Genomic DNA, 62479 nt, shown 5'->3' with positions numbered 1-62479 from the left:
CACGAGCTATGGCTCACATTCAGCTGAGATTTGGGTAACTTGTGGCATTGGCACTTGCAAATTTTTGCAATCACACACAGTCACGCTGAGTAAAGGTGGATGGTTTGAAGTTTTTCTCCTAGTGGGTTTTTCTTTTGTGGACTCAGTGTGATATTTTGTCTGGCGAAGGGATTTGCTATGTGTGGCATTATAAAACAACACAGGGATTTCTTAATACATGTGTGAGAGTGTGTAGAAGTGCATGAGTGTGTGCACTTGTTTTTCATGAGGCTCAAGTCTTTGATTACTTCTGATATCAACTGCTCTGACATCATCAAAGCAGACAGAACTGGCCTCCATAACATCATTATATCATATTAAATGGCAAGATATTCATCAAGAAACCATAAGGAATCATCATTCCTCATCATCAGGAAAAGAAATCTATTTCAAATTCAATAAGTTTGGATTTGGACTTTGACATAAAACAGGCTACGTGTATTGTATTGCGAGGTTCTCAATTAAACACAACAGTGGCCACCCACAATTGCAGTGGCCTTGGTTCCATTTTTTTCCCATTTATTTTCTACTTAAACAACAAAAAAAAAAGTAATATGAAAAAAATTATGCCTTGAACCAAACCAACCAATTTGGAAATTAATTACATTTTTGATTAAAAACACACTGTGAAAACTGAAGAAAAAAATTATACTTTTTTCTCTTTTCTCTGAAGAAAATGAATGTGACGTTTATTCAAAACACCATGTCGGGTTGAGTTACAGCAGAGGTTGGTTTGGCAGCAGTGAATGCGTCTCATGAGGTGTTTTGTGTCTGTTTGTGTGTTTTGGTCTGCATCCACGTGCGTGTACGAGGACTGATTGGCTCACGGTCATGTGCTCTTGCTCTGCAAGTGTCTGTTTGTGCCTTGGATTTATTTTTACCAGAAGAACTTGACATGGCCATAACAGATTTGTTTGCAGACCGTTTTGGCTATCTGTGTGTTGCACTGACACCCCTCTGTCGGCTCATCCTGACATCTGTGAGTCAATTAGCTGTCTAAAGAGAAAACATCCCCCTTTCCACCTTGTGCACACACACTCACATCGAGGGCAAGCGTCACGGTCTGTGTGTGTGAACGGAGGCCACCGGTGTGCTCTGGTGGGGGAGGGGTGTATATTAGTGGGGGAGGGTAATAAGGGTTAGGTGTCAAGAATGTGGCTGTTGGCTTGTTGTATGTTGTGTGTTTTAGAAAGAAAACGGTACAGATATCTTACATATTTTACAACTTGTACATTAATTAGCGCAAGTAATAAGGTCCAGGGTGCCATTTAAGTCTAAAATTTACAATATTTTATTTTTATTTTACGTTATTTTTTATGTTATTGTTTTACATTTTAATTTTATTTTAAATATTATTATAAAAAAATTAATTTGAATAAAATTTTTATTGAAATATTATGTACAATGTATTTATTAAATTTAATTTGATTTTAATTTAATAGCTTATTAGTTAATTATGGTACTTAATAGCCTACTAATTTGTTTTCCACAAATCCTAAATATGCAGTTTCACTACATAGAGCACTAGGGCCCCGTTTACACTAGTAACAATCCGCGTTTACACTAGTGTTTCCGCTGCGTTTCAGAAACGATCTCTGTTTACACTACACAACCTAAAACGCATGTCACGTGACCATTCATGCAGGTACACCCATAGATATGAATAGGTAGATACCATAGACAGTAAAAGAAATGGACACAGCGACCCCATTGGAACTCAATTGAGACAAATGAAGCCCAGTTTTAGCGTTTTTTAGCACTTCCGTTTCTGACGCGCAGACTCAAACGAAGCTTGACGACGTCAGCAACCTGTCTGACAGATGTAAATCTTCTAAGTGGCTGTGCGTGCAAACTGCCATCGTTAATCTTGCAGAGACGTCGAGCTTGAGCGGGGAGTTCTTTGTCGTGAGTGAGCAGGAGTAAGTATTCTGATTAATTATTTTGTATAGTATTTTAAAATGTAAAGCCAGTACGCCATATTAAGTTAATTGCCTGCGAGCTTCTCCTCCTGTCTGTACGGTAATGCGACAGAGAGCCGAGTGGTTATGACGCAATCGTTAGCCTATTTTTTACAAAAACTGTTTATACGGGGCCATAATGTAACATAGAAGGTAATGGAGCCCTTTATACATTGTCGTGTATCTTTAGAAATAAATAATGGACAAACAGAGTCTTTAAACGGCTCAGATGTAAAGTTATTCGCTGTCAAAGTGACGCCAAAATGAATGGGAGTCAATGGGAATGCTAACGCAAGTGAAGTTCTGCTAAAAGATGGCAGCCCCCATCCGACTTCAACTTCCGGTCGAGTTCCTTGCCCCTTGGTAGATACCCTATTATTTAAATGGCGGACGTATCTACGTGCTTGAGAACAATGCGCATGATATTATTGTTTATATGGTCATCAAGGATACGCTGACCAAATGTGGGCAGCCACTCCATCATTTTCAAAAGTCTCAGTTTTGGTCCATTTACACTGAAATGCAACCCTGGAGATTTCAAACTAAAACGGGGTCTGCTGCTTTTTTAAAAATCTCAGTTTTTGAGGGTCGAAAACACCGGAGTAGTGTAAACAAAAAGTTATGAATTTTAAAACGAAAACACACTAGTGTAAACGGGGCCTAATGCACCTCCTGAACACTTGTGGCTTGTTGGTTATGGGTATTTTATTTATACATGGGATCTCACACTCTTTTGAGCCATTTGACCCTAAAAGTTTTGATATTTTATTTAATTTTATTCTTTCCCACAAAAAAAAAAATTGTTTTAGCATTGAAAATAATATTATTGCAACTTGTGAACGCTTCATAAGGCCTCTTTGGTAATTGTGTGTCTTGATTGATCAACCTGCTGTCAAGTTATGTGTGTTCTTTTTATACTTACATAAATGTGATTTGACATAAATTCATTCTACATTTCCAGAACTATATGGAAATAAAATGTGGCTCACTTCGTGGTTGCTGCTAATGCCGGTTATGAACTTTTCTGTTTTAGCTTCAATTAATGTTTTGGTTTTGTTAATGTTTTTGTAATGTCCTTATGTTGACATATTTCCATTTGGGAGGAGTAAATTTGACATATGTGGCCTGACCAGATAACTCGAGTCACAAATGTAAATGTATCTGGTTGTCCCGCAAACCATCACTCCTGAGGCATTTGGGTTTGCTTTTACAGTGGGTCTTTTCCCTGTCGGAAAGCTAGACCAAATGTAAACACCCCCTCAGATCCCCCAGTTTTCCAACATACAAGCAAACATCTGCACACACACACACATGTGAAAACACGTGTGTATCTTTATCTTGCAGCTCAGCATGCGGTTTCCAACTCTCTTCTGATGCGTCCCACATTCTTCATATCGTCCCAAATGCCCTCTGCATCCTTAGGCTCTACTATGGAAATACGCTTCAGTCTCCCTGCTAATTATTAAAGAAGCACCATCTCATTAACTGGGCTAGTGGATAATAAAAGATTCATGCAGCATTCTTAGCGTCGCTGCACGCTCAGCTCATCTCTTGCTCTCTCCCACCTCGTCTCATCTCCAGAGGATTCTCACGCAAGATACTTATCTGTTATCCATACAGGTCCCTTTCACTCTCTCCATTTTTTCAGGCTGCCAGCCATCTTGTGTCATGGCTGCTTGCCAAGTGCCTTCAGATTGGAGATTGGAGGAAAGGTTGTGAATTCAAATGATTTACTATTGTGAAAAGCGATTAAAATATCTTGTTTCATATCTAAAATATCTCATGTCACTCAATTAATAATGTGAGATTTAAATCACAGGCACTGAGAAATAACTAATCTATTTAATTCAAATAAAGTCGTTTTTATGGTATTAGGTTTCCCTGTATGGTGGTTTCAATGTTTTCACACTAGCGATAACACAGTGGGTAGACATGGCCATTTTCAAATGTCAACAAACAATGGCTGAAGTAAAATGTCACCATTGTGCTCCAATACATTCCATATGCAAATAAACCTCTTCTACAGCTCAAACCCCCAGTGATGAAATTCCTGAGGAAAATGTGTCTAATAATCCCAAACATTTAAAGATCACATACATGATTTACTGATAAGACAATTTCTTGTCATCTTTTGAATAAACATGACATTCAAACAGAGACTGCAGCGTTGCTGAATGCTATAGGAATTTCCACGTCAAGGAATCTCTGCCTAGTTCCTCTTAAGGCAAAACGTCACTCATTTACTTTCTATTTCTTGTAATTGTGGCTCTTTTATCACACATTGCCATCCTAGTTTCAGTTTGGAATTGGTAATATGACACACTTCAAATCCATTCTCAAACTATATTTAAAATGTATTAAATACTCTTATTTCATTTTTTCCCCCAGACATCCCTTGAGTCAATATTTATGTTTTTGCATAAAATAAATTGTATTTCAATACTAATACTGATACAGGATGTGTAATATGCAGTTACTTTAATTGGAGAGCATTTATGGCTTGCTGCAGAGATTTTGGATATTTTGTAGCCTAATAAAAACAAACATAGTGTCATTGATCTCCAGTCTCCAGTTCTGACTTCTGCCCTGTGTCCACAGAACGAGAGCTGATGGATAGCCCTGTCTCCATAATCCATTAATAATCAAGACTTTCAGTCTGGGCAAGAGTGGAGTAAACAGTGATTTACTAACAGTAGACAGGGAAACTCAGTACCATTTAAGAGTTCTTTGGGGTTTATTTCTGAACAGATAGACTAGACCATGTGCAGTATTGGGTAATTCCAATACAATTCTTGCTAATTAAAATCATATTTTACTGTTTTTATCAACAGGATGTGGCACTCCAAAATTGGGTTTAAAAAAAAAAGTCGAACGCTGCTCTTGCTCCCTGAATCAAGACCCTATCGTGCAAAAGCCAAAGACTCTTCCTCATTGGCCGTGTATCCACCCACTGTCCTCTCCCATGGCCCTGACTCACCATGTCCAGCAGCCTCCACTTCCCAGCGATGGGGCGTTCTGTTCACCGAGAGGAAGCTCTGCATGTATTTATAGACATTTCTCGTATGAGAAGTCTGAACAATAACAAACCCCCACCCCCACAGCCACAGCCACATCACCACCACAACATAAAATAAGGGGAGGAGCGCATATAGAATCAAACTTTAGTTTCACTGTTCGATGATGACAGGAAAATAAAACTGAGAGCATTGCACTATAGTTACAGTTTACAAGGTGGTTTTGACAGCTAACATAGAATTGGGTGATTTCGATGTGACAGTAAGCAGGGAAAAATGTAGGTTACAATGCCGTTTTGGTTCTTGTGTTCTTGCAGCTCAGTTGATCTTAGCTTATATGGTCTCTGGAGAATATTAAGGATTGATACTTGTTCACTGTTAAACACTTTTTGTGAATACGGTGCAAAAGGATTATAGGCCCAAATTATTAATTTATTTTAATTCCCATTTTGAGAATGGATGTCTAACATAAAATTAGCCTTGCATGAAAAGAAGCTTTTAAATGCATTAAATATCTGTATCCTCCCAGATTCTGTCCTGTGACACCTTAGGGGTCCTGACCTCCTTGACAATATTTTGAATTGCTATTCAAGTAATATTCAAAACATTTTTAAGCAGATTTTTTTGTTTATTAACTTTTTATTAACTTATTTTAAAGGCCATAACATATTTATCTCGCACATATATGGTTGAAGAATATTTTGCACCAGAAACTTTTTTTTATTTTTTATTCATTCATATTCTCTTAAATGTAAATGTCTATTTAATAATACAACAAACAGCAGATTAAAAAAACACAAAGAAAAATACATTGTTTAGTTTCAGGGACCATCTGGGTTTTTTTTTTTTTTTTACATTCAAGGCCTTCTGTCAAAACCTTCACCACTGAACATACTGTGAGACGAATAAACACTGAGTCACACACTTTTAGAACAACAACGCAAGCTCTACGCAGGACGTGGATTCTTACAGGTCCCACAGCTGTACAAGTCAGCTGCTCCGTGAGAGCGCAAGATCATGCAAAAATGATGCACAGAACACAACTGAAACAGATTGTTTTGCGTGAACAAAACTGGGTCTGCAGGTGCTGAAACCACCAGAACTGTAGCTCACGAATGCAAAAAGTCTGCATGTAGCCAAATGTAAAGTAAGCCAACCAACATCACTGTTTAAGCACTCAACACAATAGCAGATGGTGCTGCCGTCCTGATCTTCTGAGAACATCTTTTCCTTAATTATTTGAGAATGCTCCAACAGGCAGCTTGGTGATTGTGGGTCAACTGTTAAGCTTAAGGAAACGGCTGTGTTGGTTCTAGAGCACTGTGATGAACACCTTCAATGGGCCGTGTATTGAGTGGGTGGTGATGCTCTTTATTTTGTTAAGTGTGTGTTAAGGCTCGGTGCTTCTGGAGAAGTTGATCTGCAGAATAAGACAAAGCATTATGGATATGCAAGGTCTTGGGGGAAGGGTTGGATGAGTGGGGGTGGAGAGAAGATTCTCTGAAACTCAGTAGGTGTGTTGCTGTTCTGGTGAAAAAGTAGAAGGTCACTCTCCTGCTGTCATACATGCAGTGTGGGAAAAATCTGAACAATGGCCTGTAATTGTGGCGTTGCAAGTAACGGGACCAGTCACAAGATAAAGTGCTGGTTTTGTTATATTACAGTCGTCGTGTTGTATGATGTGCTCTTGTGCAAGACCCAAGTAAAATGACTTGTTTTTAACATTCCATAGAAGTCAACAACAAATTACACAACTAAATCATATTTTAACTGTTGCAATTCATAATTGTGTCGTGCATTTGTACGGCAGCCTGCACCCAAAGCCTGACCTGATGTAACCCTTGTGATAAAAATGACTTTTAATTTGTAGACAATTTATGCCAGAATATTGATGAAAATTAGGTACAGCCCTAACTAAGAAATCTATATAAAAAATAAAAAAAACCCGGGTGAAAACAACAGCTTTGCTGAAATATCCAGCTGTTCAATTCTTGACAGAGTGAGAGCGAGGGGTCACTTTGGAGCTAAATAAACAAGGTAGATAGTAAAGTGTTTTTGTAACTGGGTTGGAGGGGGTTGGGGATTGCTGGTAAGGAGACTGATCTCCTAATAGCAAAGCAGAGTGTCTGGCAGTGACAAAAACAATGTAGCATGCTGTAACATCTATGATTTCTAGGAAATTTATTAAAAAAAAAAGCTTCTCTTTTTACTTCCACAATGTGATGTACACTACTGTTCAAAAGGTTGGGGTTGGAAATTTTTTTTTTAAAGAATGCTCACTGAAAGCTGCATTTATGTGATCAAACAGATTAAATGTTGTTTAATATTGTGAAATATTATTGCAATTAAAAATAACAGTACATATTTAATATATTTTCAAACATAATTTATTCCTATGATGGCAAAGCTGCAGTTTTAGCAGCCATTACTTCAAAGTCACATAAACCTTCAGAAATCATTTTAATTTGCTGATTGAATCATTTGAAATGCAAGAAACATTTCTTTTTATTATCAACTTAACACAACAGTTGTGCTGTCTAATATTTTCTCAAAAGCATGGTGCACATTATCAGGATTCTTTGATTAATTTAAAGTTTAAAAGAGCAGTATTTTGTAACATTATGAATGTCTTTACTGTCACATTTGATCAATTAAATTCATCCTTGAATAAATAATGTTTATAAAAATAAAACAAATCTTACTGACCTCAAACTATTGAATCATAGTGTGTTTTTAAATTTGTTTTTTATTGCTGGATGTTGAAAAGTGAGTGTTACAAATCACAGTGGAGCCAGAATAAGCTACAACATGATTTAGCTACCGATATCCTTTGTCCAGTAGGCCAAAAGGCCTCAGTGATTTCAGTAGCCTACAAAGGCAAAACCATTTCATATGAAGAGCAAGTTCTTAATAATTAATAAAAAATGTTGTGATGATAAACTTTGCTATGCATTTGATATAGTGTGCACTAATGACTAAATTAGAATAAGACATAAAAATGTCAATAAGAAGCCTACAGAGACATCTCCACATCAAACAGCAATTCTTTGGTAAAAGTTTAAATGGGAGTGAAACCAGCCTGAAAATGCTGTGAGTTTTACACAGAATCGACATATGTTATCAATGGTATTGAGCCTCTCTTGAGTCCTCTAGCAGGCAGCTCTTGGTGGCAGTTGGCTGCCCCTTCCTCCAGTTTCTTACCTCTTTGCTAATCAGGTGTGGGGGAGGATGAGCCCGCTGCCGACCAGACGCGCATTGTACAAACAAGCCCGGCCAACTAGGTGTCTGGACACGAAACCATTCACTGTAGAGCAAGTGTTCAGGTCTGTGGCGCTGATATCCACGGGCATTTCTAGTTGTTTAGGCTTAATCTCATGTTTGAATTGTTTGTGTCAATAGTCATGAATCCTCCATGTCTACATGCACACCTTTGAAAGGCTGTGGTATTGTAGGTAAATAAGCAGCTCCCACAGCTGAGTTCTCAATGGATCGTGCATCTGCCTCAAGGAGTGAATGAGGTCTAATGCACAGGTAATTGTGAATATGTGCTGTGATTATTCTCACTGAAATATTGATTTAACCACAGCTGCTTTATTATTAGGGAATCACAACACCTGACTCTAGATAAATGATTATAAAAAAACTGAGATCTTCTGGATATTACACTCTGAATGTAAAAACGGCTTTGTGAAAGTCTTTGTATTCTATTCTTTATTTGGATCTCCATTAGCAAAGTGGCCACTACTCTGATTGGGGTCCAACTCAGAATACATTATATAAAATTAACAACAAAAAATAAGATGGTTTACATTTCCCTCTATAGTGAACCTTATTATATAATAATAATAATTACATAATAATAGTAATACATACTCTCTCCTCCTCCTTCTCTCCACACTCGAAGATGAACATTTCCAAATTTTTCCTTTCCAATCATCCTACTACTTCTCCACTTGATCCTATCCCCACTCACCTCCTTCAGGCCATTTCTTCTTCAGTCTTCACTTACTCACGTTATCAACACCCCTCTTCACTCTGGTACATTTCTGACAGCATTTAAGCAGGCTCGGGTAAGCCCACTGCTTAAGAAACCATTTCTAAATCCAGCACTTTATAAAAACTACAGACCGATATCCCTTCTTCCATTCATTGTAAAGACACTTGAGCGAGTTGTATTCAACCAACTATCTATGTTTCTTGTAAAAGAACAATCTCCTGGACAGGAACCAGTCTGGCTTCAAATGCAGCCACTCAAGTGAGACTATCCTGCTCTTGGTTACTGAAGACCTTCGACTAGCAAGAGAAGCTTCCAAATCCTCAGTACTCATCTTGCTGGATCTGTCTGCTGCTTTTGACACAGTTAACCACCAGATTATCCTATCCACCCTCAGAAAGATGGGCATCTCTGGAACCGCACTCCTGTGGTTTAAGTCCTACCTCTCAGGTAAGCCCTTCAGGATGTCTTGGAGGGGTAAGGTTTCTAGCTCACAACTTCTTGCTACTGGGGTTCCTCAGGGCTCAGTGCTTGGACTACTTATCTTCTTCGTCTACATGACTTCATTAGGATCTGTCATTCAGAAGCATGGCTTTTCTTATCACTGCTATGCTAATGACACTCAACTCCATTTCTCATTCCAACCAGATGATCCGATGGTAGCTGCTCGCATTGCAGCCTGTCTGAGAGACATTTCTAGCTGGATGAATGACCATCACCTTCAGCTCAGCCTTACTAAGACAGAACTGCTTGTGGTTCCCATCATTTCCCATCATTTCATCACAACTACTCTATACAGCTGGGTTCGTCAACCATAACTCCTTCTAGGACAGCCAGAAACCTATGAGATGTGATCAGTCATAAGTTAAGCTTCATAGACCATATTTATACAACGACCCAGTCCTGCAGATTTGCCTTATATAACATTAGGAAGATTAGACCCTTCCTGTCAGAGCAAGCCACACAACTGCTTGTCCAAGCTCTTGTTCTCTCCAGACTGGATATAGTAATGCTCTCTTGGCGGGCATTCCTGCATGTTCTATCAAGCCTCTGCAACTGATCCAGAATGCAGAAGCGAGAGTTGTCTTCAATGAGCCAAAAAAAGCTCACATTACTCCTCTCCTCTTCAGGTTACACTGGCTACCAGTAGCCGCTCGCATCAAATTCAAGAGAAGCTTGCATTCTGCAAGTGAACGGCACCTTGTGGTGCCATCCCAAAGAGGTTCAAAATTACTCTCATGGACCTTTTCCTGGACTGTGCCCAGCTGGTGGAATGAGTCTTTCCTCTTTTTAAAAAAAAAAATCTAAAGACACATCCTTTTCTCCAGCACTTGACCAACAAATACTGTCACTTTCCTTTTGTTTTCTATTCTATTCTATTATTTTCTTTTCTATTCTATTTTATTCTATTCTATTCTATTCTAATGTATTCTATTCTTTAAAAAAACATAGCTATGTGTACTGTGAAAGACTAACTGAGACTTGTCGTGGCACTAGTATACTGTTGTCGTTCTCTTGTTGGTCTGATTGCTTCTATTGTTCTCATTTTTCACTTTGGATATAAGCATCTGCTAAATGATTAAATGTAAATGTATTTTAAAATTCTTTTGTCGCACTGCTGAACCATTTAAATGAACTATAGGGAAGGAAATGCAAATGTGAAAATGATACCAATAAAAAAAAAAAAGGGTTAAAAGACATGGTGACCAGCACATAAAATACGCATTATCTTTTATATGTTCTTTAAAATGTTAACCTAAATTTTTTAGGCTCAATTTTAAATAAAACAAAAAAATACATAAAATAAAATAAACAGTATGGATATGTTAATAAACTGTTTTATGCTTCATGTAGCAGAAGGAAATGCCAGATGATCCATTATAACTTGACTAGTATTAAAATCATGAGCAAACCCAACATACACGCACAGTTTTAACTATGCTTCCAGGTGACCTTTGGTATCCAGATAAACAATGACATGGAAAGAACGATGAAGAACTAGCTGGTCTTGCTGTTTTGCTCAGTTTTTTTATAAACTGAACTTTTTAGTTGGTTTAGTGTGGACTGCCAGTGTACTTATCTTTATAACTTATCTTTGACCTACTGTTGTGATGTGACTTCTGTCACATATTTCCCAACACCACAACATTTGTCTTTAACCCTTTCGAAGTGCATCAAGCTATTGAAGGTGCGAAAAGATCATCATACAAATAAACCCAAGGTCTTGGTAATAACACAAAACAAAGACAGTGGAATTGAGCTGTTAATTTGCCAAGAGATCATGCAGTTTAGAGGTGTGAGGTTCTCCTCTGACCAGTGTTGACCTCTGAGTAAACAGAGAGCTATTATGACAAAACAGAGAATGTTGATTTCCTGTTCTTTAAAACAGACAAAGTCCAGTGTTTTGTTTAGAGCAAGTGATCAGGGTCCAGTTGGGTATGGTACACCATATTCATCAAGATTATGGGAACCAAACTAATAGGAAGCTGCCCAACTATTTACCTTGTGCTCTGTGACTCCCACATGCAGCCCAGGCTTGCACCACCACCACTCCAGCCGGTGGCCCAGAATAGCACCAGCATTCCTTTCCCCTTCCCTCTCTCTCACCTATTTCATGCTATTTCATGCATACTGAGTGTTTTACACTGTTAAAGAGTTGGATTCCCATGCTAAACATGGACAAAGTTTCAAAAATTAAGTTGTACGTTTGAAGGAGTATTTTTGTTCCAAAAAAACCTCTTCCGGTTTGTCACAAGTTTCGGAAAGTTTTTTTCGAGTATGGCTCTGTGTGACGTTAGATGGAGCGGAATTTCCTTATATGGGTCCTAAGGCACTTCAGCCGGAAGAGCGCGTGCTCCCATATAGCAGAGCACTGAGAGGCTGAGCACAGCCTGATCAGAGCGAGAGCGAGAGCGTCGCGAAAAGTCACAAAAGAAGTGTGTTTTTGGTTGCCAGGGCAAGACAACCCTGCACAGATTACCAAAAGAGAAACAGCATTAAGGGACCAGTGAATGGAGTTTATTTTTACAGATCATCAATGGAGTTGTGCAAGTGTTTTTGTTTGTTCCCTGCTTTTCTGATTGCACATCGCTTATTTCTTAAGGATAATGCAGTCCCAACTAAAAAAGGGTCAAGATCGTGTGTTGGAACCGCATGCGGTGAGTAAAACTGCTTCAAATATCTCTGTGTTGTTAACTTAGCTATCAGCGTGTAAGCACATCAAGTAAACAACATGCGATGTTGTCATCAAACTGCACTTTCCACATGTACAGCTTAAAAAAAAAAAAAAAAAGGCGACATAAAGTGGAACTTAGTCATTTTCCAAAACCGCTAAGCAAATATATACAGTTTCAGTACATACCACATAGAATACCGCCTTTGCTGATGCTGCTCTTGTTAAATTTCAGCCTCTGGATCTGTGTCACAGCAACCTAAAAGCCTACTGGCGCTCGTGATTCTTTAGCTCCGCCCACACGTCACGCCTCTAGGCGCTCGTGTTTTTCCGGGAAAAATCAGTACAGACTATCTTTCTCTTATAAATATAATAGAAATAAAGACTTTTTGGAGTTATGAAGAATGCAGTACTACTCTATAGGTACTCAAGATTAACAGGATATTGAGTGAAAACGAGCATTTCACCCCCCCTTTAAAAACTGAAGTAGAAACACTGATATTGTAGGTTAATTATAAAAGGTATTATCTATCTATCCGTCCATTCGTCCGTCTGTCTGTCCATCTGTCTAGGCCTATCTATCTATCTATCTATCTATCTATCTATCTATCTATCTATCTGTCTGTCTGTCCGTCCGTCCGTCCGTCCATCCATTCATCCATCCATCCATCCATCCATCTATCTATCTATCTATCTATCCATCTATCTATCTATCTAGTAAGTTCTTCTTAACATCAAACAGATCAGAAGGGTTTTATTCCTAACTTTAAATCAGAAACAGAAAAAAACAAAACTGTGGACAGAAACTGGCTAGTGTTTGACAGAAACCGCTAGGGGTTTTAATGCACACTGATATTAAGCAGCAGGGCCAATGGCAACAAAGAATAGAGAGCGAACGATAGCTCCACCTCTCCGCTTTTCTCATGTATAAAACCTAGTGGAGTTGACCCAGAAAAAACACACAGACACACATACACTCGTTGGAAGATAGTGAGCAGCGCTCTTTTGTGCGTCGGACCGCTGGAGTATGAAGCTTCACCTTGTGGAATATAAACAGTAATTCTTCAGAATCATTTGAACAGATAAAGCTCATTTGTCCTGCCGCTGCGGAGTCACTGAGCACAGGACAGGGGGTAAGAAATTCAAAACGCTTCAGAAACTCGCGGACTGTGTTTTAAAACAGTGTGCTGGCTATCAAGGCAGCATTTTAGGCGTCAAAACCGCGTGCGGCATTTTACGCTCTTGCACGCGCCTTGATGCCCAAATTGCTGTCCATGTAGGCTACACTAGGTTTTGAGACAGCGCCAGTGTTATAGGGTTCAGAGTGGAAGATCCATTGTTTGCTTCACTGCACGGTGACTTTCTTTGGAATGATGTTGTGCATGCTTGAATTTTTTTGTGTTTGAAGTACAAGGTTATGAGAGAAAGAGAGAGAGATTTGTTATTATTTATATATATATATATATATATATATATATATATATATATATATATATATATATATATATATATATATATATATATATATATATATATATATATACATAATATTTCTTACACAAATTACAAATTAAAGGTTTTATTTAAGATCCTTTTTGTTTAGATCTAGTGTTTAAAAAAATACTTTGCATTTATTTAGATGGAAATTAAGCAAGGCGTTGTTAAAGGTTTAGAATTGAGGATAATACTCCACTCAATTTCAAAAGTGTTGTTTGGAATGTGCATCATTAGGACTTGAGAGGTTGTAGTATGTTGAGTGGGCAATCAGGTGGGTTGGAAGGTGCTAAAAAAAACACATCACTCTCATCTGTCCAATGAGAGTGGAAATTAATTTTAATCTTTGCTGAATGATGAAGGGAAAAAAATGATTTCTTTGTGCATTTGTAGAATATGTGGGCAGTTAATCTTGGCTGAGAGTAAAACAACTCACTTCTGTTGTCAATAGTCTAATTCTAATTCTGATATCCTCTGTTTCATTGAAGGGAGACTCTATGGCAGAGCACATGATGATGCCCATGAACCACGGACAGGGTAACGGGGCTCTGCATGGCTACCGGATGGGCATGAATGCAGGCCTGCAGGCGGGCCCCCAGCAGCATGTGCCCCAGCCTGGCCTGAGAGCAATGGCCAATGGACAGATGATCCACTATGGAGCGGGGTCTCAGGGAAACATGGAGGCCGCCATGCGCCAGAGGGCCAACATGGTGGGGCCTATGAATGGACAGATGGGTCACCACCAAATGCAGTCATCTAACATGATGTTCAACAACCAGGGCCAGCTGCAACAACATCACGTTCAGCAGCACCAGCAGCACCACCAGATGCACCAAACACAGCAGCAACAGCCTCCGCAGCAGCAGCAACAACAACAACAACAACAACAACAGTACATGAGCGGGGGTCTCACTTCCCAAGAGCTCATGGCCAGCATGCACCTTCAGAAACTCAACACGCAGTACAATGGACACCCGCTGGGACACATGAATGGCAATCACATGGGGAATGGGGCGCAGTTCCGCATGGGTCAGGCCCAGCTGAGCAACATGCAGCATATGGCCAGCCCAGCTCTCATTCTCAATGGCATGGATGCCGATTTGATCGATGAAGAGGTTTTGACTTCGTTGGTCATGGAGCTAGGACTGGACAGGGTGCAGGAACTCCCTGAACTCTTTCTGGGACAGAATGAATTTGACTTTATCTCAGACTTTGTGAGCAAACAGCAGCCGAGCACTGTTAGCTGCTGAGACTGGATCACTTGGATGCTTGAAGGCGGTATGGGCAGCAAAAGTTGCTCTTTCTATCTATTTTTTGTGATCGCCATCAACAAGAGGTGATCAGATTCCTCTTTCTCCACAGAAATGGGTGGTCAAGCTCCTGTCAGGACTACAGTTCTGATTCTGTCTGGAACGCCGAACAGTGTTCCATGGATGAATGTAACAACGCTTCAGAACTGTGAATTGGTGCAATCTATAGACACTCAAACCTTACTTGTCTTCAATGCAGTTTTGCATTTAAAAATTTATTTATTTATTGCTTATCAGATGTATTAACATAGAACAAAAAAGCAATGACATTAGGAACCTGTGGTGTATGGGAAACTCCCAGAATGCTGTTGCTGAATCGTTGTTGTTTTTTATTATTTAGACCAAGAACTTTGTTCATGCAACCCAAACTGTAAGTCTGATGTTTTGTTAGATGGTAAAGCTTCAGCAAACCCAAAACGCTGCTTGCTTACAATAGTGATTAATGCCGGTCTCGATACAACTGGTTGAAGCTTTAGAATTGCCTTAAATCAAGTTGCTTTTATTTATTCCCCCCAACCCCAACAGTCCAGGAGGGCTCAAACCTGTGTGTGACTTGTAATAAAGATGGCTAAGTTTTAACTCTGGCCTAATTTTTCATCTGTCTCTACTCTTCTCTTCTTTCTTCAGAAAAGGGGTGAGTGTTATATCGGTCAAAAGCAAGCAGAAAAACTAGAATTATGTAAGTTTACTTCTTGAAATGGTTCAGATATTTTTTCTAATTGTGATCTTCCATGGTTAAAGCAGTTTCTTCGCTATAGCTCAGTCTAACAATTAGCATAAAAGGGATAGTTCATTCACAAAATGAAAATTCACTCTTCTGTTGTTCCAAACCTTTATATGCATTTCTTTCTTTTTTCTTTGAAAATCACTTGGGTCCAGTAGCTTTATGGACCTAAAAGAATGGACAAAAATGTTCTTTATAGTATAATCTTTTGTGTTCTGTAGACGACATAAAGGTTCAAGAAATGACATTAATTTAATTTGGAGAGGGTTAACTATCACTTTAGCTGATGTTAAACCGAAAACAATGACTTTTACTCCTGTTAAAAGCTGTTGCGAAGATAGCGACAGTTCTGAGAATCATTGGTGCACCACAGCTTCCACTGCCTAATCTTTCTTGGTTTAAACAACAAACTAGTTTCATGCTTCGTGCAAAGTGGCTGAATTGTGCTCTGACAGCTACTTTCTGCATTTGTGTGCACTTATTAGTTCTTCTATAAAAGCTTGGTTATAAAGTAAGAATCTTTTGCCTACTTTCAGATGTAATGAAGGCGTGTATGGGGGAGGAAGTGGAAAGTCTCCAGGTTCATTTGTGCTTACCTTGACATTACGAGGCTTTATGTGAACCCTGGGCCTGTGTTTTTTGTCCTGGGAGTGGAGGGCAAAGTGTTGTCCATTTACGGACACGCTGTGGTGAGGGGGTTCAGGTGGGGGGAAGGGTGAAGATTGCAGTGACAAGCCGTTAACGCTCCACTGACGCTTCCTGTTCCTCCTCAGAGGAGGAAGGGTTTGAAGAAAGTCAGTTGAGGTTACTTGGTAATAGCACTTGCATTGGATTCCTCATATCGCTCCGGTATCAGAACATGCCTTAATGATAAAAATGAATGCATGTGGATGGTGAATACCAGGAATGAACTAACAGACACCATCACAGTGTTTCAGTGTTGACTCCAGCCTGTATATGTTCAAAAACTATACTGTTTGTTAGTCTCTGGCTTGTGCTTTAGTCTTCTAGATCTTCTAGATCCTTTTTATTTTGAGCAATAAAATATGTATTTTTAAATGAGACGGGTCACTGAATATAAAAGTGTGTAAATGTGATAACAATTTTTAATTGTTATGTTTAGTTTAATTAATTGACTTATACTCCCATTTAAAAACTTGAAGGTTTTTAATTAATACTTTTTATTCAGCAGAGAACTCACATTAGAATGACATCAAAAGGCTGCCGAATATTCATTTAAACTTCCAAACATTTGGTAGCATAAAAATATTATATTTATTATTTTATTAACACTTTAAAACATTATATATGACAATGTTTAAAAGCTTTTTGAAACTTTTAAGAAAATGCACCTGCTTCCCAGAATGACCTGAATGTTTTGATGCTAGGATTGTACACTGTAAACAAGTTGAAAGAGTAGCATGTGCCAGCTGACATTTAATCCAACATTTATAGATAGATACAGCTCAAAAGAAATTTCGACTACACGCTTCTGAATTGAACAGTGGGGGTTTTCAGTTCAAAGATGTATCAGTAATCTCACATCTTCTCTGGGGAATTCAGCTGTGTTTGTGAACTTTGCCATTTTTAAACAGATACGTAAATATAGGTGTGTGTGCACAACAGGGAGAGGGAAGGTGTGTGTGGCTAATTTTTTGGAACATGCTACTATTGTGTAAAAGAGAACATTATAGTGTGTAACATCCCTGGGCGTCCTCAGCCAGGCCTAAGATAACACCAATGATCCGTCTGTTAGATAGGAATTGGGTGTGACCGATTATTACTTTCTGTTCTTAGCTAGTTGTTCTCCACAGAAAGGAATGCAATGGAACAACAATTTATCACAATTAAGTTCTTAGAAATATTCTCTATGAATATACTTGGGAGTACTAAAGCCTTTTAGTATTACACCTTCATACACTTTGTCAAACTGTTGGGGTAAATCCACTTCTGAAGAACCAGACTAGACATACGTTAAGCAGGGTGTGCCATGGAGACATTTACTGTTGACAGTTTTTTGCTGTCTCTCTTTAAGGCCGCCCACAATAATCTCTAAACACACACATGAACACACACCTACTTTTCTTACTGAGTGAGCTCTCTGAACAGCTTTAGATTCACTAGAATGAGCAAATGACAAGGTCAAAAATAAGAATTGTCTTGAAATGTAAAAAAAAAAAAAAAAAGCCACGTAGTGAAAATGAGAAGAGTTGCCTGGGGAATTCTGTTGCAGGGTTTTACCCAGTAGCCATGAAGGATATTAGAGACCAACCCTCGTCATCATATCACATAGTCAGCAATTTCTCCTTCTTACACAGCTTTCCTGACAACAGTTTGTGGCTGAGATGTTAACTAATTCATGTCTTTGTCTAGAAGGAGAGGATATGTGATACGATTTTCAAAGAACAGTTAATTAAATACTCTGGTGAGATGCATTAAAATGTTTGCCAACGATTTCTGACAGCACAGCAAGCAAGAGCAGCATGGTAGCTATATTAAACAGTAATTTAAGTAATGATGTGACATGGATCTAGTTCAGTGAGTGAGCAGACAGTAGGCCCGTTGAATGTTGATTTGGTGAGTTCATTCAGTTTATTCATCAGAAGGATTCGAAGCGGTAACTCCTGACTTTTAGAATGTTAACTATTATTATAAATTATTAGAACTAATAATTTAAAGATATGGGCCATAACATTTGTTTATGAATCAAGTTACAGAAGTTGTGGTCCGTGTTCGTATTTGCATATGAAGCCTGAAGAAATGCCAGTTATAGAAATATGTAAATACATTATGCTCAGCAATGAAATTGTTAGTTACTATTATTTTTTATTTTTTTGCATGGCATGCACATGTTGAAAACCGCTGGATGGGATCAGCGCATGTTTTTATCCTCAAGTTCAACTTCAGCACAATGTTTTTGTTTTTGTCATTCTGGACGAAACTAGATCCCATAAACTCATATCAAAGAAAAGTTTTGATGCTTCTTTGCAGCATCTTATAGGGATAATTCACCAAAAACTTAATATGCTTTCATCCTTTCTGTCATTCCAAACCTGCATGGCTTTCTTTCTTTTGTGGTAATTTTAAAAGAATGTTGATAACCCAACAGATTTGGTGACTATTTGGTGTCTTCTAATTGCATCGACTAAAATAAAATAAAATGCAGAGACATTTCTCAAAATATTTTCCCACACCAGAAAGTCAGTCAATCAGGTTTGGAACAAATATGATCTAAATAAAAAAAAATAATAATAATTCAGCATATCAATGCACGTTATCATATGTATACAAGAAAAAGTGAAGCTTACTGAAGAACCACTGAACTTTAAATGGTTTTCTTATGGCAACAGGCTGCAAACACCAAAGATTCATTAGATCACAAAGCATGTGAGCTAATAAGCTTATATCAGCTTCAGATCATCAGAGAGAAAAATACAGGAAGAGAGATGGGTGGAGCGTACATCAACTTGTTTTCCCTCCCGCCAACCGATCGTCTTTCAAATAAAAACATGTTTTTCGGACTTCAGTTGGTTTTGCCCTCTCACTGACCATTAATGCGTGAAAAAATTGTGATGGACCACACTTCCTGCTCGTGTTTCGCCTGACTGCCAGCCAGCAACCCTAATTTGGACTGCTGGATGAGCATCAGCTAGTAGCTCTAGCTACAGAATGATCATAACCACCTTTAACTATGCATATTCATGTTCTGATCCATCACAGGTCTTCACACATATTAATATCTTCATTATATAGGTGCAGATGTTTAAGCAGGCCGTGGCACCAGTGTTTGACAGCTAAAATCGCTGGAGGTTCTCTTCACTCTGCTCCCATCGTTCCCCTCCCCTTCCACTATTTATTGGCTTTTGAAGTTAAGGGCACTGTGTAAATTATTCATCTTCTTGTGTGAAGCTTACCTATAAGCCAGGCCAGCTTCAACAAGCTGAGGCACTGTTTGTTGTTTGTTCAGTGTTGTGCATATGTGTGTGTGTGTGTATGTGGGGGCGGTTTTAAGCTCTTGTGTGTTAATCTCATCGCCAAGCACTCAACTACCGATATCCCTCAGCTCTGAGAACACTAGTCTCTAGCATAAGCAACCTACGGGCAGATGGAGTCCACTGAACATGAGCCATCCAGGTGAGGTCATCCAAGTGTGTGCTCCGAATGTCTCCAGAGTTCCGTGGCAGAATCTTTTGGCAGGTTAAGACAGAGCAGATTGAGAAAGCCATGTGGGTTTTGATATCGCCTGCTAGAGATTACTATCACGCTGGCAAATGACGTGCGACTGTGCAACATTTCCCCAAACATCAGCGAACAACATGGTTTCTGAGATGAGATCTGAAACAGTACCAGGTGAACTATAAAGCTGTAAAAACACTGAGTGGGAGCTGGAAGTGGTCAAAACCAGTATCACAGATAGTAGAAACCAACCCAGCACCCTCTGGCACACAAGTGTGTTGGTGCTCTAAGCATTCAGAATATTCTAGGAGCCAGACAGACACTTTTTATTTTTTAGCATGTCTGGCTAAGAGAGCACCTGTCTGCTCTTCCGATTGGATGCCCCTGGGTTTGCTGGATGCTCTTGAATTCTAAACATACTCGCTGTGATCACAAAGACTGCAAATCACAGTTGGGATTCTGTTTCTTGATACATCTCGATGGTCCTCTGTGGAACAAATGTGAGGCTGTGGTGACTTACAAATTAAGTCACCACAGAAAAAAATCTGACTTGTCAGTTGGTTTGTAAAAATCACGTTTTCAATTACATTTCCCTATGATAAACATTAAAATCAACACTATTTATTTATTTATTTACATTTTTGGGTTGTTGACCTATGATTAATCAGAATCTTTTTTTTTATTATCAAAATGTCTAGTAAAATGACTTTTAGGTGTTGTATTGTTGAGGTGGCGTTTACGCAGTTTTCAACTAAAACCAGAAAACTTTTTTATGCGTTTTGGTCGTTCATTTACACAACAGTGGGTTTTTGAGGGCCTGAAAATGCATGTTTTTTTAATTGGCAATTACTGTCTCTGTGTAAATTGCAAAATCGTAAATTTGAGTTTCTTTACAAAGTGACATTGCCAACTGGACTGGCATGCCTAATGCATACATAATTCTAAAAAAAAAAAAAAAAAAAAAACACAAAGCGTTTTTCTGTTCTTAGTACACCGCTGCCATGTAAACACAACCTGAATCTGCCCCTTTCTTATAAATGACTGCCTGCCATAGGTTTTTCCCCTGAAAGAGGTAAAAACCATGGCACTAACAAAACAACAGAATCTGATTATTTTCGACCAACCCAACATAGTAACAGTGGCTCGACCAATGGTGTGAGCCTGGGGCGGGGCAATCTGTTTTCTCTGACCAATGACAGATGGAGAGGGCACAGAAAACAGACCTTCATTTATAATTCTGTTACAGGGTGCTAATTGCATAGAAATAACACTCTTTTCACCTTTAAACATTGACCTGTTCCAAAACGTTGTGAGATGCATTTGACAGACTCCTAAATGGGAAAGCCAATATTGCTGATTCCCAAGATATCTTGCATGGATCATATACAGAGAAAGCAATCATATAAGGTCGTGCAAATCCAAGATGGTGGATAAGGACTGATAACACATAGTTCATTCTAATTAAAATGGGTTATTTTACCCAATACTTGTGCAGTTTGAGTTGTATATGAGTACTCTTAGTTTAGCAACATGCTAGTATCAACGTGTACTGAATGGTGCGCTATGAACATGGAAGATATTAATGATATAAGAAATCAGTTTTGAAAGTAAAACTGAACTATTTCAACAATGTATGGGGTTTGCTTGCTTACAGTCAGACACCATTTCTTCATAATATCTTCATTTTAAGCAAAATCTTGATGACATCTAGATAGCACAGCCTTTGTAAAAGCACTGTTTCTTGGAAGGGTACACAACACTTCAGCAAATTTGATCAAAGTAGGCAGAATTGAAGATCTGATGCAATAGACTCAGTCTGACTAAAATCTGGACCTGTTGTAATCACGCAGAGAGCACAATGAAACTCCAAAATGTTTCTATAGCATGTTGGTTCAGCTAGTATGATGGAGAGGGGTTTTCCACACTACAAACTACAGAGGGATTTGTAAGTCACATGACTATGTTATTCTCACTGTATTCGTGTACCATAGTGTGCACACGTACGTTTACTATTTGGTCAATGTGCTGCACCCTGAAAGACACCTTCCTGTTTTTTGAGAATGTGGTAAGATTTACAGTATGTTACGACCCCTCCAACAGCTCTATCGTGTACCCATGTCAGTCAGTGAAAACCACCACAAGTTCACTTTCACTATGGCTGTGGTACTTAAAAAAACTAAATAATTATTGACGTTTGTGTTCATTTTGATTTACTGTTATATTTTACTTTTTTTTTATTACGTTAATTTACTGATCAAACACAACTTTTAAATTGTTCAAACAAAACATTATATATTTTGTTTAAAATATCTTTAAGACCAAAGAACATCATATTTTTTAATAAATTCTGACCTGTGCTGGTCTGTATGCTTTTTAAACCAGCAAGCTTAAAAAGAATAGAACAAAAGAATCCGATAAAGGTTGTGCTGCCCCTAAGTGGTTGATGAAAGTAGTGCACCAGCACTTTACATAAACACAGTAGAAACTGAAGGTATAAGCAAATAAATCTTTTTAAAAATTCAGGAAATGTAAAGCCTTAGTTGCTAAAGTTGAGATTGAATTGGTTTAAAATCCAAATTTTTGTAATTTTACTTCTTACATCTAAGTTTAAGTTTCTAATAAAGCCATTTTTTGCAATAAAACATTATGCTTTCTATAGAAATTCCTTCATCATTTAACTAAGATTTGAGGCAAAGACAGATGAACAAAAAACAAACAACAGAAGAAAAGCTCCATATTTTTTAATTGAAGCTTAGAGTATAACGCTGTCAACGTATGCACTCTACAAGATTGTGTAAAAAGTACAAACAACAAAGACAGTGTAAACAACACGATATAAAACACAGGCAGAGTGTATAATAGCAGTATGTAGCAGTAGGTGCGGTCATACTAGACTTCCTGTCATATGCATCTGAACACATGAATGCAAGTTAACTAAAAAGTGTGCTTTGTTTTGAACTGCTTATTGGTATGACAAGACATTTGACAAACAGAGGATCTAAATGTCAAAGATTGATCTTTTGGCCAAGTGCAACGCAAAAAATTAAAAAGAATATATATATTTGTCAGTTACAATAGATTCAAAAAGATGGTACAGAGAGTGACATCATATCCTGTTGGCCTAATTTGTTCTCAGGTAATTTTGCATGCACTAAGTCTGGTGTGACCGCATCTTAATTCCTAAACACGTTACGTGTATAAAGTATGGAGGATGAGTAATGGTCTCTGAGGTGTCAGTCAGGAGTGATTCCTGGCATGATGGGGGAGATCTAGTGTTTATCTGGAGTTTATTGAAGAAAATCAGTCTTGTATAAAAAAGCCATACAAAACACCCTTACTTGATGTAGGGTGAAAAATATATAATTAAATGTATGTCATAAAAACAAGGCCTCAAAACGGCCTTTATACTGTCCACTTCACTGCTTCAGTAAAGTCTGAACATGTGAAATGTTCTGATACGGTACTGGAACCGTCATGTAATGTGAGAACAACCGCAAGGATATCAGTCATAAAAACAGATCGTAACAGTGCTATAATTAATAACAGAATGCATTCAAACCTGGAGAAACGGACTACTGAACAAAAGGAAGGTAAAAGATATGGGCGGAGCTTGAAAGCTTTCCGACACCTGCTACAGTACTGGGGGACACAAAGATCCCAGCATGCCATGCATCTTGAAATGTGCTTGGAAGGGGTAAAGGCTGTAACCCATTCAAGTGCCACAAAGAAAGTTCAACGGCCCTGTTTCAGTCGGTCTATGTGAAAGGTGAGTTTAAGGGCAGGACCCAACTTCAGCCCCATATATTTCATCATGACATCACTGCGGAGCAGGAGAAGAGCTTTGCCGTCAATTTCCTGCAACAGAAGAGTATCATGCAAACAAGACAATGTTTAGCGTTTTATTGCACAAACAATAAGACAGAACATCCTTTACGTGTAATAGGATACTGGACGCAAAATCTATATGTCCCAAAATGTTTTCTTGAGACACTATTTCATCTTTAAATTAATGAATCGACCAGGTTTTTAATTATAAACAAGTATGCAACAAATTACAAAATAAAAAGTATAAAGAATGATAATTCATTAGGAGTATTTTGGAAGCAACTTTGCATATGCAGCATTCATTTTAATTAAATCCTACATCTTTTTTAGGGACCCACGGGGACTCTGTATTCATCACTTACATGTTTGCGGAAGAGGTCTGCATGGGGTCCGAGTTGTGGGTCAATGTCTCTGATGAACTGCATAACGTCCTCCACTGTCCACAGGTTGGGGTCTTGTCCACTGGGTCGCGGGCTCTCTCTCGAGTTCAGAAAACGCTCTGAACCTGAACAGCAATCATAAGAAATATCAGGGAAAAAAGTTTCTGGAGGTTCATAAATTGTTCATATAATTGTGTTCAGGATTTACAGTGGGGTCCAAACGTCTAAAACCGCAAATGATTTTTTTTTCTTTTACATATTTTATTGTAAATAATTTGTTCATTACGAATTATATTAACATCATAGCCATTTTGGTTTTTAATTGAAAAACACTGAATTGCTTTCGCTTTAACAGCAGCACTCAAGCTGTATGAACTCTACAAGTCTGTGTAAAACATCCAGAACGTCTGACTTTTTGAACAAAGGAGTCAATGTCACAAATCTGCTTGGGATTGATTAGTCACCTTGAAATAATCCTACAATTTTAAGGTTTAAATTAGACTGAAAATACAAGATGTTCACTGTGGTTTTTTGGGGACTTGACGTTGAGTGCAAATGATCCTCAACCATGGGCTAGTTTGCATACCTGTTGAGCCCAGACGATGTAATTTCCCCGATGAGTTGCTACTTTGAGAAAGGGAACGCATTGCTAAGCCATGTCCAGGAGACAAGTGGGTTTTTTCCAACACCTCCGAGCTGCCAACCCCATTCTCCATCAGGAAGGGATCTGATCAAACACAATGATACAAAAACACCCCATTTAACATGTGCGAAGAGAGCCAAAAGACATTAGAGTTCACTAATTGAATGCTGTTTTAGCAGTCGAACCGTGTGGATTACCTTCTGAGGAGAGACGGTGGTTTTTAGCTATTTTGTGCGGTGCAGAATTGCTGTTGTAAGCATCATGTTGGAGGAATCTCTTAGCGCCCCGAACAGGTCCAGAACTCAGACTTTCAGTAAAGTTTCTCCTCTCTACAGCACACACAAGGCTCTCTTTTAATATCTATACAATGGTAACATCAAAGAATGCACAAGATATAGTAATGAGCGGCAGTAGATGTCTTTGTACACATTAGCGCTGACCTGTGTACATCCGACTGTCATAATGAACTCCTCCCACAGGGACGGGCTGGCTGCCGAACAATGGGTCACAGTGCAGGTTGTGACAGAGTTTCTCGAGGAAGCGCAGCACATACGTCACACTGTTCACTGCCGGCAGTGTTAGAGTGTGGTGCTGCTGCTCAAAGTAGGCTGTAAAAGTCAAATGGCCATTAATTCAGTGGTCACTGTTGTCTACGATCACTAAACTAAGGTCTGCAAGATTAATTTATATTATACCAAATTTGCAATATGGTTTAAAATTGCAAAGGCTGAAACTGAATTAAAAATATATATATGTGCAATGCGTTTCAGAGTGAAGTGCAACACTGTATGCCATACAAACGTATATAAGTACTGTAGAATAAAATGATTTCATCTTAAATAGGTTTCTTACAGTGGAATATCTCAATAGGGAAGTTTCTTGTTTTGTTTAAAATTTTTCATTTGTAATAACATTATTATTATAATTGCAATTAGATATTTTCACCAAATTGTGCAGCACTGACAAGTAGTCGATACACTTTTGAGGCTCTCAGTAAATTTGTATTAGCTTTGTGAGGGTCTGTGCATGCTGACCAGATATGAGCTCTCCTCCATGGCCTGGTTTGAGGCAGGAAAAGACCGAGCCCTGGTTATGTGCGCAGTCAACACAGGCCTGAACACACTGCTGCAGCACAGAGGAAGCTCGGCCCGGCCCAAAGTGATCTGGCAGTGACTGGACACGGCGTGCATCCAGATGGGGACCCACTTTCCCGTACTTATTCAGATACACACATACTAAGACACGCAAATAAATGCAGGGAAGATGTTAGCAAAGATACGCCATGACATGGACTGAAATATTTATTTGGGAAAAGATCTGAGACACTTATAGTACCTGTAGGGGCCTGAAGGGCAGCACTGGGAATGGTGGCATTGTCCAGCGGAACTGAGCTGGTGTCTGGCTCTGGAGTGCTGCTGCTTGGCGAGGTGGGCATAGGGTTAGGTCCCAATCGGGGTTTTCTCTGTATAAAAATAAACATGGTCTGTTTAAATAATAGTCATCACTTAGATTTCTAATATTAGTTTCTAACATTATTCTGCTGAAGAATCACACCTTGCTTCCAGGTTTAGGGCCTCTCTTTTTTGGGATCTTGATGGGATCTGTTGGGTTCTGCTGCACTTTCTGGGACCAACTGGCTGGCAGTTTGCCTCTGGGTTTGCTGATAGGTCTACCAGGACCTCCAATTGTTCCTTCAAGCCAAGCTGTCCTCTTGGCCCAGCTTAGCTAGAAGATGACATAAATATAAATATACGACACATTTCAAACCCCAGTTGATACATTAAAATCTGATTTACCTTAAACATTTTTTACAAGCTAACATCCACCTTATCATTAACCCAGCAAAACAGATGAAAATGTAATGGATAGGTTACCATTTACCCATTAGGGGTGGGACGGTTCACTGAAAAAAATAAATAATAATAATCGAACCATTCAGTTTTCCACACACGTTTCGGCATGCTCTGGGACTGCGGTTCAACTTAAATCTGACAAAGCGTCTGTAATATGGTTTACTATAAATAACACGTAAAAGAAACAGGGTTAAGCTAATATTTGATTTTGTTGAAGGGAGCGTATTCTGGCTTCCCAGACATTACAACAACAGCGATGAAAAAAAGAGAGAGAGAAAAAAAAAACCTTGGACAAACTAATTACTTTTGTTCAATGTGAATGCCATATGGAGGAATATGAGCTGTCATTTATTCAGTCATCACCCAGGTGCTGATAGCGCAGGCGCACGGATGAGACCTGAACAGCACACGTTGATATCGGTGTTTAAACTAAACTCATTTAAGCTTTGCAAGTTTAAACATTTTAAGAGCCAGACGACACGAGCTCGCCCTCATAGTGAGAAGATTTGTGTGTACCCGCGCCTTAGAACGTGCGCTCGAAGAACGAAGCTCTCTGAAGTATTGTGTTTAAACAGACAAATTCACACAAAATTATGTCAAAATGCCCGTCTTGGTAAGTATCCTACAGCAGGCTGAACGTACTGAATTAGTGCACTGCATTGCTGCATTCTCTTAAAATCTTTATATTAATCGAAACAGCAACAACAAAGACATTACTCACTGCTCTTGACTGAAAAACTTTTGTAACTTTAATAAAAGTTCCAATGCAATCCTGTTTTATATTTGATTACAGTACTTTTTGCAATTTCTGTACCTAAAAACGAATGCATAATAATAATAAAAAACTTTTTAAAAAAATCTGTTTACTTTATTTGTATCTTAACTCTATTGTATTTGTTTGTGTTGTTGCTTGTAGTTAAGATATAATATATATATATATATATTTTTTTTTTGAAAGTGTCGTTTTTCCATAAAGTGTGAAACAAACCAAACCATGAAATAGTTGAACCGCTCCACCCCTACTACCCATTGTCTCTATATCTAGCAAACTTTGGCCTCCTACACTTACATCAAACATTGTATTTACCCCGGCGTGCTGTTACTGGTGGATATAACCACAGCTGGCTTATATGATGTTGATTTATGTCTTAATTTTTTAAAGCATCAGAATTTGTTTTTGCATTTAAAAACATGAAATACAGTGTAGTGGAATGAAAAAACCTCAAAAGGTCTGAAGAAAAAATCGAAATCATGTGTGATATGTGAGCGAAACAGTCAAATGCATCCGTGTAGCGCATGTTTACATGAAAAAGCGGTGCCGTGAAATGCAAAAACGGGTTTTGTTTGATCAGACCCTTTCTTTGCGTGGCGGAAGCCCAGGTTTCAAATCCCTAGGAACAGCACAATAGGACATACCTGATGCAACCTAGCTAGAAAATGATTTCTGAGCAAATTTGAAGACTGTTAGCCTTTGTGTATTAAAATAATTTTAATGTTTGAGATGATCAAATAGCATTTTCCTCGGGTCGGTATATTTAACCTCCCTTGTACGACAGGGATTTCTCAGTAAAAGTAAGACCCTAATGGTGTCCATCCTATTTACTGCAGAAACTTTATTGTGATGACTCTTTTTATACCTTGCTTCCTGGTTTGGGGCCTCGTTTCTTCGGGATGTTAATAGATTCCAGTTCCTTTCCAGGGTGGATTGTCTGGGAACCAAGTGTTCCTTTCTGACCCCAGGGCCCGGATACTTTGTTTTTTTTGCGGCCAGGCTTACGTTTCTTCTGGGGTGGGGGTCTGCCTGGCGTAGGTGGCATGCCTGTCCCCTCTATGCCACCCTCTGGTTGGGCACTAAGTGCACCTATTGTCTTTGGTAACCCAACTGCAAAAAAAAAAAAAAAAGAAGGAAAGAAAGAAAGAAAATACAGCTTAAATAGGGCAATATACCACAGCGTGCAGCAACAAACTTAGTAGCAGAAGGCGAGAAAGGCAGGCTTTGTGTGCAGAGTTGACCCATTTTTCTTTGAGCCATCTTAACAAAGAAATTAGCTGTGTTATACATTTTTGGTGCTACTGGCCTCTGAAGTGCTTTACTGATGAAGAGAAAATGTGAGAGTGCACACAAAAAAAAAAGAGGAAGAGAAGAGAAAGAATGAAATACGGAGAGTAAGAAATCCACAAATCTGACACTGAGATTCTAGAGAACAAAAAAAAAACTAGAGTAAATGAAAAGTTAGCAAACTTTAACTGCATTGAACATTTTTTTCAAAGTTCATTTTTCAAAAACAACAACAACAACAAAAAAATCAGAAGAATTAAATGATCAAATTCAAGTTAAAGACAGCAGTCACAAACAAACACACTTCAGAGCTTTACAGACCTGTTAGCGAGGCCAGGATTGCAGTTTGTAATCATCCAACTCAGAGAAACGGAGACTGTACGATCACTGAACAAGGGTCTGCTCCTGATCTTGCAGTGCATGTTAATTTGTGGCATCTTATTCTCTGAGTCAGTTCACTTCCTTCCTGCCCCTTTAGTTTCGTTCTGCTCTCTAAAGCCTTAAAGTCTGCAAATAGTCACACAACGACCGTCTTTCTAGTACTGTTAACCCTGAAAGTCTTTCATGCACAAATATGGTAGTTTGCTTCGGCTCTTTCCCAGACTGATACGTTTACACATTTTCCTAGTTTCTGTCAAAAATAGAGACACTCACAAATAAAACACTATAAAAACTTACCCCGCCTAGCCGTGAAGTTTAGTGCGTTTAGAGGCCTGACAAGATTTGTCTTCCTCTGCCAAACGCACTGGTCTTGTGTTGTCTCTTTAACCCTGTTCTCTCACCCCACTCAAACAGTCACACCAGCTCTTTAATGTGAGGCCTACTGTTGGGCACAGGGTTTGCAGCAGTGCCAGCTGGGTGGATGCCAACCCCTTGTAAACCAAAACTCCCATGTTCTCTCTGATCAAATGCCTTTATTGTTTAAAGGAACAGTTCACACAAAAATGAAAATTCAGTCATCATTTGCTCACCTTCATTCTTTGAGTGAATTATCACTTTAAAAACTCCTGTTTATTTCGCCTCTCTATTTTCCATTTCTCTGCCCAGACTATTTTTGTCTCTTCTTAGTTTTTTTATTCTTTCTCTACTTCTGTGGTGTCACATTTGCATTGTTAAAGTAAAATCTTCTATTGCCCACTGAATTAAACTTACCTGGCTATTGTAAGTTTCGATAGGTACTCATAAGTTGCTTCAGTATAAATAAATGCACTATGAATGAACATACATCTATTGTGCATAAATAATGTATAAGCTTCATGCAATTTAAATAAATGCAAATTGCATAAAGTCCTTTTCCATTACGTCACAGATTCAGCTTAATAACACCCCTCTCATTAATCATACAGCAATTGGTACAACTCTTTCAAGTTTGTGTAAGATTTTTATTTATATATTTTTCCCCAAGGCTGCATTTATTTGACCAAACAGTAAAAACAGTAATTTTATAAAATATAAGGGTAACTTAAACTTGTATTCTATTAAACCTACTGGAAAATGTAATTTATTCCTGTAATGGCAAAGCTGAATGTTCAGCAGCAGATCTCAAATCTTTGATCCTTCAGAAATCATTCTAACATGCTGATCCACTGCTCAAAATTATTATTTATTATTAACGATGTTTAAAACAGGTGTGCTGTATTTTTGTGTGATACATTTTGCTCATCATACATTCATGAATTTATTGACCCCAAACATTTGAACAGTAGTCTATTAGCATAGGCCTCTTTATTTCATGTTCTCTGTTCTTGTAAATCTTCCCTCCATCCTTCCCTGTATATGAATGCCAACGTAAACTTGTCAGAATGAGAGTTATCCACACCTTTAGTGCCTGGGGGCTGCAGGTTGTCTCCAGTAAGTGCGCACCAGCCGACAGGGAAGATGTCTCTGGAATCGTAGCGGCAGTAGTAATCAAAAGCGCCCCGCCAGCCATCGAAGGTGATCAGAACCTCCACACCCCGAAGTGCGCCCACTGTGGCAGGACAGATGAAGTGAGGATTCTTCCTGTCCACTGCCTCCAGCTTCATCCCCACTTGAAAACTGTTTTGTTCTGGGGCTGGTGGTTCTTGCTTTAGGGCAAGGGAGATGAGGGAAAAGTAAGTGAAACATATCAGACAAAGAGTAAAGAGATAAACTTATACACTTTGCTTCTTTTCCCATCAAATAATCAGAGCATGCTAAAATAATCATTGGACAAAAATGTTGAACTTTAACTTTAAATTATTGTGCATGTTTCATTATTGCTGTTTGTGACAGATACCTTGTGAAAGATTCGGGCTGGGGCCATTTCTGCTCCGTTGAGTGTTTTTAATAAGAACATGGGCCATGATGATGCGTTCAGACGAAAGCCTAGAGAAGAACACAGAACGTTCACAGTCAACTATCACTCCATTTTTAATAAAGCACATTTTTATATTGTCAAGAATGTTGCCGATTACCTGAAAGATGAGAGTGTTTTGACTAAAAATATTTTTGTATAATTTTCTCTTTCGACTCAATTTCAGAAGATCATGTCATGAAGATACTATATTTTGCACACAAGCTATTACGGTAAAAGCTGAAAATTGTTTTATTGTAAATAGAATCAAGTTTTTGAATTGTGAAATAAATAAAAAATGCATATAAAAAAAAATACAAGACAAAATAATGGTCTACAGTTGAGTAATGTGTTGTATTTCTCACCTAGTGGTGGCTGCAGCATGCCTCCGTTCTTCTCGCAATTCCCAATAGGCTGGATTTCTGAGGAGTCCACCAGGCGCCAGAAATCATTCTTGTTGTCGCTACCATCCAGTCGCAGGCGGAGGCGGGAGCCCGTCAGGGCCACGACAGTAGCGATGCAGGTGGATGTAGTGTTTCTAGGATCTTGAGCTTCCAGTTTCATGCCAGCCTTAAACTCATTCACTGGAGGAGACGTGCTCTGAGAATAAGGATCTTTTTTTCTTAACGTGGAAGTGGAATCAGGTATGACGTTTCTAAATGGTCCGGAATGATGGCGTGTTCCTCATTTGCATGAGTGCATGAAAATACTTACCTGTCTGAAGCAGTGAGGAGGAGCAGCAACTGCTCCTGTCTCTTTTAGATACTTCTCCCAACTAAAATGTCCTTAAAAATAAAAGGTAAACATGTCAGCATCAATATTCTGGACTCTGTCTTCATTGCAGAATTAGCAAGCCTGTCTAACAACATGATGGTTAACAATGAGATATAATCTAAACAAGAATAATAATTAAAAATGATTACTGAAACGTCTAGGAGATAACGAACTCTTCACTGACTACTTTCAGATGCTGAAGGTGTCCCCTGTCGAGGTATCTGGCTAAAGTAGCTATTTAAAGGCCCCGATATACTTCAAACGAAATCGAAGTACGAACTGATATGGCGTCATTTCGAACAAAATCAGGCATCAACGAAGTTCGTCTCGGCAGTTCGAAACATCTCACCAAAGCTAACTTTCTGAAGGAGTTCGCTTGGCTCCTAAACACCTTTGAGTTTCTATTGGTCCGTGGCGGTTAAGCAATCGGTGGTGTGTTCTGAAACTCCACCACCTTTGACGAGCATTTTTTTTCCCTGTTCATTTCTTATTCAACTGAGGTCACGCAAGATAGAGCAATGTCTCCGGCCTAGTCACTAGCAACATGATTACACTGGAGTGTCGAATAGCTGAGCTGGCACAAATATATCCGCACCTGTACAATCGCTCGCGGAGAGATTTTAAAGATTCAGAGAAAGCATTTAATTCCTAGAAAGAAACTGCAAAGAAGCTTGGTGTTGACGACCTGGAGTTATGCAAGAAGCGACGCAGAAAAACATCCAAGACAAGTTTTCCAAAGCCATGAAAAGAATGAAAGGAAAGAGTAAAGATAAAAGGTAGCAAGTACAAAATACATGTTTCAAATAAACGGTACACCATACTGCTGCTGCTTGTTCTTTCAATAAGTGAATTTAAAAGGTAAACAATAAATGAAATGACAAACGAACATACGACAATAAGCCTTTTTTTTTTATCAAAAGCAAATCATGACACCACATAAAATATAAAAAGTTGTAACAGTTTATCTAGTTTAATATAATAAATTAACACTAATAAAATAAAGTAACAAACTGACTCCAATATTTTTTTCCACATCATGCTAAAGTTTTACAGACTATGAGACATTCACACTTCCCATAAAGGACTGATTATGGTTCTTTTGTATTGCAAACATTATTGTTTCATCTATAATATTCTGAACATTGGTGCCCGTCTCACACCTAGATTGCCTACATCATTTGCCTACAATTCATCATTTAATCATTGTTGTGTTTAGGGGATACACGGGAGCCTTCAGCAGTGCGGGGATGTCGGAGCATTCGAAAACAGTACACCGTTGCGCAGCCTTTTCAAACTTCTTTTTGCCCCCAAACGAAGAACGAAAACTAACTTTGTTTGAAGTATACCGGGGCCTTAAGTGTAGTGAGTTTGATACCTTGGTACTGTGATGGCACACGAGAGGGGCGACCACTGCGAGCATGCTTGATCCGTTTTCCATCTTTCCACTCAATAGCTACTGGAAGAGAAAAACAATACACTTCAAAGCACAAAAATACATTTATTATAAAACCTGAATCACAAGTCAGAATATATCCCCTGATAACGTTCATTATCAAAATTCTGTCAAAATGCTTGTCTTGGTGAGAATCCTCATAAACAGTCAGTTATGTCTTAAGTGAACAGTCAGAAGAAAATCAGATGTGTGTCAATATATTAGATGAGTGCATTAGGTTAGCCTAATATACCTTTGACTGTCTGTCTGCTTCATGTTAATTAAATAACAAAAGAAAATGAAAAAAATTCTCACTACTTTTGATTGGATACATTGTGTAACTTAATTTATACCGTAAAACCTGTGCATGTGATTACACAATTTCTTAAGAATTTCTTCCCTGAATACTGCCTTAGACCTGAAGAAAAATCTGTTTGTTTTGTTTGTATCTTTGTTGAATTGTATTCATTGCTATTGCTTGTAATTAGTTTATACCTTAAGCTAGTATTTTTTGCTGTGATAATTGGCACAGAGAATTTAAAATTTAACTGCTAATAAAAGTTAATAAAAAGCGGATAAAATAAAAGTAGTTAATAAAGTTGGTTAATTACTCTAACAAATATATATTTATTAGAATACATGATCAAGAACCATAGAAACAATATATATATATATATATATATATATATATATATATATATATATATATATATATATATATATTTAGAAAGATTACAACAATTATACACTTTTGTTTTATTTTAAAAATGTATATATATGTGACAATCTGACATAATCATAGTAACATAATATGACATTTGTTTAAAGAACCCATAACATTTAACTAACTAGATATTAACATACTGAACAAATAAGAGTCTCACCTTTCTGTGGTATAGGTTTTTTCATGATCCAGCTTATTCCAACCTCTCTGCAAAAGACAAACACAAAACTGTGATTTCAAACCAGTTTCTTAAATCAGTGTCTGTTTTAGATGCTATGATCGGCCCCGTGTGTCTCTCAGTGAATCTTGTACTGCTCAGCTGTCACGGCTCTCTCATTCTTTACATGCTGAACCGTTAACCACGAACCCCCTGCCAGCTATATTCCCCCAAGGAAATTAGCATGGACATCGATAACACAGCTGGCCAGAAGGTAATTCTTCTTACACAAATGGAATAACGTTACTTTACCATTTTCCTGTTTGGAATGACCCAAAGGGTCGTTGGGTCAGACGCTTAACAAGCAGCAATGACTCAAAAGGTCAATGTGAAGTGGTAAGGTTACACACAACACGACTGTGCTGCTGTTAGACATATTACCATATTTAACTGAAGAACATAAAAAAAAGAATACAAACACAAGCATCTCGTTAAACCACGCGCAACGTTTTCCAGCAGTCAACAACATTTGAATACAAGTTATTCTCCTCGCGACCATCTGATCATTTATGTTTCTACAAAGCCATCTCTTATGACTAAATGCAGAATAAATGTAAGAAAACTAACTGTATGGGTACAGATACCTCAAAAGATGGCTCCCTGTCTCCCAGTTTTCCAGTTGTCTGTTCAAAAGCAGAGCGCGCCTTTGAGCGCCAAACACACAGTCCCTCCCTCTCCATAAATGACAGCGCATTGTGGCGTGGATCTGATTCATCCCGCTGCTTCGAATCTTTTGAATCAGTTCATCAGAAAAGATTCATTCGTACTACAGAAAGGCAGGAAAGCAGCTACGCACTTGAAAAGGGTAATCCGAGTCAGTTACATGGAAATGGACAATTCATTCACTTAAAAGATTCATTTACAAGCCAAACACAACCACTACTCCAACCTCATTTCACTCACTGGGAAGCTAAACGTTACAGTCTTCCGACTCGAAAAAACTCTAGTAAAAGCGTATTATTTATTCTTTTGTGCATGTAAAATCATATCAAACTTTCCAGGAATGATTTAAGTGAATTTATCGATATGAAACAATAAACTTTGACGAACACAGCATATAAAACACCACTCTGTCTCTAACCCACAATAAAAATATGCTGCTATGCTACGTAGCATCATGCCATGTTTCGTATTGCATTTCACAACTTCATATTTCTTTACGATATACTGACCTTGATCATAAAAACATATACCGTACGTCTTTGGGTCTCTTATTATAAGACACCACTTCACCTTCAATGCTTATACAACAAGCATTAGCTACAGGCTAACCTCTAGCCACTCACTTTTTGTGTTTTCCCCTCTACATTTAACAAAACTCAAGTTTTAAAGTGATGTAATATTTGCTAGGCGATTATTACGGACGGAAGGAAGGGGACTGTTTACCTTGCAGAGAAAGGTTTTTGTGTGATTGCTCAAGTGTGAGGGTTAGTGTTTATCCGCCATGTTTTAGTGCGCGTGTAGTCTTGTGTTTGTGTGAGGAGAAGGGGAGGGGCTGCACGCGACTGCACGGGACGATTTTAAGACTCTTATCAAATGGGCCAAGAAGGCTACTGCTAGTTATCTTTTGTTCAAGTGTAAGATTGTTCACCACAATGTTAAAAAATAAACTATGTATGAGTTGTCTTGTTTCTTTTATTTATCTGAACGGCTTAATGATAACTAAAAAAAACATGCAATCCTGGCCAGTACTTGCAGAATACATTCAATAAATATAATGTATCATAAAATTATTAAATACCTCATGACATTTTGCAATAAATAAAAAAGTACAGTGAAGTGTGGCCTATATCATGTATATCAGGTCACTTTTCATTTTAGATAAAAAAAAAAAAAACTTTCATATTTTGTACTCACTTTTATTATGCTTATGTTGATTGCAACATTCCATTTAGTTTCATTCATTATTTTCAAGGCATGTATTTCAGTTTGTTTTCAATTTTAAGGTTTACTTGTATTTCACGTGTTATTTCACATCCTTATTAATTTATTTATGCTTACATTTCATCCATTGCACTTCTGTTTTTACTGCAACTTTCTATTATGTAATTAATATTTACTTATGGGAAACAAAGTGCATTGTGATAAAAAAATAAATAATCTTTTGGCATGAAATAAAAAAATAACATTTATTTTTTATCACTATTTTGGTCACTATTATCACTATTACCATTGTAGACATTATATCTGTCAAGCAGGTAACGTTATCATTGCTAACATAGTGGACTCATCGAAAAATACACTGGCATCATCTGTATTAAAGAGAAATCAATCGCTTCATCTGATGTTTAACCCTAAAAGGGGCGACGTGGGATACAAACATTTGAGTAGCTGTGTTGAGAAGCAGTGAAAGTGTAGGTCTCATTTCATGGTTTCATCTTGAAAGAGTGTTTGTTGTGAATGTTTAGATGAGGTGACTTTTATTTCTCCATTCTTATTTTAGCTCACAGGCAGCATTTAAACCTGCATGATCGCATGTAGTGGGAAATCTACTCAAACTCAGCCTCCGATAAAATTTGGTCTAGTTCACATATTTACACACGCTGGAGGGGACTAACCTGTTTAAAAAATTGTGGCTCAGCATTAGTTTATTAGGTTTACATTAAAATTGTATTAATTAAATGCTTATATTTTATGTAATAGGTCTCTAAATGTTTGTATCTCAGGGGATACGTCGCAAATCAAGAAATAAAACAGTCATATAGATTGTGACTATGTGGCTTGTGTTTTAGAAAATCAAATCTTTTTGTAATCTTGAAAAAACAAATCGTTGGAAAGGTCTGACAGTGAAGATTCCATATTTGGTAACTGTTTTGTAATAGAAGTCATACTGTGAAAGAAAATTATTGATTTGTGACAGTAAACTGCATAATAGAGTTTGGGTGTAACCCACTGGTTGTTTTTGGTATGGCGCTCAAACAAAATCTCACAGGAACCACAATTTTTGTTAGCCTGGTAATACCCATAGACAGTAAAAGAAATGGACACAGCGACCCCATTGGAACTCAATTGAGCTAAATGAAGCCCAGTTTTAGCGTTTTTTAGCACTTCCGTTTCTGACGCGCAGACTCAAACGAAGCTTGACGACGTCAGCAACCTGTCTGCCAGATGTAAATCTTCTAAGTGGCTGTGCGTGAAAACTGCCATCGTTAATCTTGCAGAGACGTCGAGCTTAAGCGGGGAGTTCTTTGTCGTGAGTGAGCAGGAGTAAGTATTCTGATTAATTATTTTGTATAGTATTTTAAAATGTAACGCCAGTACGCCATATTTAGTTAATTGCCTGCGAGCTTCTCCACCTGTCTGTACGGTAATGCGACAGAGAGCCGAGTGGTTATGACGCAATCGTTAGCCTATTTTTTACAAAAACTGTTTATACGGGGCCATAATGTAACATAGAAGGTAATGGAGCCCATTATACATTGTCGTGTATCTTTAGAAATAAATAATGGACAAACAGAGTCTTTAAACGCCCTCAGATGTAAAGTTATTCGCTGTCAAAGTGACGCCAAAATGAATGGGAGTCAATGGGAATGCTAACGCAAGTGAAGTTCTGCTAAAAGATGGCAGCCCCCACCCGACTTCAACTTCCGGTCGAGTTCCTTGCCCCTTGGTAATACCAGACTCTGCTACTTCACTTTGCTTCGTAGACAGAGTCTGGAATGGCTTAATAGAGAAGTGTTTTCTCTCTCGCTAGGGGGCGCTTGTCTGAAGTTTAAAATCATTGGTTACCCGTAAGCCAGTCAGATACGTTTAGTTTGACGTATGTTATGCGCCTGTACAGCCGCATCAAAGCACAGACATCATGCATCGAACTCAAATCTATGATTGAACTTCCACTGTAAACCTGTTGTTAAACACTCTTCTTTTTCTGGCTTCAGTTTGAAAAAGAGTTGAATGTTCTCCATAACAGAGCGAATTGCATCCCGTGTCTCGTTTCCCATTTCCGCGGTCGTTTCGGTTTTCGATTTCTCTAACCTACAATTTAAAACTTGGTGCTTAGCATCTATGTCAAGGCTCTCAGCCCGCCCTCTGTTCGTTGATTGGCCCGGCTGTTTTCAGACCGGTGGCAAACAGAAAGCTCTGACGCTGTATCAGACTGAGTACAGAAGCGAAATGAAATTGAGCGGAAGTAGGAAGTCTGACGTAGTCAGGCTAAATTTTTGTGACATCAACTTCAAATTTGGAACATAAATTGGTTAGACATATGGCTTTGATTTCATATTGATTTTGGAGTGCAACATATTTTAAAACAAAAACAATTAGTATACTACATTATCTTTACTGTAAACTTGGATAACTTTTTTATACTTTTTTTTTATTTTTATGCATTTACTTTAGCAATAATCTGCTATGTGTCTTCTTGAAAAAGAGACCAACAAGAATTCTGTTTCCAGTGAATTTATACCCCCAAAGTGGCGGCGTATCATGGGGGATACAAACATTAAAATCAAATAAAAGAGTCAAGGTTAGAAAAAATAAATCATGAAATTTTAATAGAACTCCTTATAGGAAATTAAAAGCATGGTAAATAAAAAACAGGATTTAGATACACACATATAATGTGTGTGTGTGTGTGTGTGTGTGTGTGTATAGGTAATGCAGGGTTACTGGTGTTACGAGATTTTTGGTTTCAGTGGGTGGAGCTTACATTCATATTTATGAGTTTCCCGGACATGTTCGTGGAACAGAGAACTTCAGTTTCAGCTCCCTATATTTAATGGATTATTTCTTGAAAGTTAAATATATTTCAATTGTTGCACAAACTAAATTTGTTTATCATTCCGTAACAGTTTATGATATTTTTATTTTGTTATAATTAATTTTTATTATTTATTGAATACATCACTGCCTGCAACAAATGAAATAAACCTATATAAACGTATCTGTAAACTACACCAGTTTCCAATAGTAGCACAGATCCAACTACCATTTCAATTATCTATTTTTATGCTTTTCTCTTACCTTTTAAGTTTTAAAACATCTTAAACATTTTAAAACATCTTCTGGCAATGAATGAAATAATATTCAACATCATACCAGTGGCCTAATAAACATTTTGCAACCTACATTGATGTTATTCTATGTAGATGAAACACAATGATGATAATTGATAAAAATTCATGGTCTATTTTGATGCACAACAAACTCTCATTCGACTTTATTTATAAGCTAAGCCATAAAGTTTAATAAAGATAGCCTATATAATCTTATTAGGATTTTTTGCATAAACATTTCCCTCCTGGTGGAATGACATGCCCAACTCAATTCGAGCAGCCGAGTCCTTAGCCATCTTCATCATAAATAATATGAATAAAGTAAAGTTTTCCAATATTTTAAGCATGAATTACTATTGAATCCGTGTTACAAACTAAAAAGACAGACAAGAGAGTGTGATGTTAACATCCTTGTAGAATTTGTATAAAAATATGACATAATAAAGCTTAAAAAAAAGATACATTTTTTAACTTGATTCTGGCATTTGATACATTACCATTCACAAGTTTGGGATATACTTTTGTTCTTCAAGGATGCATTAAATTAATAAAAATGACAGTAAAGACATTTATAATGTAAAAATATTTATTCTATTTCAAATAAATGCTGTTCTAATAAACTTTTTATACATCAAGGAATCCTGTCGCTGTATAATGGTTTCCACACTTCATTAAGCAGTACAACCATGTTCAACTGGTGCAGCAAATCAGCATATCAGAATGATCTCTGAAAGATCATTATACACTGAAGAGAAGTTGAGATCTGACATCTGCACATGTTTTTACTGCCTAAATTTAGTTGGTGAACACAAACAAAGAAACGTATGAATACAAATTCTTACAACAGTAATGTACATATTTGTTAATTTACAAAAAAAATTGTTAATAAAATTATTTTTAACATGAAATATGTTGCTTATTTAATTCCATAAAACACAGTGAAGTATTTATTTTCTCTTTTACAGTGAACCAAATGTAGGCTGCTTTTTAAACTTTTATCCATACAATTTAAATCAATTTTACAATTTTAAAAGAACACTTTCATGCTTGTATGTGTTTTTTTAGATTCCCATTCAATTTGTAAATATAGCCCAGTGGTTTTCAAAAAAGTCCTGCAAGCACCCCCAGCATTCTCACATTTTATCTATATCTGACACACCCATTTCAGGCCTTGCCATCTATACTAATGAGCTGATGAGTTAAATCAGGTGTGATAGATTAGGCAGACAGAAAATGCAGGGCCTGGGGTGCTCGCAGGACCGGTTTGAAAGCCAGTGAATTATAGCCTAAATCTAACAATTCACACCAGGGTAGATTAAAAACGACTGGTCCACAAATACAAGTTTATTTCAGCTGTTGTACAAATGATAACAGCTAACAACAGACACAGTTTTAAACGCTGCTACAGCACAACGAACTGAAATTCAAAGTAAGTTACACAACTAGCTTCAGTTTGCTAAATGTCTGCAATCTTTCAGTGACGACTGCACAAAACGTGCAGACTAATAAAAACATGTTACAAAATCATGAACAAATGTAGTTTATGCTTATAGGTTTGTGCAACGCTATAAATATATATATATATATATATATATATATATATATATATATATATATATATATATATATATATATATATATATATATATTCCATTAAACCTGCTGAGACACAAGGGTGAACTGAAATTCTCTGTTCCACGGGCACGTCCGGAAAGCTCATGAATATTAATGTATGCCCCGCCCACTGAAACCCAAAATTTCTTAACACCGGGTAAACCCCGCAGCTACTCAGAACTAACCCGAAACTAGCCCGGTCCCGTTTTGAGGGGGGTTCCACGTGCAAATCGGCCTAGGTTCTTCAGGTAAAATTCGCCTACATTTCACTTGGAGTCTCTTCAACCTGCGGCAACAGTAGCCCAGTTTCGCGGGAAAACCACAGACTGGACAGCTGAGGTGATGGAAAAGAGGAAAGCAGGCATTTGGATCAAAGTACTGTGAGGCGGGGGGACTCAAAACGATTCTAAAAAATAAAAAAATGTTTGCCCCGTTTGCATTGTTTTACTACTTACAAAGTTAGAGTATGAAACTTTGATATTTACAATACACAGTGTTTTTAATCATATTTTTTTTTGGGGGGGGGGGGGTGCAACCCTCAGATGTTTTTTTTTTTTTCAATGATTTTTTTTCAGACCATGGTGTTTAATTTTAAAATATGATAATCGGTAACAAATACAAGAATTATTAAATTTTTAGAACTATGATCTAAATAAAGAGGGGAGCAAACATGAAAACATGAAAATAAAAATAATAGAATTTAGACACCACAACAACAACAAAAAATTACCTTTACCTTAATTGTGATTTTTTTTCCCCCAAATAAATTACCAAGGAGGAAAAAGTGTGATATGAAATATGAGACATAGAACAGAAAAATAAAGCTAACGTTACTTAAAAAATTTATGCTAATGCTTTATTATTATTATGAGCCATTTACAATCTTTTTACATATTTTTGTTTGTTTTGTGTAAAAAATGAGAACAAAAGAAGAAAAAGACAAAAAATGCTATCACTTAAGGTTTTTTTTTTTTTTTACTGAGAACATTAGACATGGCTTATGAAACCAAAACAAAGACGGGCACACAGCGGTTGTAGTGGGAGGCGTGTTGCAGGCAGAGGTCGCACAGCTGTGGAGCGTGACACGAGGAGGCGGGGAACCGGAGGAGGGCGCGTCTAAAAGGATCCTCCTCAGAGTCTTACCTGAAAAAACTACGGGAATACTTCTGCGCCACGGTGAAGGAATGTCGAGGACGCGGTCACGGGATGATTTTTTAATTAACTAGTAACTATTTTCGACCTACACCATGTATACGACTGAACGCAGGCGCATGAGCCTGCACGAGACCAAGAGAAAGGATCCCGTACGAGTTTCAGCTGGAAGTTTATGGCAGGATCCTTTGGCTCTTGAAGTCGGCGGCGGGGGTAAAGCCGTAACATCACCGCGGAGTCGGACCAGGGCTTTATCCGTGATGTATATCGCCGTTGAGGACAGGTCTGTGCCTCAAATTGAGGCGAATCTTTCACTGACTTGTCTTACAGAAGCCTGCGAAGACGCGCATGCGGTGCTCAAGAGCATTTCTTTTGAGTGCCTTGCGTTGGGCACTACTGAAATTCTGGACACTTTCTACAACGCAGGCAAGTTGTGGCACGTAAATATCTGGGATTTTCAGGAATATTTCCAAAGTGCATTTGTAAGCGGTTGTAATTTTAACTCTTGTGTTTAGATGTTGTTGTGGTGGGGATGAACAACACTGTCTGCCAGCCGTCTCTGTTTTATCACCTGGGTGTTAGAGAAAGTTTCAGTATGACCAATAATGTCATCCTATACTGTAACAAACGAGAAGACGATCTTCAAGTTGTAAAGGTGAGAAACACTGCACACAAAATAGCACACTTCAGATTAGTAAATTGCAAGTCTGTTTTTATAACCCACCATGAATTACACCGGGGCTAGTTGTCACACTTTGTATTCCATTGAATATTTCCCAGTGTTCTTCGACTTTTTTTACAGTATTATTTATATATTATACGAGGTAAATTATCACAGTGGGGCATTCTGTCATCAGTAAAACTATTTTTAAATAACAAATAAAACGACATAAATGGTTGTGATATACACAAAATTCATACCATTATTTGGCTAACACAAGGTGTTAATTGTATAAAATTCTATAAAAAACGCATTATGTATTACTGTCTTTATGAAAACCTGCCCTGGTCCAATGTCATATGTGTTTGTTTGGTTTTCTCTATTCTTCATTCTAGGAGCAATGTGGGAGTTACACATTTATCCCCTACATGGTGTCACCACAAGGTAAAGTATTTGTCTCTGATGCCACACTGATGAGGGGCATCACAGATTTTCTTCATTCCAGCTTTAAAATTGAATCTCTGCTGACCCCTCTGGTGGATCGACTGGTCAAGTTACTGGAAAGTGTTCACATTCATTCTAGGTAGGAATGTGATATATTTTTGTACTTCTCCTGGAAGTCATTTGCTAAATGTTGCTTGCTTATTTGTCTGAATTAACGTTTAACACACTCTTGCTTCAAAGCGAATACCTTCATGAGGCTGTCCGCAGGGAGATCCGTCTGGCTCGAGAGCACTTCATTGGACAGGCCCTGAGTCAGGAACTGGGCCGGATTCAGAAGCGTCTGGACTCGGTGGAGCTTCTGAGTCCAGACATTGTTATGAGCCTCCTGCTGTCTTACAGGGACATCCCAGTGAGTTACATATGCACAACGCTAAACTTTCAGTTACAAACACAGTATTCAGTTACACACACAATATGAATGATAGCATAGGTGTAGTTACGGTTATCAGTATTATCGCAAAATAATTTTCGTCGATAAAACACCTTCAAGTGTGGGGCCCGGTGCAACTGCACCAGTTGCCTCCACCCTAAGGACATCCCTGGAAACAGAATACCAACCAAAAATCCAGAAACACATTATAAAAAGGTTAGAAATTGATTTACATTTCAGTGAGTGTAATAAGTATTTGAAGCAAAACATGACTTCGTACTTGGTGCAGAAACCCTTGTTGGCAAGCACAGAGGTAAGACGTTTTCTGTAGTTGGTCACCAGGTTTGCACACATCTCAGGAGGAATTTTGATTTACTCCTCTTTACACATCCTCTCTAAATTCTTAAGATTTTTTGGCTGCCGTTTGGGAACTCGAAGTCTCAGCTCGCTCTACAGATTTTCCATAGGATTAATGCGGTGAAGTCGTCCTGTTCCCTTAACGGAAAAACAGCCCCAAAGCATAATGTTTCCAGATCCGTGCTTGACTGTAGGGATGGTGTTCTTGGGGTCATATTTACCATTTCTCTCCCTCCAAACATGATGAGTCTAGTTAATGCCAAAGAACTCAGTTTGAGCAAGCTCCTCCCATGTAGTTCAGGGCTGATCCCTGAACTTTCTCATGATGATCTTTATGCCATGAGACGAGATCTTGCATGGACCAAGGCCGGTTTGATGGTTGTTTTGCATTTCTACCATTTCTGAATAATTTCACCAACATATCATATAGTAAACATTAAGTCATTGTTTGCTGTTCTTCAAGATATTCTTGCTGTGATAATTTGATTTTATGAAAATCCTTTGTCTACCCAGAGGAATAGGCAAGAATATTTGACAAAGGTTCTGAAATGTTAGAGGTGCCAGCCAAATGTGTGAATAATTCATTGAAATTGAGCTCTCTTTCTCAATGTGAATCAAGGACTACGACGCCATAATAAATCTGGTGGAGACCTTGAATAATTTACCCATGTGCATGGTGACATCCCATCAGAACATCAAGTTTCAGTATATATTTGCACTGAACAGGTAAACCTAGTATTTCTTTATAAAAATATAATGCACAAAAACAAATATTTTTTGAGAAAACATTAATATTTTTCCCTACGGAACATTTTTGAAATGTGTTTAAAGGAGGAATCACCCTGGGGATCGTGCCAAAGCTTTAAAGCTCATTTTACCCATCGTGGAATCGAGGAGCACTGTGGCCTCAGATGTGTACTGCCTGTGTGGGCGCATCTACAAGGACATGTTCCTGAGTTCAGGCTTCAAAGACACAAACAGCAGAGATCAAGCTAGTTACTGGTGAGTCATTACAAATTAACCTTTCATCGGCCAAGGCCCACCCATGAGTCCGTTTGACCAACATGTCAAACAACCAATCACAGTTCGTTTCGTTCATTTTCACGTTTCGAGGAGTAGAAATGTTGCCGCAATAACAGACCTGTGTGTAAAACTCTGACATATTTTAAAGATTCTGTGCTGCGAACTTGATTTCCTGAGACAAAAAAACAAAAACAAATTTAATAGAGTTTTGCCTCTCAGGGGAATTTCTCTGGTTTACATTGTTAATATAATTTTTTTTCTAAAAATGAGACAAAATTATTTTGAATAACATTTTAATAACTTTTTTTTGGGGGGGATATTGGATGACTTTGGTTGAAGCAGAGATGCAATCTCATTTTGTTTAGATGTTTCTCTAATATTCCTTTCCAGTAATGTTTTTCTACCCTTATGTTTGTTCTGCAGGTATGGCAAGGCCTTCAAGAATGAACCAACTTTGCACTCCGGAATCAATAACGTTGTGCTCCTGATAGCTGCTGGGCATGAATTCAACACCTCTATTGAACTGCGGAAAATCGGTGTGTTTTTGTGTCCTCATTTAGATTCACTGCTCTGGTTGTGAGCACTTTAAACAGTGAGATAGGGTCATGGTTTGGTATATATATATCATGTACATTAGTGTTTTTTTGGCCATTGCATGGATTTTTCTGTATAGCATGCTGCTGTATAGAAACTGATATTTAGTGACCTACTTGTATGATCCAGATGCTTTGAGTATTGAACATGAATGTGTGATGACACAAAGTATGAGTATAAAGAATGTGAGAATGTAACAGTTTGTGGTAGTTAAACAGGTGTTGCCTTGCTTTCACACTTTACATACATGTCTCCTGCTTTTCATGCATTTCATATGAAACTGAGGCAGATAGAGTTTTAATTCATTATTGAGTTATGGTGTTATTTGTGCGTTGTGCAGGTGTCACTCTCAGTAGCCTGCTGGGCAGAAAAGGCAGTCTAGAAAAGATGCAGGACTACTGGGATGTGGGTTTTTATCTGGGGGCTGGAATCTTGGCCAATGAGCAAAAGAAAGTCATAGAAGCTTCAGAGAAACTCTACAGGCTCAACGCGCCAATGTGGTGAGTAAAGAAAGTGAATCATTATTCATGTTTATTTTGATTTGTTTATGTAGCATGAAGTTAAAACTATTTAATGTTTAATTTTAAGCTATTTCCATTAATGAAAATTATTAAAATAATAGTAATCATCATCATTAATAAAAAAACAATATTTTTGTTCAATATTTAAAGAAAATAAAAATCGATGTTTACTCAGTGTAAACTGATTGAGTTTCTAAATTAATTAATAACTTTTATAGCCTTAAGTTTCATTTTCAAAACCATAATACCCACGTTCAAGAAAAGAAGTGCCTCTCCAGTCTTTAATTTTTTATTTTGTCAATTACTTAATATGCAGAATAAAAAAATAAAAAATTGCTTGACAAATGTAATGTAATTGAATATAAATATAAATAAGAAATTCAATATAATTGAAATGGAATCAGATAACTGACAGATGAACGCATTTAGGCACATTAACTGTAGTAGCAAACATTTTTCATGAATGATTGTTATTAATTTTAAGATATGTTTTTTTAATTATTAAAACACACTAACTGACAACCCTAAATAACACATGTAGTATTTACCGCAAAGTGACTTCTCTGTCAAAATAGGTATGTTGCATCCATCATGGAGACGTATATACTGTACAAGCAGTTTGCCAAACCTCCAGATGTCAGTCATCCTAAACAGGAAACTGTGGACTTTTGGATGGAGTTAATGGTGCAGGCATGCAAACCTACCGTTTCCACTGCACGCTGCCCGGTAAGACTGATTATTTTCTGAACTTTCTCGTCAGTACAGCCTTACCCTACTAGAAAAAAACTGTTTTAGCAACTATTAAAGGAAAAGCCAAAAAGTGGAGAAATAAACCAAGCCCAAAATACATCTTTTTTTTTTTTAGGTTCTGATCCTGGAGCCTACTAAAGTCTTCCAACCTAGTATAATAAGCATAAGTGAGGAAGATGACAGCTGTACGGTGCAGTTGAGACACGTCACTCCACTGGAGGTAAACACCCTTGATGCTTTTTGCACACGGCTTTCAGGACTAATTGTGTAGGCTGCAGTGTGTTGTCACACAATGGAGTTTCCATGTTATTAAATAATGTATGTGATAGATGGATAGATCGGCATCATTTAACAAGACGGAGGGCAGTATGAGTGACCCCGAAGCCTCATGCTGTAAAATTCAAGTACATGTCTGTGGGAGTGTAATGTGCTATATTTGGTTTTCCCAGAAAGGTCTTCATGAGTGGACTTTCCCAGCATCTGCGATTCGTGGAGTAAGGTACTGTGTGATTATGGGAACACAACCATTTCGACATTGCTAAGCTTGCAGCAGTTTATAGTCCCACTAGGGCTGCTCTGTTTTGGCCACAGCTCAGCGATTTTCTCTGAATAGGTCTTCTTTTTTACTTCTTCACTTGTTGCTTGGCCTAGTTGACACCTGTTATCATCTTTCCAGCTTTTAAGCTACTGTATAGGTCAGTGTCTCTTCCTGTTCATTTAGAGCTAATGTTGCAAAACAAATTACACTAGATTTTAATATTTAAGGACAGATTGACCCCTTGAATAAAAAGTCTTGTAGAGGGATTTGTATTCCTGGTAGACTTAGTATTTCTTATTTATTTATGTTTTTTTTATTATAATATTTGTTTAAAAAAAAAAAGTATTAAATGACTATATCTTATGTGATATGTACCGTGTAACCACGTGCACCAAAAACATAATTTTACTTACAAATTTAAAAACAGCTTACAGATCTTCAGAGTTTTACGACTACAAACTGAATTGCTCTATTTGGATCAGTTTCAAAAGGTGTAAAAGGCTTATCTTTGATGTTACATTTTTTGGCTTGTGATTGAGAATCCCTGTTATTCCGCTCTTGCAGCATCTCCAAGTTTGACGAGCGGAGCTGCTTCTTGTACGTCCTGTACAATTCCGATGATTTCCAGTTGTACTTTCCCAGCGATCTTCATTGCAAAGGGTGAGCTCCTCCCATTGACACATTGCTTAAACAAGGACAACATGAGGGAAGAGCTCCAATGTCATAATTGTTTTGACAGAGAATGAACTCGTAAAAGATTATGCTCTTTGAATTAGTTTTAAGAATAATCTGATATTTGAATAGTGTTCAGTTCAGAGGTGCTCTAGGCTGTTCACTGAGCCTTTAAAACGCAAGCCATATTACATTCTGTTCTGTTGTATCAGGTTCAGGAAGTCACATTTGACCTCATTTTATGAACTTGTCATTCTTCCAACGAAAATAAGCTCTTGTGAAATGGCTAAATGATTAAGTGTAATTGCATTTGAACATCCTATAGAAATCAATAGAAAATGCCTTAATGAAATATCATGTCACAATTAAAGACATTTTTCCATTGAACGTATTCTCAAACCCTGTCGTCTGTTTGTTGTTTGTCAGGTTCTGTGATTTGGTGAACTCTCTATTGCATCACTCAGAAAGTCCTGTGGAAGATTCCAGTCCAGTCAGGGGAGGTGAAGGAGATTTAGAGGTGAGAGAAGTCTCTGTGAATATCGTCTCGTTGTTTGTTCAGGCTAGTATCCCTGTTCAGCATTAGTGAAAATGTGTACATGGTTGATTAAGCAGCTATTTCAATCTTTGCTTGATATACAACCCTTAAAAATGACTTCTCCTGCAGACTCATGGTAGAATTGGGTGATATTATTGAGTTGGATAAACCTGAATTTGACACAGTCTACACTGTATCTGTAACTGCTATAGAAATAATGGTGACTTGACATTTTATTTCCAAATAGTTCCCTTCAATGAGAATCATTCCAAATGAAGTTTTCCATTGAATACTGTAAATATGATACCACTATGTGACAGGAAGTACCATTATGCAACTGTGATGTCTGGCTCTTTTACTATCTTTAGGATTGCCATTGTTGCACATTCAAACCTACTTCCTGCTATCACAAACATGGGCATACAGTGTTCTTTTGACTTGAATTATTGCTTCATCTTTAATCATTGCTTGCTTAAAATATTTCATAAAACATACATTACTGCTCAGAAGTTTGTGGTTGGTATGATTTTTAAAGAGTTCTTGTACAATCGCCATGGCTAAATTTGATTGTTGGAAAACAGAAATCTTTCGCTGCATCATAAATGTCTTTCCTGTCACTTCTGATTAATTTAATGCGAGCTTGATTAAAAATAACAGTTTCTTTTAAAAACAATGTTTCAGTACATTTATGAGAGGAATGAGAATGGAGACAAGGTGGTGCTGGGGAAAGGAACCTATGGAGTGGTGTACGCGGGACGGGACCTCAGCAATCAAGTGCGCATCGCAATCAAAGAGATCCCAGAGAAGGACTGCACGTATGAACTTGTTTGCCATTGCTTTAATTTTTCCAGTGGACGTCATACTTTAGAATGTGTTTATCATCAGTTTAGCTGCAAGTTTGTTTAATTTCATGGAGTTCTATTACGAAGAATCAAATAAAAGAACTTTATAATTTGTTACAATGCACATTGAAAATAAACTGTGAACTCAGTAAACTCTTAAAATGTAAAGTTTTGCCAAACAAAATTTCTATATGATAATGAATTTTTAAAAATAAAATATATTAATGATTTCATATACAGTACTAATATATAAAACAGTGAATATATATTAGTACTATTAATATACATTAATAGTAGGGCTGCACGATGTTTCGTTTAAGCATAGATTTCGTGATGTATGAATCCACGATAGTCACATCGCAGGATGTGCGATGTAGGCTGTCTAGTTGATCCGTTATTCATTAACTGTACGGGCCAGCTACTCCCCGGCCCTTGAAGTATGTGATACACAGAGAGCGCGAGAGAACGAGCCAGAGAGAGAGAGAACACGCGAGAGATAGATAGCGCTTCAAACAACACGAGCGCTGTCTTGCTCTCTCTCCCTCGTGCATATTAATCAATTGACATGATTTAAATCATTTAAAATGAGAATGTAAATCGGCTCACCCCATTTTTGTTTGTAAGAAAAAAATAGATTAGATTTCATATTGATATATATATCGCAGAAAAATAAAATATCACAATGTCATTTTTTTTCCCCAATATCGTGCAGCCCTAATTAATAGATTTAATAAAAACGTTGTATTTAATCTTAGAAGTTATAGGTCATTTCTGACCTGTGTTCATTGTAGATCTGCTTCAGGAGAAATCCAGCGTTTGGATTTCTGACTGTGCTCAAAGGTCACCACAGCCCAGTGATGTTTGTCCGCAGGACTGATAGTTGTTTAAACTGTCCCCACATGGACAGTTAGCAGATGTAAACCTCGCCATGTGATCCAAATCCTGTGCTTAACTGTTCTTAACAAATATGCTCAGAAAACCCTTATGATTGTGGTCAGAACTGCATAGCTTAGATGAACATAATATTTACTTTTCATCTTCCATCTTGGTCTCTCTTTGTTGTTCTGGGTTTTAGCTACTCTCAGCCGCTCCATGAGGAGATTGCCTTACACAAGAGGCTGAAGCACAGGAATATTGTTCAGTATTTGGGATCCGTCAGTGAGGATCGCTTCATCAAGATCTTCATGGAGGAAGTTCCTGGAGGTGTGGCTTGCTTTGCTTATTGTTCTCTGTCATCAACTTTTCCATTTTGTTGACATGGGGAAATGTTGATTTTCGCAAAGTCTGTTGAGAAATCCTTGGTTCTAAGGAAGGATGTGTTTGTGTGTAATGTTCATTTGTGGGATGATTTCCAGCTGTGAACGTAATTGAAATGTGGTACACTGAACAGCACAAACCAGTTATTTACGGTTCAGTGACGTAACACTCATTGATGTGTTTGGTCCTACGCTTCCTATATGATGACTAAACCTAGAATAACCCGAGTCATGAAAAAAAGTTTTCATTGCAATATATATATTTTATATATATTTTATATATATATATATATATATATATATATATATATATATATATATATATATATATATATATATATGTATATATATATATATATATATATACGTGTGTGTGTGTGTGTGTGTATTTTATGTAATGTATTCCTGTGATCTGAAAACTTAATTTTCAGCAGCCGTTTTTCAGTCTTCAGTGTCACGTGGTCCTTCAGAAATTATTCCAATATGCTGAATTGGTGCTCATGAAACATTTTTTTATTATTTTAAATTAAAAGCAGTTGTGCTTTTTAAAAATGTTTTTCATGAATTTTTTTTCCTCAGGATTTTATGAATAGAAAAATCAAAAGAACAACATTTATTTGAAGTTTTGACCGTTATAAATGTTTTTGCTGGCCTTTATTGATTAGTTAAATGTGTTCTTGTTGGATAAAAGTATCTTTCAAAGAAAAAAAAAATCTTGCCCTCAATTTTTAGAATGGCAGATTTTACATTAGATTTTTTACACAATTAAATGTTTTTATTTTAAGTAATTTAACCTTAGCATAAGCAGTGTAATAAATCAACATGAATATTATGTTTTAAAAATGTCAATGTGTTAGGTTTAAAAAATAAATCATGATCTCTTCTATTATCTATTTATTCTATTATGGTCATTCTTAAATTATTTTACTGATATTTTATAGTTATGTATGTGCATATGGATACGTGGTGTATTCACTTGTTTTTTCTTCCTTCACAGGAAGCTTGTCCTCTCTCTTACGATCAAAGTGGGGACCTCTTAAAGACAACGAGGCAACCATTGTCTTCTACACCAAGCAGATTCTGGAAGGGCTGAAATATCTCCACGATAATCAGATTGTCCATAGAGATATTAAGGTATGAATACATTGCAGTGCCATCGTTACTTCCAGACTATCTGTCATGCAACTTTTTTTTTCATTACATGCCATTACTTTTCATTTCACCAGGGTGATAATGTTTTGATAAATACATACAGCGGATTGCTCAAGATCTCCGATTTTGGCACTTCTAAGAGACTAGCAGGAATCAATCCATGTACAGAGACGTTCACAGGTCAGTCTTCTAGCACATACTTCTCACATTACATTATGTACTCTTGCATGTTTGCTTTTCAAACTCTTCCTGATTCATTCATCCACAGGCACTCTGCAGTATATGGCTCCAGAGATTATTGACCAAGGGCCTCGTGGCTACGGCAAACCGGCTGATATCTGGTCTTTGGGTTGCACCATCATAGAAATGGCTACAGGGAAGCCACCCTTTCATGAGCTGGGAAGTCCTCAAGCGGCCATGTTTAAGGTGCTGCAGGAATCTGAGTGTTATTTTAAGTTGATGGTTATAAAACAATGTTAAATAAACTGCGAAGTTGATTTACATTCCATTTTCACAATCCCAGTTGACTTCATGCTCATTGAATATTTATTAGAGTCACGGTTAGGCCAGAAAATACTAGAATGCAAGAGCAAGACAGTTTACACTAATGTCTGCTTTAGTGCCAATTGGACTGGTGCTGCAAAACTGCTGATGTTATAAATTGCTTTCTGGTATGTTTTTGTTGGTAAAGTGTTCGTGTTAGCATGCTTGCTTATGTTTCAGGCCTAAATGTGAATATCTGTTTCAAAGAATGCCAGAATCAGGTTTACTGATGAATTGTCCTCCCGCAGGTGGGCATGTTTAAGATCCACCCCACAGTGCCGGAGTGCATGTCAGAGGAAGCTAAAGGCTTCATCATTTACTGCTTTGAACCCAGCCCAGACAAAAGAGCCACAGCTTCAGAGCTCCTTAAGAACAGCTTTCTGAAGGGCATTCCCAGGAAGAGGGCAAAGCCTCAGTCTGACAACACTCTGAAAGAACCTGCAGGTGAGCTTGTAGAACCACATCCAGAAATCCTTAAGAACTCTTACCATTTAAAACCAACAGCTTTAATTTGGTGTTACTTCAGCTTTGGCCACTTTTGACTTTTTGTTTTTTATTAAAAAAAAAAACTTTTAAAATGCTTTTTACACTCACTTATTTTATTCCACTGGTCCAGCAATGCATATAAATATTACAGGAGAAATGTATTTTTATTTAATAATTAATTAATTTATTCATTTACTTAGTTTTATTAATTATTTTATCATTACATGATTTCATTTAAAAAAAAATATATATTTTTTGTATATATTTTCAGTTATTTGTATTTATTAAATTCATTTATAATTAAATATTGTGATTTTTATTTTTTATTTTTCAATTTAATTATTTGTATATTTTTGTCCACCACTGATCATCAATATAAGGCATTTTTATATGGATATTTGCAGATTTTTATATGATCTTAATATAGCAACAAAAAACAAAAAATCTTTATTAAAATCTCAATAATAACCCCAGGACATGAAAATGCTGACCTGAAAGAAACACCCACTTATGAATAATGAGTTGTACATTCAAGTAATTGGACATTTTAATTAGTTATTAGAAATATGATATTTGATTTTGACTTTATTTTGGGATCCTGTTGTAGGAGACTTTCAGAGGAGCATGTCTGTACCCATTATATTGTGTGTGGAGAACACCGATGCTGAACAAAATGAATTGTTCTCATCTTTTGATCTGAGAAGGACCACCCCTGCCTTCAAAGGAAAGGACATGGCTGAAAGTCCACCCAGCTCCAGTGGCTTTTTGGCGTGAGACAATGCATCAGATCCCAAATGATTGGAATTATGTATTGTGAAACATACACCTGAAATCTTTTATTTGCCTTCATGGTGTATGTATTTTCTGTTGACAGAGTGCCAGATGACCCTCAAGCAGACATGACCACAAGCCCATCGGGTACTGGAGAGAATCTAGGTCTGTTCATGCTGAGAAAGGACAGCGAACGGAGGGATACGCTCCATAGGATCCTTACGGAGTACATCAGTCTTGTAGTGCAGAACATTCAGGAAACGCTGCCACAGGTACATTCTCACACTATAGTGTGTCACCTGAGATGTCTGTTGTGAAATGCTGTCACACCACCAGTGCCCTTTCTTAAATTCTTGAATGATTCTGAATTAAGGTGTGTGTGAAGATTTACTATTGATTCCATCTCGCAGGCAAAGGAGCCGTACATCAGCTCAGATGATATTAGCAAGCTGATTATCTGTCTCCGGGAGAACATCCGCTCTCCAGACAGAAGGCACCTGACTAACAGCCTCCTGACTCTGCGCTCCAGCCTGCTGAACTCCTCTGTGCCTCTCAGCAGCCTGCAGGCGGTGCTCTTTAGCTTCCAGGATGCAGTATGTGATTTGGTTTCAGTTTGCATTCATTTCAGTCAAGCCTAAATCAAACTAAAACTAAGGGCTAATTAGCAACATTTGGAATGATTAAAAAGGCTATTATTATTATTATTATTATTACATATACTGAGGGTAAGGGGTTTAGGGGTTACCTATTTTTTTTTTTTTTTTTTTAAAGTAATAATGTATTTTCTGCATTTTACTTCTTTCTATACATTTATAATTTTGTTTACAATTTTTTTAAATAAAGTATACATATATTTGTGCATTTATTTATTTACTCATGAATCATATTTCATAATATTGAATGCATACGTGACTCTTGTGTTTGTAGGTCAAAAAGGTCCTGAGGAGACGGCAAATAAAACCTCACTGGATGTTTGCTTTGGACAACTTGCTGAGGCAGGCTGTACAAGATGCTATCACGGTTCTGCTCCCAGGTGCATAAAGGACAACGTTTCAATTTAAACCGTGATCCCATATGCTTTTATTGCTTCACTGAATCTTCTGTTCCTTGCATATCTTCATTGCCATCTTTAAAAATCCCTTTTCAGAGCTCAAGCTTCAGCTACAGTCGTCGTTTGAAAACGAGGAGAGTTCTCCAGAAACTGAGCAGCCCATGGAGGCAGATTCTCAATCAGCCGTCACCCCCATCACAAAGAACAAAGAGGAAGTGGGAATCAGTCAGAATTCTGAAGAGGGTCACACCAAATGCAACAGTCTGTCCAGTGAGCTCATCTCCAGCCATTCTTCACTTGCAAAAGAGTTATCAGAGCTTCGACTCGAGTCCAGGAGGTATTGAAAACCTTTCCTCTCTCTGTTGTGTTCAAACCTTTTGAAGTGTTTAATGCATAGAAAACTTACATAATGGACACTACCATTCAACATTTTTGGTCAGTATTTTATTTTATTTGTTTGGTTATATAAAATTATACTTTTATTCATCAAGGATGCAAATTATTAAAAAATGAAATGATTAAATTCATCAAAAATGAAAGACATTTATGAATTGTAATCATAAAATAAATGCAATCTTTTTAACTTTCTAATCATCACAGAATCCTGAATGTATTGGGTTTTCACAAAAATATTAAGCAGCTTTTTTGAACATTGATAATAAGCGAACGGAATAAGTAATTAAAATGATTTCTGAATGATTATGTGACACTGTAGACAGGGTTAATAACTGCTGGAATGTGTATTGTTTTAAAATATATTAAAATTGAAGAGTTATTTTAATTTGTAATAATATTTACCAACATTACTGTTGTTACTGAATTTTCAATTAAATATATGCAGCCAGCATAAAAGATTTGTCTAGCAAACTTTTGATTGGTATTCTGTGTGTATTATATATATTAGTAAGTATGTATGTATGTATGTATGTATATGTATGGATGTGTGTGTGTGTGTGTGTGTGTAGATATGTTATTAACCATTCATATATCCATTGAAAGTGATGCAGTTATACTTATGTGTATGTGTGTATATGTGTATATATGTGTCTGTGTGTATATGTGTATATATATGTATATGTGTGTGTGTATATGCACACACACACACACACACTATATATATGTGTGTGTGTGTGTTTTAAATAGCCACAAGAGGACGATGAATAAAAACCACACTAATTTCATGTGGTTGGGAATTGTTCGCATTGTGTTCCAGGTTGCTAATTCAGCTGAATGAAAAGGAAAAAGAATTCCAGGAGCTTCTCATGAACACACTTAAGACCAAACAAAGCCACATCACCGCCCTGGAGGTCCGAGCTGCATCTACAGCTACAGGTTGCTCATGTTTTTTTAACTTTCCTAACTTCTAAAATGAGCTCTGTATTTACCACTGAACAATTGTTTGCAAACTTCTTCCTCCATACGAGAGAAAGTTCTCGCCCGAGGGAGTCAAAGGGTGTGGCCATGGAGCGATATGTTTCACATTTATTCACATCCACTCCACATGCCACTGCTTGTCTTTAGATCTGGGAGGAGTTTTTGAGACTCATGAAGAACACACCCTTTAATCGCTTAGAACTGTTACCCAATTTCAACCAACCCAAGTTTATGCCTTACCCTCGGGACTTGCGTTTTCACTACAACGTATAAATATATTCCCTGTTCTGGAAGTGTTTTAGAAATAAAACTTTTTGTAATGAGTAGTAATAGCATATGATCGTGACATTGCTGTAAATGTGCTAATTATGCATCTATAGTAACAGTTTATGATATGTTTATTGTTTCCCACAGATAGTAAACCTTCACCCCACAATGCTCACAATGTTGCTATGGTGCGCTGGTTAAAAGGTGTTCCAGTGGATAAGAAAACCATAGAAATGGTAAGTGTAAATATGGAAAAAATAAATTAGTTTTGACCACAAGCTTTGATTTGCTTATTCATATTTATAGACTTCTTGTAGTGAAAGTCAGCTTCAAAATCTAAAATGTTGAAGTGGATGGTGATTGCCTGTTCTTTGATTTCTTTCAGCTTGTTTTTCATGAGTTCACATTGGATAGTCTCCTCCATCTCGCTTGCAGAGATGATCTGCAATACTGTGGCATCAAGTAAGTCCTTCAGTCGATCCCTACCGAACAGGAAGAATATGCCAAGGTGTAGGAGAGACATTATAAATAAAGTTAACATGCACTATTTAATTATCAAAAACACAGTAAAAAAATGTTTTAAAAATATTGTTACAATTTAAAATAACGTTTCTATTGTATTATGTTTTAAATTAAATGTATTTTTAGCAAAAGTGTAAGGGAAAACAATTCTGACCAAAGAATGCTGTTGTAAAAGGTGAAGTAAATCTGTGTTTATGCATTTGTCACTCAGAGGCGGGATACTGTGTCGTTTGTGGGCTGCCATCTCCAAGCAGAGGGAGTCTCTTCCCAGTCCAGTCAAGGAGGACAGGGAACATACCATTCTCTAAGCTAACAGACATGAATGACTCTCTCTTGACCAGTTTTTAGATTCTATGAGCTCAGTGAGTTTGCTGTTAATAGAGTCTGTGCCTTTTTTGGCACTATTATTTTATGCATATGCTTGACACACACACACACACACACACACACACACACACACACATTACTCCACACTTCATTGTTACACGATCCTTCAGAAATCATTCTAATATGCGGATTTGATGCTCAAGTGACATTTATTATAATTATCAATGCTGAAAATTCAAAAAGTTTTGATGCTTACGATTTTTGTGGAAAAATTATTAGAGTAAAAAATTTATTTGAAAAAGAAATATTTTGTAACATTCTAAAATGTCTTAAAAAAGAAAAAAAAACAAACATAATAACCCCAAAGATTTGAATGAACATTCAGTATCTCAGATTTAACCTGTTAGAAAGATATTCAATATGTTTTTTATGAATATAAGTTAATGTGTGTAGTATTTATGCTAACATCATCTGAAAATGATGTGTTATCGTGCAGGGCATTGAGTTGTATACTGTACATATGTTAGGGTACAAAAACACTGTATTTGTATTTATGAATTGTGCATTCTTACTTAATACTAAATATTAATTACCTTTATAGATGAAGGCAATACTGACAGTAAAACTAGAAAAAAGTAAACTACATTTAAAACTAAAACTGCAATTTACTAATTTATTTTTGAAATAAAGCTTTTAATTGTAATGTACAAGTGAAAGGAAACTGTTACATCTTTCTTGTTCATTTTAAATGGTCCTATGCTATAACAAATTCATTATTCCAAGTAATGCTTGGTTCGATTCATGTGAGATAATACAAGTTACAAGAAAAGAATTAGTAAATGTTGTTTAAAATGGTTTTACACGGAGTATAGTATGTTGCACCAGACAAAACATGTCAGCTTTCCACAAATGTATTTGATGTCAGCTATTGTATTTTTTAAGCCTGAGGAACAATAGTAATGATCTTAGCATATAAGAAAATACAGTATGCAAACCCAGCCACACAGTGAAAGGCTGATAACTCCTGCTTAACACGAGTCCCAGTATTCACTTTATTCTTGATGCATTTTTAATAAGCCAGATTTTGATAATCTTTCTATGTCGACAAGCTTGCTTGCATCCACCTTAAACATCCGGACCAATGTGTGATTTCACTTCTCAGCGTATGTTGTTTTAATTGTATATGTAGAAGCTACTGCAGAGGTGCAGTGTTTGAATGCATATAAAACATGTTCTATATTCTTTATTTTCCAATGAAAATTCTCACTGATGTTATTCACATTCCTCAGAGAGCTATGAAACACATTCAGTCCTTAACTGGCAATACAAAGCGTGAGTGTTGAGTGTGTTTGGAAGATGGGCGTTTCACAGTCCTGTTTGGAAGAAGTGATGCCATGCACTGAAGCTGATCTGAGAGTTCCAGCCAACTTCCTTATGTTTCTGAGCTGTTGATGTTGCCTTGGCAACAGCCATTACATCATCCTCTGACCTCTGCCTTCAGGTTGAGGATCCATTTGCCACAGGAAAATTTTTGTTTGTGTGGCTGTGATCCATTTTTTTGGTGCAGTCAACCACTTTGATGATCAAGCAAGAACATGAAGGGCTTAATCACCCAATTCATCATAAAGGATATGAGCTAATCAGTGGGATGGGCTTCTCTAGTCAGTCAATCAGCCATACCTTGCATTTTCAGTTACAGACTGGAATAAACTACACAACTTTTAAAATGGCAAATCAGAGCAAAGGTTGTGTAGTCCAGCCTTAACTGGAAATTGTACAGAGTTTGAAATAATTTTGAACCCAATTTAAAACTTTTGTTGTTGTCTGTGATTTTACTTTAAAATTCACAATGCTAGTCCAATGTATTGATTTATACATCAATTGCTTTTTAATGACTTGGCAAGAGTAATAACTAGCAGAGCATAGCTTGCCCTTGACATCTGGTTGTAGTCCAGGGCTCTCCATGGCTAGTGGTGCTTTTCAGCAGGTGGAGCAGATGTCACTCTGCTGGATTTTAAGGTTAACTGAACAGGATTTGCTTTTCATAGCCATATATTTCTTCTTCCTTTTCTGTTCTTTTTTTCTGGCTATGTTATAGCTCATTCTGTACTTCTTTTGCTGTCGAGACTTCTTCTCCTTGTGAAGGCTGGTGGTGCATGTGATTAATTAAATAGGCAATACTGTACAGGGATTATGGTTTTCAGACCAACTTCATTCTGTTAGCGGGAGGTTGTTCTTTTTAGTCAATTAGATTTTCTACCATCAAATAAAGCTTTCTCATATCTGCACTACGGCCTCAAGTTTCCTGAGACTGCCCTGTGGTCCCCATTACATGGAGAGATGACATTGACATTTGAACTTATGATAACTGTTAGATGCTCATAAAACATGAAACTATGCAATGAATTCTGGAAAAGGAAAAAAAGGGTCTAAGGAGAGAGTTACAGGGGTTTGGAGAAAATAAAAATAGACAATTTATTAAGGTGTTGTACAATCGGTTTGTTTAATACAGCATCCAAACTTAGAATATATTTACACTATTTTAGAAGAGTTTCCAGTGGAATGAACATCTGCCAAATGCTTGTTGGAGTAGAAAACGGTCTCAATCTGCAAAACTGACCACAGTGGTTTGATAATAATTTAAGTTGGGTGATTTGAGAAGGCAAGTGCAGATTTTGAAGTTACTCTTGGTGCTCCATCTGTCCAAGTTTTATGATCATGACACCATCATTTTAGCATTGGTGTCTGTAATTAATTTTCTTTTTTGCAGTTGCAGCTCTTTGATGAATGTTGGCTATGTGAAGGTTTATGTTGGCTGGTTCTTGTGGAAATAGAAACTTCAAAGTGAATGTTAAGGTTTGCTCTCACTTTTGCTGCAGTATTTTGGGTTTGGAAAGCATGTGTCATGCTTTGTGTACAAAGTCATAATCATAAAGACTTGTTCTTAAAACACTTAATCAGTGTAAGGATATACAACCTAAAGAATATAGATAAGAAGAAGAATAAGAAGAAAAAAAAAGATAATCACCACCCTTACAATATGACAGATCATAGGCCACATTCTTAAAAATAAATGTTCTTTTTGCATTTGGTCCCGTGAATAACCTTTAACATCCAAAGAACCTTTCCACCACACAAAGGTATCTACTGATTATTACAATTTTATTTTAAAAAAGTTCACATTCCCATCAGATCCAGAGAAGTTTTGATGTGTTTGCAGCTCAAGAATAAGTAGCATCATTCTAGTACAGTCTTTGCTTGGCTAATTTAACTGCACCTATAGTGGATGGAAGATGCTCACTGCATAACAGCTTCTCTTAAGCCAGATACAATTATATTCTATTTAAAAAAAGCTGTCATTCAAAACATCAATAGGCTATATTTCAACAGCTTTTAAACTCTTCCAGTAGGGTCAAAGTGGGTCATTCACCCACTCAAGTCTTTATCTTCCCGGTAAGTACAATGTTTGTCATGGTAATGAAAGGGTCTTTGGGCGGATCTTTGGATGGTGGAGTGGAGGGGATGGAGGCCACATGAAGGTGTAGAAGGGCAAAAAGGGGAGCTGTAGTTTTTGGAGTGTAGGGTTCAATTCATGGCTTTAGAAAAGGGTCTGGAGGTGAGGTGTGGGGGATTAACATCTTTTGCATTTTTATATTTGTGTTCATGGCTGTGTTACCTATGGCTAAAAACTATGTGCAATTTAATTAAATTTTTATTTATTTTGGCAAATTTAGTTGCTATTGCAGAAAGTTAAAGTTCATGGCTATGCTACCATATGGATAAGAACAATGTGCAATTATAACATCTATTTAGTTTAGTTTAGTTTTTGGCTAATTTAGCTGCTTTTGCAGAAAGTTTAAGTTCAAGAATCGGGTAAAATGAACTCCTATACTGTTTGAAAAAAAAGAAAGAAAAAAAGAGAGATAATGTCTTTGCAGAAAATTAACAGTACTTTTCCACCAAATTAAGCTTACGAATTTTTCTTTCAATTATAAAACATATCAAAACATATTGCATTGCCTTATTTCAAAATACAATACAGGTGCATCTAAAAAAATGGAATATCATGGAATAGGTCTTTATATTTTTGTAATTTAATTTTATAAAGCTAACTATTTAATATTCTAGATTCATTGCACACAAACTGAAATATTTCAAGAGTTTTTTTATTTTCTTTTTTTCTGATGGTTATGACTTGCAGCTTAGGAAAATAAAAAATTCAGTATCTAAAATAATTTGAATATTCCATTTTGAGCTTGCTTTAGTTTGATTCATTTAGAGTAACTACTGGGTACTTCTTGGGCTAGTTTAGAACATGCAACCACAATTATGGGAAGGACTACTGACTTGACAGTTGTCCAGAACACAATCATCAACACGCTCCACAAGGAGGGTAAGCCACAGAAGGTCATTGCTGGAAGGGCTGGCTGTTCACAGAGTGCTGTATCAAAATATATTCATAGAAAGTTGACTCACCTGACCTGAACCTCACAGAGAATCTATGGGCTGTTGTGAAGTGGAATATAAGTAACATCTGACAAATAATACAGAGGAGCTGAAGGCCGCTATCAAAGCAACCTGGGCTTCAATAACGCCTCAGCAGTGCCTCAGGCTGATTGCAGTCATTCGTGCAGAAGGAGCCCCAACCAAGTATTGAGTGCATAATTAAACCTACTTTGGAGATCTTGAACATTTCAGTTTTGTAAATCTTTTTTGGATTGATCTTTTGAAAAAATATTCACTTTTTTTGAGAGACTGATTTTTAAGGTGTAAGTCACAACCATCAGAATTCAAACAAAAAAACTTGAAATATTTTTTTCCTCATCGTGACATTTCACCCAACAAATTAAAGACTTAAGATTTAACTGTGACCTCATTTTGTGAGGCACATTAATAAATATTTACCTTATTATCATTATACTTAATATAAAAACTCTTCGTGATAATTGTTACTCTGTAATGTTTAAATAAGGTTAATAGAAACAACTTTGTGGTTGTCTTTGCCCATATTTTACAAATAACATTTCCCAATTTTATTTAAATTTGCAACACACATTCACATTGAGACACTGTTTAATTTTGGTTTTCATTACTTCACTCATAATATCTAATGTCATGCAACATAACACCAGAACTGTGACTGACTGGGGACATTTATTTCAGACAAATGACATAGTATGCTGACTAACTGGTTGCTCGTTCTGTTTCACATTATTATCTCTAATAAACAAAGTAGCCTGATTTATATGACACAATATTGTTTGATTTATGACCTGTCAACCCCATCCTGTTGCTTCCCATTTGAACTATACAAGGCAGGAAAGACGTTGGAAGAAATGTTTCAAACATGATCAGATGAGACTGCCCAGGCTTCTTCATAATGCATCATTCTCTCCCTAACACTGTTCTTAAGTTGGCTAATATCACATTCCTCACATAGAAACACTTATGAAAGACTTAAGGTCTATCTGGGTGCATTCTGGGCATTCCTGTTATTGTGA

General features: G+C 37.2%; 3 protein-coding genes across 6 annotated transcripts; 2 read left to right on the top strand and 1 right to left on the bottom strand.

The window, feature by feature from the left end:
* Positions 1-13121: 13121 nt before the first annotated feature.
* LOC128030508 (cbp/p300-interacting transactivator 3) lies at positions 13122-15576 on the top strand. Its single transcript, XM_052618194.1, has 2 exons — positions 13122-13310; positions 14160-15576. Exon 2 carries the CDS (start codon positions 14169-14171, stop codon positions 14919-14921), a length of 753 nt encoding a protein of 250 aa, XP_052474154.1. The 5' UTR covers positions 13122-13310; positions 14160-14168; the 3' UTR covers positions 14922-15576.
* Positions 15577-22606: 7030 nt separating this feature from the next.
* LOC128030503 (polycomb protein SCMH1) lies at positions 22607-35596 on the bottom strand. Of its 4 annotated transcripts, none has more exons than XM_052618186.1 (16): positions 35489-35596; positions 34046-34092; positions 33105-33185; positions 31670-31740; positions 31321-31555; positions 30899-30987; positions 30461-30707; positions 28220-28464; positions 26284-26454; positions 26065-26191; positions 25764-25964; positions 25170-25337; positions 24927-25058; positions 24673-24813; positions 24069-24211; positions 22607-23736 (listed from the first exon to the last, which is right to left on the bottom strand). In XM_052618186.1, exons 2-16 carry the CDS (start codon positions 34068-34070, stop codon positions 23614-23616), a joined length of 2199 nt encoding a protein of 732 aa, XP_052474146.1. In that variant the 5' UTR covers positions 34071-34092; positions 35489-35596; the 3' UTR covers positions 22607-23613. The 4 variants fall into 4 exon arrangements, with proteins under 4 accessions (XP_052474146.1, XP_052474147.1, XP_052474144.1 ...); XM_052618187.1 differs by having other exon boundaries at positions 33105-33182; positions 35489-35587; XM_052618184.1 differs by lacking the exon at positions 35489-35596 and adding an exon at positions 34687-34788.
* Positions 35597-41772: 6176 nt separating this feature from the next.
* On the top strand, positions 41773-57058 carry LOC128030501 (mitogen-activated protein kinase kinase kinase 5). The gene is made up of 28 exons (XM_052618177.1): positions 41773-42288; positions 42378-42517; positions 42919-43106; positions 43208-43376; positions 44374-44480; positions 44586-44756; positions 45201-45313; positions 45712-45871; positions 46468-46618; positions 46758-46862; positions 47092-47141; positions 47745-47840; positions 48279-48369; positions 49069-49202; positions 50305-50432; positions 51483-51619; positions 51712-51817; positions 51906-52063; positions 52429-52624; positions 53274-53436; positions 53541-53709; positions 53848-54030; positions 54365-54470; positions 54585-54825; positions 55702-55820; positions 56277-56365; positions 56515-56591; positions 56863-57058. The coding sequence occupies exons 1-28, from the start codon at positions 41958-41960 to the stop codon at positions 56957-56959; spliced, it is 3975 nt and encodes a 1324-aa protein (XP_052474137.1). The 5' UTR covers positions 41773-41957; the 3' UTR covers positions 56960-57058.
* Positions 57059-62479: the final 5421 nt, after the last annotated feature.

Source organism: Carassius gibelio, chromosome A16 (genome assembly GCF_023724105.1).
Source record: "Carassius gibelio isolate Cgi1373 ecotype wild population from Czech Republic chromosome A16, carGib1.2-hapl.c, whole genome shotgun sequence".
Taxonomy (NCBI): Eukaryota; Metazoa; Chordata; class Actinopteri; order Cypriniformes; family Cyprinidae; genus Carassius; species Carassius gibelio.
Note: the sequence above shows the minus strand (reverse complement) of the source record. Positions and strands in the feature narration are given on the sequence as shown.

Bases quoted from the DNA above. Each gene is read 5' to 3' on its own strand.
- LOC128030508 (XM_052618194.1), top strand. From the start codon at position 14,169: ATGGCAGAGCACATGATGATGCCCATGAACCACGGACAGGGTAACGGG.
- LOC128030503 (XM_052618186.1), bottom strand. From the start codon at position 34,070: ATGAAAAAACCTATACCACAGAAAG. The intron at 31,741-33,104 runs GTATCAAACTCA...TTTATTTTTAAG, and splicing joins TGTGCCATCACAGTACCAAG to GACATTTTAGTTGGGAGAAG. The intron at 25,965-26,064 runs GTACTATAAGTG...TGCGTGTCTTAG, and splicing joins TGCCCTTCAGGCCCCTACAG to TATGTGTGTATCTGAATAAG.
- LOC128030501 (XM_052618177.1), top strand. From the start codon at position 41,958: ATGTATACGACTGAACGCAGGCGCATGAGCCTGCACGAGACCAAGAGA. The intron at 44,481-44,585 runs GTAAACCTAGTA...ATGTGTTTAAAG, and splicing joins TATATATTTGCACTGAACAG to GAGGAATCACCCTGGGGATC. The intron at 51,620-51,711 runs GTATGAATACAT...TCATTTCACCAG, and splicing joins TTGTCCATAGAGATATTAAG to GGTGATAATGTTTTGATAAA.